The sequence below is a fragment of the Hibiscus syriacus genome, unplaced genomic scaffold (genome assembly GCF_006381635.1).
Source record: "Hibiscus syriacus cultivar Baekdansim isolate YM2019G1 unplaced genomic scaffold, ASM638163v2 tig00111317_pilon, whole genome shotgun sequence".
NCBI lineage: Eukaryota > Viridiplantae > Streptophyta > Magnoliopsida > Malvales > Malvaceae > Hibiscus > Hibiscus syriacus.
In genome coordinates this window covers 93,234-165,322 of record NW_024063057.1, presented here as the reverse complement: position 1 = coordinate 165,322, position 72,089 = coordinate 93,234, and the positions used below count along the sequence as shown (strand labels likewise).

Here is a 72,089-nt window from a genome sequence, read left to right as displayed (position 1 = left end):
AATTCGACATATTACGCCGTGTGAATCGGGCTCTTGAATGGTGGGATGAACCTCTTCAACGATGACATGGGCATCTTGAACGGTGAGATGTGACTCTTGAGGGATGATTGAGGCCTCTTGAACGATGACAGGTGAGTCGGGCTTCTTCTTATGGAGTCTTCGCACTATTAGGGTGAACGGAGACGTAATGGCACGTGCACGCCGTCTGATGCGTGAACCCCGTCGTGTAAGAAAAACCCGACGTAAAGCATCCACCTTATCGGGCCGCTAAAAATAAATTAATACATAAATCAGTAAATAAACAGTCATGATATTAAATAGTGAAAACAAAGACAAATATGTTTCAAACTTGCACGGTATTCACCCAAGTCATTATTCTATCATAGTTCACAAAATGCATCAGATAACATTCCAGAAGTAAGCACTTATATAAACATTTAAAAGGACAACATATAGGTTTAGTGCATGTTCAAGGACAATATAAAGAGTAGTAGTTTATTCTTGAAACTTAAATTTGCAATACTGTGAAGTTAGTATTTGTCTTTATCTTTTGGTTGAAGTAATGCAATCCATTCAAGTTTCAATTTGCAGAAGAAGAATAGTTTCTGAAACTTAAAATCACAACACGAAACTTAAAATCGCAACGCAAATTTGACTATCGCAACGGGATAATCGCAATGCAAAATAAAAATCGCAACGCGAAACTAAATTCGCGTTGCGATTTTTATTTCGCATTGCGATTATCCCGTTGCGATAGTCAAATTCGCGTTGCGATAGTTATTTTCGCGTTGCAATAGCCATTTTCACGTTGCGATTTTAAGTTTCGTGTTGCGACTATTCTTCTTCTGCAAATTGAAACTTGAATGGATTGCATTACTTCAACCAAAAGACAAAACAAAGACAAATACTAACTTCACAGGGTTATTTGAGAACTGTTTAGCAGTATTAGCAGTAACCGAATGAATTTACTAAGCAATCTAAGTGAAATTACGAGTAAATCAAGTTAAATATGAAAAATCTTAAACTTACCTCGTTGCGTAGAGTATGAACCTCATTCTACAACGATGCTACCATCTCACGTAGAGCGGCTACCTCATCACGCCATGAACCATTGTCATCGCGTAAAGTACCGACCTCCTTACGCAAGGCATTGACCTCATCATGTAACTCCCCTAACTCATCCCGTAGAGGTGGAGGTGGAGAACAGGGAGATAAATGTCGTGGCATCTTTTCCGGTCGCCTATCATGAGGTGATGGTGGAGAAGAGGCTCGATGATGTGACGGAGTAGGTGATGGCTCTCGTTGTAGGGCTGTATAGTGTGGTAGATCAGGTGATGGCTCTGGGTGAGGTGATGGCTCTCGAAGTGGAGGCTGCTCATCATCCGTGCCATCAAAAAAAAATGCTTACTAGCTTGCCACCAATCAGTGGCAAGCTCAGTCTCTGTGGGTGTCAGCCTCTGTAATGGAGTGTTGGCCTCCTAACAATATAAAAGCTCAAACAAAGTTAAACGTGTACTAGTAATGACTTGTTTATATATGGTAGTATTTGTGTTAACTTACATCATTTATTGTCGTATACAGTAGTAACTCTTCCCAATCCATTAGCCCCCATTTCATCTTCCAGAAAATAGCCCTAGGAATATCATTTGAAGTTTTTAATGCATATGTCTACATGCCAGGAAAAGCCTCAAATATCCAAATCTACAAACAATATAATACACAAACATTAGTAATTGTTAAATAATTAATTATAATTTTAGAAACATTATATAGAAATTCTTACCTCAAAGGCCCAAATAAAGTCTGACAAAGTGTATTTGGAACCATCACCACGCAAACCTTTTCGGTCATCAAAGGCAGACGACAACTTATTCCTGGTAGCTTTCCATAGATACGAACCCCACGGAAACATGTTTCATGCATTTAAGTCCTCTACCAATAATATTAGGTTCTTAGGAATAGGTTGTCTGGCCTCTCTGCCTAAAAATCTGGCATGCAAAAGTACTGAAAGGCATACTCGGACAACATCGACGTCATACATCCGAGTAAAACCATATTTCTTATTAAATAATCTCGTCAAGTCGTCGACGTGTAAATTCGGCTTCTCCATTGACAGCTCAGGAAAAACCCGGGATAACCATGATGGGAGGGTAATATGACTAGTGTATCGACCTATATCATCATGTCCGAAGCGTAGACCAGTGATTAAGCAAAACTCCTCCTGCCCAAAACACGTATACGCCGGTGGAAAATGAAACCATATCTCTTCATTACCACATTTTATACTCTCGGGTAGATCGCTAGTCATGGTCTGAAGCCACAAATGGGTCAACAAAGCATCTCCACCCGGATCTTGTACTTTCAGCCATGGCCCGAAGCAAGTATCCTCAAACAATTTTCTTTGTACAGGTGAAAGCTTCGACGCAATTGTAGTGACTAGGCTTATTTTATTCCTTAAGGTCAATTGAGCCAAAAAAAAGTTCTACAAAAACAATAAACATACCAAGTTAAATATACCAAAAACTACACTGTGAAGATATATCAAAAACAATAATAAACATAAAGAGTCGTAGTAGTTTATTCTTCAAACTTAAATTTGCAACACTGTGAATTTCGTATTTGTCTTTGTTTTTTAGTTGAAGTAATGCAATTCATTCAAGTTTCAATTTGCAGAAGAAGAATAGTTTCTGAAACTTAAAATTGCAACACGAAAATGACTATCACAACGAGATAATCGCAACGCGAAATGAAAATCGCAACGCGAAACTAAAATCGCGTTGCGATTTTTTCGTTGCGATTTTCATTTCGCGTTGCGATTCTCGGTTTCAAATAGTCATTGTCTAAAATTGAAACTTGAATGAATTGCATTACTTCAACCAAAATACAAAACAAAGACAAATACTAACTTCACAGGGTTAAAGACTAAACAGTTTAGCAGTATTGGTAGCAATCGAATGAATTTAATAAGCAATCTAAGTGAAATAGTTAATCTATTATTGAAATTACCAGTAAACTTATCATCAATTTCAATATGAAAAACCTAATAATAATGCAAAAATTTCAAAATAAAAATAATTAAAAAAACTAACCCTCGGTGGTTGATTTGGTTGATTTTCCATTTCTGACCGTGAATGATTGTGAGGGTGGCTCTGAGAGATGGAGATAGATGGATTTTGTCAGAGATAGGGACGAATTTTGTCGAAGATGGGGACGGATGTCGCCGTAGAGAGTGAGAGATGTAGATGAGACTGAGTTGTGATTTAGGGTTTTAGGTTATGAGTTGCGATTACGAGATATATTAATATTCGTGTTTGGAATTTGAAAATAGAGAAAATAACCTCAGTGACCAAAAATCCCATATAATATACGATTTTAACCAACTTTTTCCGGATTTGCCAAAATGACCAACAAAATCGCAATGCGATCGCTAATTCGCAACGCGATCTCCATTATCGCAAATTCGCGTTGCATTTTCGCAATGCGATAGTTGAAAATCGTGTTGCGATGGTCTACAGTATCGTTGTGATTTTCCCAATTCGCAATGCGAATAAGTAAATCGCAACGCGAATTGGGAAAATCGCAATGCGATACTTACTATCGCAATGCGATAATAAAAAATCGCAAAGAGATACTTACTTTCGCAACGCGATACTGACTTTCGCAACGCGATTTACATAGCACCATTCGTGTTAACGCGTATTTTTTTTTCAAATTCCAAACACGTATTTTTTCTTAATAAATCGGAAAATGAACCGTCCACAGTAATCGTAACTCATAACCTCAAACCCAAAAACACAACACTCAGTCCCATCTCCATCTCTCACTCTCTACGGCGAAATCCGTCCCCATCTCCGAAGATTTCCGTCCCCATCGCCGGCGAAATCCCTCACAACCATTCACAGTCAAAAATCCCTCACAATCATTCAGAAATGGAAAATCAACCTCCGAGGGTTAGTTTTTTTTATTTTATTTTGAAATTTTTGCATTATTTTAGGTTTTTCATATTGAGATTGATGATAAGTTTACTGGTAATTTCAATAATAGATTAACCATTTCACTTAGATTTCTTATTAAATTCATTCGATTGCTGCCAATACTGCTAAACTGTTTAGCCTGTGAAGTTAGTATTTGTCTTTGCTTTGTCTTTTGGTTGAAGTAATGCAGAAGAAGAATAGTTTCGAGAATGAAAATCGCAACGCGGAAATAACTATCGCAATGAGATAATCGCAACGCGAAATAAAAATCACAACGCGAAACCAAAATCGCATTGCGATTTTCATTTCGCGTTGCGATTTTCATTTCGCGTTGCGATTTTTATTTCGCGGTTGCGATTTTCATTTCGCGTTGCGATTGTCTTGTTGCGATAGTCATTTCGCGTTGCGATTCTCTTGTTGCGATAGTCATTTCCGCGTTGCGATTCTCATTATCTCGTTGCGATTTTCATTTCAACCAAAAGACAAAAACAGTGTTGCAAATTTTAGTTTCAAGAATAAACTACTATTTATGTTTATTGTTTTGTTTTTGGTATATATTGACAGTGTAATTTTTGGTATATCTAACTTGGTATGTTTATTGTTTTTTTGTAGAAATTTTTTTCGGCTTCATTGACATTAAGGAATAAAGTTAGCCTAGCCACTACAATTGCTTCGAAGCTTTCACCTGTACAAAGAAAATTGTTTGAAGAAACCTGATTCGGGCCATGGCTGAGAGTACAGCATCCGGGTGGAGATGCTAGTTTGACCCATTTGTGGCTTCAGACCATGACTAGCGATCTACCCGACAGTATACAACGTGGTAAGGAAGAGATATGGTTTCATTTTCCACCGGCGTATACTTGTTTTGGGCGGAAGGAGTTCTGCTTAATCACTGGTCTACGATTCGGACACGATGATGTAGGCTGGTACACTCGTCATATCACCCGCCCATCATGGTTATCCAGGGTTTTTCCTGATGAGTCAATAGAGAAGCCGAACTTACACGTCGACGACATGAAGAAATTGTTTAATAAGAAAGATGGTTTTACTCGGATGAATGACGTCGATGTTGTCCGAGTATGCCTTCTACTACTTTTGTATGCCGGCTTTCTAGGCAGAGAGGCCAGACAACCTATTCCTCAGGAGCTAATATTATTGGTAGAGGACCTAAATGCATGGAATCTGTTTCCGTGGGGTTCGTATATATGGAAAGCTACCTGGACTAAGTTATCGTCTGCCTTTGATGACCGCAAAAGTTTGCGGGGCGATGGGTCGAAATACACTTTGTCAGGCTTTGTTTGGGCCTTTAAGGTAAGAATTTCTATATAATGTTTTCAAAATTATAATTAATTATTTAACAATTACTAATGTTTGTTATTATATTGTTTGTAGATTTGGATATTCGAGGCTTTCCCCAGCATGCGGACATATGCATTAAAATCCTCAGATGATATTCCTAGGGCTATTTCCTGGAAGAGGAAACGTATGTTGGATTGGGAAGACTTAATACCATATGCGACAATAAATAATGTAAGTTAACACAAATATTATCATATATAAACAAGTTATTAATAGTAGACGTTTAACTTTGTTTTAGTTTTTATATTTTTAGGAGGCCAACACTCCATTAATGAGACTGACACCCACAGAGGCTGAGCTTGCCACTGATTGGTGGCAAGCTAGTCAGCGTTTTTTTGATGGCACGAATGATGAGCAGCCTCCACTTCCTCCACTTCGAGAGCCATCACCTCACCCAGAGCCATCACCTGATCGACCCGACTATACACCTCTACAACGAGAGCCATCACCTATCCCGTCACATCATCGAGTCTCTTCTCCACCATCACCTCATGATAGGCTACCGAAAAAGATGCCATGACTTCTATCTCCCTGTTCTCCACCTCCACGGGATGAGTCAAGGGAGTTACGTGATGAGGTCAATGCCTTACGTGAGGAGATCGGTACTCTACGCGATAACGATGGTGCATGGCGTGTGGAGGTGTCTACTTTACGTGGTGAGGTTGCCGCTCTACGTGAGATGGTAGTATCGTTGCAGAATGAGGTTCATACTCTACGCAACGAGGTAAGTTTAAGATTTTCCATATTTAACTTGATGATAAATTTACTCGTAATTTCACTTAAATTAACCATTTCACTTAGATTGCTTAGTAAATTTATTCGGTTGCTGCCAAAACTGCTAAACTTTTTACTTTAACACTGTGAAGTTAGTATTTGTCTTTGTTTTGTCTTTTGGTTGAAAGTTTGAAATATATTTATCTTTGTTTTCACTGTTTAAATATCATGTCTGTTTATTTACTGATATTTGTATTTTTATTTAGCGGACCGATAAGGTGGATGCTTTACGTCGGGTTTTTCTTGCACGACAGAGTTCACGCATCAGACGGCGTGCACGTGCTATTAAGTCTCCGTATACCCCAATAGTGCGAAGACACCGCAAGAAGAAGCCCGACTCGCCTATCATCCCTCAAGAGTCCACTCCTATCGTTGAAGAGGCCCCTATCATTCCTCGAGAGTCCCCTCACACCGTTCAAGAGGCCACTGTCATCGTTGAAGAGGTCCCTCCCACCATTCAAGAGCCCGATTCACATGGCATCATATGTAGGATTCTTGAGAAACCCTCTGACGTACCGGACATGATGGATTCAAGTTGGCTCTCGTATGAGTTACCGGCCAGTACCATACCGGTATCTGAAGAGGAGAGAAAACAACTACCGGACACAATTCTGGATAACACCCTTTGGGCTAAGACCGCAGTTGATTTTTATCTACATGAGCGAAGCCAGGGGTGTTTCACTGACATATGCAAGCTCAATGATGATATCTATTTGTTGCTTGATCGGTCTTGGTGGGGTTTAGGGGTCGAAGACAATGGCTATTTCGATGGAGGGGTAAGTCTTATATTTTTCTTATATTTTCATTTGATTAATTTTTTTAAAAATTAATGTAATTCACTAATATATGTATTTTTTTGTAAAACAGCATATCGATGCGTGGGTGTCACGTCTACTAATAATTAGGAAACTTAAGGAAAATAAAAGAAATACACGGTATACAATAATGCCGACGGCTTTTAACGCAGTTCACTTGAAGAATCAACGAGATGAATCATTTGCGTTGGGCAATGGACAAGCTAAACTTTATCCTGCATGGTGGGAGGTCGATAAGGTTAGTGTTTATTTTAGATTGAGTTTAAAGGTATTCATAAATAAGTGCGCAAATGAATGAATTATTACTTATGATTGCAGGTGTTTATCCCTGTTTTGGAACGTAACCATTGGCTTCTCGTCGAGCTTCAGATCCCATCCCTTAAGGCAATAGTATATGACAGCATGATAAATTACATATCATTGGCTGATTTAAGAGATATTATTAAGGGATGGAGCTCTTATTTGGCTAAATACTTGGATGCGATAAATTATTGGACTCGTTCTGGAAACAAGAAGCCAAAGAAGCTCAATATTACAGTTAGCAGAGACGAGACCTCACCACAACAAACGAAAGGACCCAGAGGGGATTGTGGTCCTCTCGTATGCTTGGCGTTGGACCGTTTGATCACAGGAAGTATAAAGTATCTACCTCCCACCGATATAGATAGAGCTGCAGTAGGCTTGTGGTTTCGATATTATATGGCTAGATCGATATATACGAGACGCTGCCTACCTGCATCCGCGTTATAAAAATGTCCATAAACAATTGGTATGTTTATAGGCTTGTGGTTTGAAAATGTTTGGTTAAGTACCTAGAATTCAATAATTTGCTGTTTGTAGGTTTTAGATGTGTAGAAAGTGTTGTTTGAGCAAATGTTTGGTTTATGCAGGTTAATCTCAGAAGTGAGCTGCGTGAAAATGATGTATGGCTGCAAAAGTTGATTCAATAGTATAAGTGTTATTTTCTCTAATAATTATTGCTTATTTTTTTATTGTTTAATTGATTTGTAAAAGGTGATTTGTAAAAGTTGATTTGTTTAATTGATGTTAACATAATTCTTATTTGTGCTTGTTTAATTGATTGAAATGTAATGGTTGATTTTGTTGATTTCAATCTGCATTATGTTGAAGGCAAAAAGTACTATCGCAATGCGAAATTAGCGTTGCGATTTTTATTTCGCATTGCGATTCTCTCGTTGCGATTTTCATTTCGCATTGCAATAGTAATTTTCGCGTTGCGATGGACATTAAGATGATTGCCTATTAAGTGATAACAACTGGAACATATCATAGCAATTTTCAAACTCAAGTTACTAATACATGCCTAACTGAAAATGTTAAAAGTTCACACATAAAATCTACATAATACAACGTTTGCATTTAAAAATCACCTAAGTTAACAGTCCCAAAAGGTGAAGCCAGTTGTGATTGGGATTTTAAAGATGATTGCGATTTTGATTGCCTTTTTCTTGACACCATATGAGCTTTGGATTTTGATGATGATCCATATTTTGGTAGAGGAAAAGATGATTGTGATGGCATTGTTGATCCACATGTCAACCTTGTATGACCACTTTCCTTGCACCGACTACATGTCGATCTCTTCTTCTCTTCACCCTTAGACGGTATACGATCGTGACTTTTTGGTCGGCCAGGTAGCCTTCTGTCCATGGCTGGTGGCAAAACTGTTTGTAAGTCATCTGATATGTCCCACTCAAAAGGATGTGAAATAGGGTAGACAATCTCGGCATAAGTCTGTCGATATACTTCTGTAGTGTAGCAATCCATAGCGTATGTGCTTGAATCATCTTGGTTTAGATGAAGAGCAACTTTTATAACATGGCCACATGGATAACCAGATGTTTGCCATTTCATACAACTACACGTCCTTGCATTTAGATCGACAAGCCCATTTAAGTTATTATCCAGTACTTCAAACAAAGTGTTTGAACATGGTTCAACTCTCCATGACGTTGACTTCACAACACGTTTCGTTATCTTTTTTTTCAGTCCATGGTGTAACACGATGTTCCAATGTTCCTGTAAATTTAAATAAATAATACTTAGTAAAATATATGATAAGTTACGAATTCAAAGAAATAATACCTGCATGGTTTCTTTTCTTGTAGTACCACTGTTGAATAGAGGCTCGAAAAAACTCCATTAACATAGTAATGGGTAATTTCCGGGAATGACGACTTAGAGCGTTAATTGATTCTGCACTATTAGACGTCATGAAACCATATCTTGCTCCAAGTGATGTACTATTGACCATCTTTCAAACCCGACATCTTCTAGTGTTTGAGCACACTGAGGCAAAACACGTCTTAAACAGTTTATATGCTTATTGAAATCCACTTCCCGATAAGCCTTTACAGCCTTCCAGTATGTCCATTGTGCTTTTTTATACCAGCAGACCTTGATTTTAGATTTCTATACAAATGAACACCACAAAGTCCATGAAAAGCATCTGGGAAACACCTTCTAACAGCGTTGTCAATTGAGTTTGCCCTATCGGATATGATGTCGATTGCTAATAGGACCTATGCAATCCCTAAGATGCCCCATAAACCATGTCCATGAATCAGAGGTTCAGATTTGCCAACCCCGTAAGCTATTGGCAATATCCCATTGTTAGCATCCATGGCTACTGCTAATAAGTTTACTCCAAGGTATCGACCTTTCAAATGTGCTCCGTCAACTATAATAACTGGGCGCATGCAAGTAATAAACGAACGAATCTACAAAATAATATACACAAGAAATATAATCATTTAAATGTGAAATGCATGTAACTAACAGAAATGAGTCAACAGAATTATATTGATTTACTAACCGCAACACCAATGGCGATAAACAGCAACTCAAAGCATCCATCTCTATCTGTTTTGATATGAGTTACCGACCCAGGATTTTTCAGCTTTAAATTGTGACAATAAGCCGGCAGTTGGGCAAACGATGCTTCTGGCGACCCCCTCACAATTCCAAGGCATAACATTTGGCTCTCCAAGCTTGAGAATATGATATACTAATCTTGAACCAAGCATTCATGTCAGTCATAATTTCATGTCCTCGATATACCCTGCCATTCAAAAACATTAACTCAGCCAGAAAACCACCCAACACCTTTTTGTTTGCCTGTCTATGGTGAGGAAAAACTTGGGTTCTTGAACATGTATGTTTATCAATAAAAGTCCTAACTTGAAACATTGCGCAATCTTTTATCCTCTTTGCAATCATACGCCACGTACAGTTTTTGTCAATCGTACACCTTGTTTCAAAACGATCTTTGCTTGATTTGTTAACTTTTAGTTGATAGCCATCTTCCACACATTTCGTATACAAAGCTATCTTCAAGTCTTCCTTTGTATCAAAACAATCATCTTTCTTGATACGAATAACTTTTGTTTAACAATCAACTGCTTTATTTGCCAACTCTTCTTCCGGTAACTGAAGTAATTCTGGCATATTCCAGTTATACTCCCGTGGCATTTCTTTTCTTCGGGGACTTTTTCTTCTTCTTTTTCTTCTTCAGGATTATGAATACAGAATGGATGTTCAACATGTTCATTCACAGTCGTAACTTCCTCCTCATTATCATCAACAACATCTTCCTCGGCAACGGGTGTTTCATCATCAAAATTCGGGTATTGACCAATATCAAAATCATTACACGCAGGGTCTGTTTCTTCTTCTGAAACATCTTCAAAATCCGTGTATTGACCAATATCAAAGTCCGGGTATTGACCAAGATCAAATTTCAAATACTGACTAGTACTCACAATTTTTTCTCTTGGCTCATCATCGTCTAATTGGTCAATACGAAAACCGGAATTTGTGCTGAAAGTTGATTTGGATTTGGATTAGAGAAAGGCTGTGGGTTTTTTGACCCACTTAGTTGATTACTACCCGCTGACCCAACAATACTACTTCTAGGTTCAACAACATACAATGTAACATCATCACTTGAAACATTAATGTAAGCAATGAATCGTTCAACATCTTCATTGTCGGTTAACAAATAAACTTTACCATTTCTCTGATACGATAGCCTAAATCCACTTAGGGGCTCTAAATTCAATTTCTTTGAAACACGTAACATTAGGGTTTCATAAGTTAACTTCTTTAATGACAGTTTTTAGTTGAAGATTCATGGGTAAAGCATATATTGTAAAACACCATGAACATTCTCCCATGACCCTCCAAAACACAAATCTATCCAAACATGATCAACATTAGATGATTTCATGGTTGTAACTAAAGATGAACGAGATGCGAAGGGATTTAGTTAGAGTTGTTGCTGCTGCTGCGATATATATACACTCAAAATTTGGCTTGCGAAACTAAAACCTGTTGTGAACTTTGAAACTCGCATTACGATTCTGTATTATCTCGTGCGAAAGTCAGAATCGCGTGCGAAAGGCAATCATTGACCATCGCAATGCGAAATGCAAATCGCAACGATAGAATCGCAATGCGAAATGAAAAAGGCAACGATTACATGCATAAACTTTTAACAATTATATTGATTCTAGGTACTTAACCAAACATTTTCAACCAAAAGGAGTATATATGTTAACAAACTTGCATTATGTGTATTTTATGTGTGCACTTTTAATTTTCAGTTAGGCATTAGTAACTTGAGTTTGAACATTGCTATGATCTGTTCAGTTGTCATCACTTATTAACATCATTGACTATCGCAATGCGAAAATGGCTATCGCACGCGAAAATGGTTATCGCAACGAGAATCGCAATGCGAAATGAAAATCACATTGCGATTTTCTCGTTGCGATTTTCATTTCGTATTGCGATTTTCATTTCGCATTGCGATTTCATTTCGCATTGCGATTTTCATTTCGCATTGCGATTTTCTCGTTGCGATAGCCATTTCGCGTTGCGATAGTCTGTTTTGCCTTCAACATAAAGCAGATTGAAAATCAACAAATCAACTATTACATTTTAACACAAATTATGTACACATCAATTAAACAAATCAAGATTTACAAATCATCTTTTACAAATCAATTAAACAATCAAAAATAATAATAATTCTTATTTCTTCATCAATTATTGAATCAATGAATCAACAACTTTGTGACCCGTACATCCATTTCACGCAGCTCACTTAAGGATTAACCTGCAGAAACCAAACATTTGCTCAAACAAGACTTCCTACACATCTAAAACCTACAAACAGCAAATTATTGAATTCTAGGTACTTAACCAAACATTTTCAAACCAAAAGGAGTATATATGTTAACAAAACTTGCATTTGACTTACCAATTAACAATGGACACTTTCATAACGCGGATGCATGTAGGCAGCGTCTCGAATATATTGCTCTAGCCATATAATGCCGAAACCACAAGCCTACTGCAGCTCTATCTCTATCGGTGGGAGGTAAAAACTCTGTGCTTCCCGTCGTCAAACGCGCCAAGCAAAGGCATACGAGAGGACCACAATCCCCTCTGGCTCCCGGCGATTGCTGTGGCGCGGTCTCGTCTCTGACAACTGTGACATTGAACTTCTTTGGCTTCTTGTGTCCAGAATGACTCCAATACTTAATCCCATCCAAGAATTTAGCCAAATGAGAGCTCCATCCCTTGAAAATATCTCTCAAATCAGACAGTGATATGTAATTGATCATGCTGTCATACACTATTATCTTCAGGGATGGGAGCTAAAGTTGGACGAGAAGCCAGTGACGACGTTCCAAAACAGGGATAAACACCTGCGATCATAAGTAATAATTCATTTATTTGCGCACTTATTTATTAACACCTTTAAAAAATTTAAAAAATAAACACTAACCTTATCGACCTCCCACCATGCAGGATAAAGTTTAGCTTGTCCATTGCCCAACAAAAATGATTCATCTCGTTGATTCTTCAAGTGAACTGCGTGAAAAGCCGTCGGCATTATTGTATATAGCGAATTTTTTTTTATTTTTCCTAAGCTTCCTTATTATTAGTAGACGTGACACCCACGCATCGATATGCTTTTACAAAAAAATACATATATTAGTGAATTACATTAATTTTTAAACAATTAATCAAAATCATATAAGACAAATATAGTCTTACCTCCCCATCCAAATAGCCACTGTCTTCAACCCCTAATAGCACACCCCACCAAGACCGATCAAGCAACAAAAACATTTCATCGTTGAGTTTGCTGATGTCAGTGTAACACCCTTGGCTCCGCTCATGTAGATAAAAATCAACTGCGGTCTTAGCCCAAAGGGTATTATCCACAATTGTTTCCGGTAGTTGTCTCCTCTCCACTTCAGATACCGGAAGGGTACTAGCCGGTAACTCATACGAGAGCCAACTCTCATCCATCATGTCCGGAACCGGTGGGGGTTTCTCAATACTTCTATATATTACCCCATGTGAATCGGGCTCTGGAATGGTGGAGGGACCTCTTCAACGATGACAGTGGCCTCTTGAACGGTGGGGGGGGAATCTTGAGTGAGAATAGGGGCCTCTTGAACGATTGGAGGGGACTCTTGAGGGATGACCGGTGAGTCGGGCTTCTTCTTGCGGAGTCTTCGCACCATTGGGGTGAACGGAGACGTAATAGCACGTCCACGCCGTCTGATGCGTGAACTCCGTCGTGCAAGGAAAACCCGACGTAAAGCATCCACCTTATCGGGCCGCTAAAAAAATTAATACATAAATCAGTAAATAAACATACATGATATTAAACAAGACAAATATGTTTCAAACTAGCATTGTATTCACCCAAATCATTATTCTATCATAGTTCACAAAATGCTCAGATAACATTCCAGAAGTAAGCACTTATATAAACATTTAAAAGGACAACATATATAAACATTCCAGAAGAAGAATAGTTTACTTTCGCAACACGAAACTTAAAATCGCAACGCGAAATGACTATCGCAACGCGGAAATGGCTATCGCAATGCGAAATGAAAATCGCAACGACAAAATCGCAACGCGAAATGAAATCGCAACGACAAAATCGCAATGCGAAACACAAATCGCATTGCGATTTTCATTTCGCGTTGCGATTTTGTCGTTGCGATTTCATTTCGCATTGCGATTTTGTCGTTGCGATTTTCATTTCGCATTGCGATAGCCATTTCCGCGTTGCGATAGTCATTTTCGTGTTGCGAAAGTAAACTATTCTTCTTCTGCAAATTGAAACTTGAATGGATTGCATTACTTCAACCAAAAGACAAAAACAAAACCAAAAACAAATACTAACAAAAACAGATTGGCAGCAACCGAATGAATTACGAGTATGAAAAATCTTAAACTTACCTCGTTGCGTAGAGTATGAACCTCATTCTGCAACGATGCTACCATCTCACGTAGAGCGGCTACCTCACCGCGTAATGTAGACACCTCAACACGCCATGCACCATCGTCTTTGCGTAAAGTACCGACCTCCTCACGCAAGGCATTGACCTCATCACGTAACTCCCCTAACTCATCCCGTTGAGGTGGAGGTGGAGAACAGGGAGATAAACGTCGTGACATCTTTACCGGTCGCCTATCTTGCGGTGATGGTGGAGAAGAGGCTCGATGATGTGACAGAATAGGTGATGGCTGTCGTTGTGGAGGTGTATAGCCGGGTCGATCAGATGGTGGCTCTGGGTGAGGTGATAGCTCTGGGCGAGGTGATGGCTCCCGAAGTGGAGGCTGCTCATCAACCGTTCCATCAAAAAACGCTTACTAGCTTGCCACCAATCAGTGGCAAGCTCAGCTTCCGTGGTGTCAGCCTCTGTAGAGGAGTGTTGGCCTCCTAACAATATAAAAGCTCAAACAAAGTTAAATGTGTACTAGTAATAACTTGTTTATAAACATATGGTAGTATTTATGTTAACTTACATTATTATTGTCGTATACCGTAGTAAATCTTCCCATTGCAAGGTTTGTTTCCTCTTCCAGGAAATAGCCCTGGGAATATTATTTGAAGTTTTTATTGCATATGTCTTCATGGCGGGAAAGGCCTCAAATATCCAAATCTACAAACAATATAATAACAAACATTAGTAATTATAAATAATTACTTATAATTTTGGAAACATTATATAAAAATTCTTACCTTAAAGGCCCAAATAAAGCTGTCAAAGTGTATTTGGAACCATCGCCATGCAAACTTTTTCGATCATCCAAGGCAGACGACTTATTCCATGTAGCTTTCCATAAATATGAGCCCCACGGAAACAGGTTCCACGCATTTAGGTCTTCTACCAATTTGATTAGATCATTTGGAATAGGTTGTTTGGCCTCTCTGCCTAAAAAGCTGGCATGCAAAAGAATTAGAAGGCATACTCGGACAACGTCGACGCCATCCATCCGAGTAAAACCTCTTTATTATTCAAAAATCTTGTCAGGTCTTCTACGTGTAGACTCGGCCTCTCCAGCTCAGGAAAAACCCGGGATAGCCATGATGGGCGGGTAATGTGTCTAGTGTACCGACCTACATCATCGTGTCCGAAGCGTAGACCGGTGATTAAGCAAAACTCCTCCCGCCCAAAACACGTATACGCCGGTGGAAAATCAAACCATATCTCTTCATCACGACGTTGTATAGTCTCTGGTAGATCTCTAGTCATGGTTTGAAGAAACAGGTGTGTCAACATCGCATCTCCACCGGGATGTTGTACTTTCAGCCATGGCCCGAAGCATGTATCCTCAAACATTTTTCTTTGTGCAGGTGAAAGCTTCGACGCAATTGTTTTGGCCAGGCTGACTTTATTTCTCAAGGTCAATTGAGCCGAATAAAAGTTCTACAAAAACAATAAACATACTAAATTAGATATACCAAAAACTACACTGTGAAGATATACCAAAAACAATAATAAACATAAATAGTAGTAGTTTATTCTTCAAACTTAAATATGCAACACTGTGAATTTCATATTTGTCTTTGTTTTTTGGTTGAAGTAATGCAATTCATCCAAGATTCAATTTGCAGAAGAAGAATAGTTTCTGAAAATGAAAATCGCAACACGAAAATGACTATCGCAACGAGAGAATCGCAACGCGAAACTAAAATCGCGTTGCGATTTGCATTTCGCGTTGCGATTCTTGGTTGATTTAATAAGCAATCTAAGTGAAATGGTTAATCTATTATTGAAATTACCAGTAAACTTATCATTAATTTCAATATGAAAAACCTAATAATAATGCAAAATTTTCAAAAAGAAAATAATTAAAAAAACTAACCCTCGTTGGTTGATTTGGTTGATTTTCCATTTCTGATTGTGAGGGTGGCTCTGAGAGATTTAGATAGACGGATTTCGCTGGAGATGGGGACGGATTTCGTCGGAGATGGGTGAGAGAGTGAGAGATGGAGATGGGACTGAGTTGTGATTTTAGGTTTTAGGTTATGAGTTGCGATTACGGGATATACTGTGGACAGTTCAGTGTTCCAATATATTAATATTCATGTTTGGAATTTAAAAATAAAATACTTGGCCAGGATACTAATGGCGCTTTGAAAATCGCATTGCGATTATGTATTATTGCGTTGCGAAAGTCAGTATCGCGTTGCAAAAGTAAGTATCTCGTTGCGATTTTTTATTATCGCATTGCGATAGTAAGTATCGCATTGCGATTTTCCCAATTCGCGTTGCGATTTACTTATTCGCATTGCGATTTTCCCAATTCGCGTTGCGATTTACTTATTCGCATTGCGAATTAGGAAAATCGCAACGATACTGTAGACCATCGCAACGCGATTTTCAACTATCGCATTGCAAAAATGCAACGCGAATTTGCGATAATGGAGATCGCGTTGCGAATTAGCGATCGCATTGCGATTTTGTTGGTCATTTTGGCAAATCCAGAAAAAGTTGGTTAAAATCGTATATTATATGGGATTTTTGGTCACTGAGGTTATTTTCTCTTGAAAATAAAATACGCGTTGCGATATTAATGGCGCTTTGAAAATCGCATTGCGATTTTGTATTATCGCGTTGCGATAGTCAGAATCGCGTTGCGATTTTGTATTAATGCGTTGCGATAGCCAGAATCGTGTTGCGATTTTGTATTATCGTGTTACGATAGTCAGAATCGCGTTGCGATTTACATATTCGCATTGCGATTTTCTAAAATCGTAACGCGAATTTGGAAAATCGCAATGCGATAGTTAAAATCGCGTTGCGAATCTGGAAACTGATTTGCGATACTGGAGATCGCGTTGCGATTTAGAGATCGCATTGCGATTTTGTTGGTCATTTTGGCAAATAGAAAAAAGTTGGTCAAAATCGTATATTATAAGGCATTTTCGGTCACTGAGGTTATTTTCTCTAAATAATATTCCTACCATGTACCCACCAAATTTGAAAAGAACAATATTCAACAAATTTTTAAAAGATGTATATGTAAAAATACTTAATTTCCCATAATTCAGTAATAATGTACGACATCAAAAGCAAGCAGCCCATAGGCCAAAAATATTGCTGCCATTATCGTTAATCTTATATTCATATCGGAAATATTTATATATTTTTAATATTTCTAGTAGAGTGTTGTCTAAAATGTTATTTTTTTTATAGCGAAAATGTTAATATCAAAAATATTCATTTTAGGTAGCGAAATTAACATTTCTAGTAAAAAAATTAACATTTTAGGTAGCACTCTATTGTAAATGTTAAAAATTATTAACATTTATGGTAGCGACTTTCTTTAACCTTGTATTTGATTGACGTACAACAGAACTACCCATATTCCTATTGGATGAAAAATATTCGTAATCGATTGATTTCAATCCATCTGATAGAATTAAAACTTTTAATAAAATTTATTTTTTAGGTCAAATTATGATTTCTTAAATTTGATTAGATTGAGCTAATTCGAATCATGTTAGGACTTAAAAAATCTCATATAATAATTACAAAAATATTTTTATATATCTATATTATTAATTAAGTTTTCATCCTATAATAGCAATTATAAATAAAAATCACTTAAAAATTATTATTTATCAAAATAACATCCATTTGTCATTATTTACCATAATATCACCCATTTGGATAAAGTACATTTTACAAAATACGCAGTAAAAGCACTTTTAAACAACGACTTATGACGATTTGATTGTTGATTTAACAGCACACATATAAAACACATTTAATAAATTGCACTTTAAGAAATCTAAAGAAATAAAACTATAAGGACCAAAGATGTAATTTGATGCTTATTGACTACATGAGTTAAAAGCCTAATGATATTAGTTTATATAGGCATAAATAGAGTGTAATACATTATTTGTTACTGTTGGAAGCGTAAGTGGGCTCTCGGTAATTTATATAACTCGAACTATTATTGATACGAAGCAAATTACGTTACAACGACGTTACCTCAATATTACAACACTACAATAATAGTTGCGGCTAGTTTACAAACACAACCTCGTTATTCTAAGCTTTGCTAAGCTTTACTCAATTCTCTCTCATAGCTTTGCTAAGCTATTTCTCGTCCTTGCTTTTCTAAGCTTTTACTCGTTCATTTTTCTTTTTCCCTTGTATTCCATATCTTTCGTACATCTCATATTTATAGAAAACTAAACCGCCTTGAATTGCTGCCAGACAATTCCTTGTACCATGCAATTTTGACTTTTCAAAGTCCATCAATTCTATTTTCCACATGTTGAATAATTGTCTTAATCCTTAAGTAATTCAAGAAATTTCATATCCATGTTGGTTGCTTGCCATGTTTTTAAATCACTTTCCTCTTTGCCAAGTGTTTGTCGCCATGCTTGACTTTCAACTTTCATAGAAATCAAGTTTTATTTCTAACACTCCCCTCAAACTTGATTTTCCATTCTGAGATTTTTTCCGCTTATCATCTCCAATCGATTCTTCATTTTCCGGGATTTATTTCCTTGTTGATATTTGTCTCTACCTCGGCCTCTGAATCATCATCCACGGCTCGATGTTGGATTGTTTTCACTTATTTGATTGGTGTCATATGACCAACCATCATGTCCACGAGTTCCTCGTCCTCCTCTATATCTTCCACGATAACCACCACGATTTCCTCGACCTCGTGTGTAGCTGCTGCTAGCTTTTCTTTCATTGATATTCATCTTGCTTTGTAGAGCTTGCTCTAAATTTTCAGAATCTTCATTTTGCTCATAGGCTTGAAGTGAACCCACAAGCTCATCGATCGATATTTGGTATAAGTCTTTCGATTCTTCGATTGCCACAACCACGTAATCGAATTTTTTTATCAATGACCGCAAATTTTTTTCCATCACTCTAACCTCATCAAGTGATTCACTATTTCTTTTCATTTCATTCACTACTGCTTTTACACTGCTAATGTAATCATCGATGTTTTCTGTATTTTTCATTTTTAACGTCTCAAACTCAACTCTAAGTGTTTGTAAACGTACCTTCTTTGTTTTTTCGGCACTTTTGAGAGATTTTTGTAAAATCTCCCACGCTTGTTTTGTGGTATTCACATCAGAATTTTTTTCAAAGGTAGATTCGTCTACTCCTTGAAAAATAAAAAAACAACGCTTTTTTATCTTCTTTTTGGGATTCCTTCAATACCTTCTTTTCTTCATTAGTCATGACTGCTTCTGCTGTTGTATTTTCAGGCTCGGTGTAACCATCCTCGATGACATCCCAACAATCTTGGGAGCCTAGTAACACCTTCATTTGAATGCTCCAATTGTCATAATTCGTCTTTGTCAATTTTGGGATTTGAGTTTAAATCATGTTGGCCATCTTCTCCACCACGTTAAACTCGAACCAAGCTCTAGATACCACTTGTTGGAAGTGTAAGTGGGCTCTCGGTAATTTATATAACTCGAACTATTATTGATACGAAGAAAAATATGTTACAACGACGTTACCTCAATATTATAACACTATAACACTAGTTGCGGCTAGTTTACAAACACAACTTCGATATTCTAAGCTTTGCTAAGCTTTACTCCATTCTCTCTCATAGCTTTGCTAAGCTATTTCTCGTCCTTGCTTTTCTAAGCTTTTACTCGTTCATTTTTCTTTTTCACTTATATTCCATATCTTTCGTACATCTCATATTTATAGGAAACTAAACCGCCTTGAACTGCTGCCAGACAATTCCTTGTACCATGCAATTTTGACTTTTCAAAGTCCATCAATTCTATTTTCCACATGTTGAATAATTGTCTTAATCCTTAAGTAATTCAAGAAATTTCACATCCATGTCGGTTGCTTGCCACGATTTTAAATCACTTTCCTCATTGCCAAGTGTTTGCCGTCATGTTTGACTTTCAACTTTCATAGAAATCAAGTTTGATTTCTAACAGTTACCAAGTGGGATAAAATTTAAAAGGAATTCTTCTATATTTTCTCAAAAGATTTTTAGTTTTTTTAATCTTATTATTTTTATTTAATCAATTAAATTTTATTATTAAAATATATATGAACTAGAATTAAATATTAAACCATTAATCTTATAAATTATGAAATAAATTTTATTAAAAATCATGAAATAATTAAGTGATCTAATGAATTTCAATTTTAATAAATTTATTTTTATTAAAAGTCAATTTGCTTTATATTTGTTGTGTGAATATAATGATTCATATTTTTATATATGATTCAACTTAAATAATAGATATAAAATTTTAATCTCAAATTAAATTTGATGATGTTTTAATCTCAAATAATATAGGATTCAGCTTAACTTAATGGTTAAGCGTAAGACTTCTTGTGCAAAGGATCTTTAGTTTGAATCTCTTCTTTTTGCAACTGCACAACATTTTTTATTGTTACATTATAAGTTTAAATATAAATTTTGATAAATTATATATATATACATGATTTAAGTTTGGTGATAAAATTCAAATTACATTAAATAAAAGACCATAATAAAAAAAGCCACACAATTCGTCCCGCTTGTCATCTCTATATGGCCCCAACAAATAGCCTTTTGAAACTCGAAAGTTCCAGTCTCAAGATGCTGCAGGTGCAAAGTCATTCATGCCAGATGCTACTTTCTTAGCCAAAAAAAGAATCCAATTAAATATCACAGGCATCCAATCTTGTGGCTACAATTACTTCATCAATTCCCTTTCTTAATTCCGTTTGTTCCTAGCGATTTTTACCAAAAAAAAATCATCACGACCAACTTTATTTAATTGTCACTCTCTTTTATTTTTTATTTACCGATCTTTTGTAATAAGGCACGGCCATACACCAAGCCTTATGTCAAGTGTTAAAAGTCACGGCACATACACCGCATCTTGCTAAATATGTAAAATTTTGAGTGTTAATTTTGTAAATATGTTTAAAATAATATTAAATATGTAATTAATTTCTGTTATGATGATATTTATGTAAAAATATTATCTTTATTTATTTATTTATTTATTTTGTGTGCATAAAAAAATTTCTACATTAAAATCTTTAAATATTTTTTTGCAAATTATTTTATAACTTGATAAATTTTGATTTTTGCATAAAATTACACAATACGTATAATCTAATGTAAGAAAACTTTAATTGTAAGTAGTTTAAAATATGAATAATTTTATAAAAGTTTTATTACTATTTCTTTTACAAAATGATGATGATGATAAAAAATATTTTATAATTTAAAAAATTATAAATTTCATATATTTTTGAAAAAAATATTGACTTTTAAAATTAATTGTTTAAAAATATAAAAAATATTAAAATAAAATTTTAATTACGATTGAGGGATCAAATGAATTATTATTCAATAATTATTATTTTTTAACAACAATTAATAATATTTATTCATTTTTAATTACAATTGAGGAAGCAAAGAAGCTTGGAAATAAAAGCATGTATATAGAAAATATAAATTACTACCACAGACCTTTGTGAGATGGTAAATGAGCAATAATGTATGAGGTGTGTGCAACCTGTTGAACTTAGCAAATTTTAGTTGAATTTAATTTGAACAATTTATTCTTTAACATTTGCTTTCTTATATTCATCACTGTATCTTAATCATTTTGTGTATTTTGATATATTAGTTATAAAACTTTTATAAAATTATTCATATTTTAAATTACTTACACTCAAAAGTTTTCATATACTAGATTATATGTATTGTATAATTTCATGCAAAAATCAAATTTTTTTCGAGTTATAAAATAATTTGCAAAAGAATATTTAAAGATTTTAATGTATAAAGTTTTTTTTAACACAAAAAATAAATAAATAAATTTGACGTTTTGGTATAAATATCACCCTAACATAAATTAATTACATATATAACATCATTTTAAAAATATTTACGAAATTAATATTTGATTTTTTACACTTCATGGCCGCTCCTTTTAATACGTGGCGTCAAGCGTGATGTATATATTAGGTCTTCCTGTAAATGGTGTTAGATCGATAAATAAAAATAAAAGAATGTATGACATACGGATAAAATTAATTAGGATGATTTTTTTGGGAAAATCGCCTTTGTTCCTTTCTCTTTGGTCACACTCACACTAGATGTCTCGCGTCTTATCAACGGCCAAACCATTAATCAAGCTGTTTGGTCGGACCGTCCATGATGTAACTGTAGATTTCAAAACCATGGCCTGCAAGCTTACACACCACAACTGGTCGTATAATACGGTGTCCCACAGAAACATTTGCCTTTTGCATTCACCTACTACTGCCTACATTATGCGTCAAATTCATGCCGTCCACTTAAAATTGAAATGTTTTTGATGCATATGTGTCGTGTATCTATTGGAATAAGTAGTTTTAGAGCAAACGGATAATGTTTGTGTTTGAGAGTTACAGTGTTTAATCTATGCAAATTTGAGATGTCCCAAAGACTGGGAGGCAATGACATGACTAGGAATCTATACCAATCACTTTAATTCTTGTTGAAAACGAGTATAGATGTTGATAATATGATGTAAACAAATATATATAAGATGAGAAAATAACCTCAATGATTAAAAATGTCTTATAATATACGATTTTAATCAACTTTTTTTAGATTTGCCAAAATGACCAACTAAATCGCAATGCGATCGATAATTCGTAACGCGATATCTGGTATCGCAAATCAGTTTCCAGATTCGCAACGCGAACTTTGACTATCGCAATGCGATTTACATATTCGCATTGCGATAGTCGAAGTTCGCGTTGCGATTTTTTAAATTCGTTGCGATAGTCGAAGTTCGCGTTGTGATTTATTCCAAATTCGTTGCATTTGTTTCTTAAGAATTTTCTCTAAAAAGATAGTATTCGCGCGGACGTGTCGAAGACACGTATTACCACGACCACGACCACGACCACGACCACGACCACGACCCGAGACGAGACGGACGGCTGCGGCGTGCGAGAGTCCCCCTTGTTCTCTATCACTCAACAAGGAAGTGGAAAAACCAAGCCTTAAATACCATTCCCAATAATGTTTCCAATACTATGTGGGATTGAGCATTACCAACACTTGTTTCCAATACAATGTGATTATTCAGGAAACAATTAACAATCATGCACCTTAAAACAACTGAATCAGCAACTAATTGCATTAGTATTATACAATTAAATATGTCATAATTAAAAGTCAATCTACAATCAATCGCGATTATTGTAATTTTAAGCAAAACATTAAAAAATAATATCATTATTTAAGGCTCAATACCACATAGTATTGGGAACAAGTGTTGGTAATGCTCAATCCCACATAGTATTGGAAACACTATTGGGAATGGTATTTAAGGCTTGGCTTTCCCACTTCCTTGTTGAGTGATAGAGAACAAGGGGGACTCTCGAGCGCCGCCGCCGCCGTCTCGGGTCGTGGTCGTGGTAATACGTGTCTTCGACACGTCCGCGCGAATACTATATTTTTAGAGAAAATTCTTAAGAAACAAATGCAATACCACCAGTCGTTGCGATTTTGGACTATCGCAAAGCGAACTTGGACTATCGCAACGAATTTGGAATAAATCGCAACGCGAACTTCGACTATCGCAATGCGAATATGTAAATAGCAATGCGATAGTCAAAGTTCGCGTTGCGAATCTGGAAACTAATTTGCGATACCGGAGATCGCGTTGCGAATTATAGATCGCGTTACGATTTAGTTGGTCATTTTGACAAATCCAAAAAAAATTGGTTAACATCATATATTATAAGATATTTTTAATCACTTAAGTTATTTTCTCATATAAGATTATCAATAAAAAATATAAAAAAAATATTTAAATTATATAAGAATTTAAAAATTTTACGTTCTCTCAAACCGATCTATGAATGGTGTATAAGTAGAATTACAGCGCAACGGTGAGGAACTTTCTGTTGGGTGTAAGCTGGTTTCCATTTTCTATCGGCTCCCACCAAGTCATTCCATTGTACATCCCTTGATCTTAAGCAGATGGGTTTCCTTTCTTCCGTGCAAGAAATGGCACGTCAGCTGACAATAAGACCAATGCTGGTTTAAGATAACAATTAAGAAGATTGGTCATGCTGTGTTAAAAATGTTAAGAATATGCGGAGTAAAATTTTATACTAGATAAGAAAAAAAGGTAGTGATTGTTTATATACAATTCCTCTCTCTCTCTTTTGTTGCCTATGGATAGATATGTCTGTTACATCCACGTTCTTACCGATCGATTTATAATTTATGATTTGATAAGTACCACATGCGTATAATCTTTTTAGAGAAAATTTATATGATTTTTCTGAAGTTTTAAATTTGAATGAGAAATTATTTTCGATATTTATAGGTTAGTTTTTGTGTGCGTTAATGTTTACGTATGTATTATTGAAATTATGATAGTGTGTTGACTATTAATTTTAAGCTGTGGTCTAGGTTAGTTATAGTTATTAATTTGACTGCTAATTAGCTTATTGAAAGTTGATAGAAGATAACCCATTAATCAAAATTAATGAGATGTTTTCTGCCATTTTTTTATCACTTTTCTCAGTCTCTTTAATAGATCCAAACACATTTTTTTTCTCTACACAATTCTCTTTCAGAAGTGTTAATTTATTTTCTTCAAAGTTTTGAGAAGAGTAATTCCAATAGTTTTTATTTCAATTTTTGGGCTTATAAATTATGAAGTATCGTATTAACATCAAAGGTAGTGTCCATTTCAAGGAATACAAAAGTTATGATGATTTTGTTTTGGAGACAATGGTTCTTCTACGACACAGTCAAAATTATATATTATTTGTGTTAATTTATTTTCAGGCATTCCTAAGTAATATTATTTTTAGTCCTTTGTATATAAATATAGAGATTAACAGAATGAACACAAAAAAAAAACTCAATTCAACATTCAACAAAGAAAGAACAAAGGAATGGTACGATGAAGTAAGACGGGTTGACGATGGTCCAAGCCATGCGGGGAAAGCAACCGAAGATGGAGAGAACAAGGAGTCAAGTAGAATATAGAGAATCCACACTCCACGGTACATAAACCAATCCATGCTCCGGTTCAGGTCCTCCGGTGGCTGCTCTTTCTCGTAAGACACGCCATTGATTTTCGAATACCAAGCAACAAAATTCCTTAGACCTATCTGTAAAAGGATGATAATGAATAATATGTTTATGCATTTGATAATCGATGACGCTCGAATTAATATCTCATCAATTGAATTTGTGCCAATTAATTTAGGAGTACCATATTTGTAGGAGCCGAAAGAAGTAACAAATAAAGCTAGCAATGCATTTTAATAAGCAACCACTGTCCCTGACTTCATTTAGTTATTTGTTAAAAGCTGTTTCTTAATACGCAGCTTAATCTGCTAGAAAACAATGATAAAGTTATGAGGTAAGACAGACAGGGAGAGAATCACATAGCGAGTTCAATGAAATATTGCATCATGTTACAATGTTATGAGTTGTCTGTTAGAAGCCTCGTTTTCCTGAGCTGCTTCATCACGGGGCGCTGCCCAGCCGAGGTTCACAGCCAAATCTTCCACGGTCACCTTTATCACATCGCTTCGAACGCCTATATCGGTTGCATACCTGCTCATACAGTACATCCCAGCCGTAACCGTTGCCACACCTACAAGACTTGGCATCAACAGCTTTAGTGGAGAAGAAATGAGAGCAGCCAAGGGGGCACCGATCACCGATGATGCCTGACCGCTTCTCCCGAACCCGAGCTTTTCCATAATCAAAAGACCAGTTTTGCAATACAGAGCAAAGTCCTCACAGTTATTCTGAAATATGTCGTAGTTTCCAAATCCGTTTTGAAGAAGATACATTGCCCTGTGGATAACCGTTCCAGGAGGGTCGGACACTGCTGTGGTGCATGTGCCTCCACGCACTTTGGCAACGAAAACTGATGGGGTCACCCCGTACTCAGAGCAGTAAAGAGATCCATTCCGAAGGAAGCAATCCAGGCATGAGAGTACTACCCCACTGTTTGACTGCCGGAAACCACAATCAGGAAAGATCGGGCAAGCTGATTGAGGGGATATAGGATCATATAGCTCAGAAGATGATCCAACGCTGGAATCCAAGTTCCTTTCAGGCCTAAAGTGAACCACCTTGCTTCCACCAACAAAGACACCTACATGATTCGACATTCGACAAGCTCATAAGGTTAACAATCACAAAAGCACGGGTTAACTACGACACAGGAAGCAGAAGCAGGAGCAGGAGCAGGAGCCAGACATATGCTTTGGAATCTCAACAATAATATTAAGGCAGTTGTCTACAGATAGAAAGGATCTTGACAACGATGGTGACTTCAAAATACATAGTTCAGTTGATGAAATGAGAATAGTCATCAGTCTAACAACCAACAAGATGAATATCAATGGGATCACTAATATAGCAAGCAAAAAGTTTAAGTTTTACACAGTTAAAGATATCATGATCGAGAAATAGAAAATGCAGCACTAAATCTTTGTGTTAAAGATATCACGACTCGGATTGAAACTTCGATAACACCGCCAATTCCTAACAAGAAGAGCGAAGAGATTGAAAAATGTCAAATAGATCTCAAACAACTGTGGCAAGCTAAGAATTCTACTCCAAAAACGTTCTCCACTTGATGAACCAAATGAAGCTCTCCATACTGACATAATTGTTAAATTTATCCTCAATGCAGCTATCAAGCAACAATTTGCCCCTACAAATCACTTTATAGAAGACTTTGCATATCAAACTAGATCATAGAAAAGGCATGATTCAAAGTAACATTTAAAAAAAACTGCCAATGAAAACACTCCAGCAGCTTAAGATGGAGACAACCTAAGAATGGTGAAATTATAAACCCCTATTATCTCTCTTCTACTGTCAACAAAAACTCCAACCGACAGATCTAATACGGAAATAAAGGGTTTTTCTTTTGCTGATTTTCTTACGCATCACATATTCCAATGGAGAAAAGGAGTAACTTTTACAACTACTCTACGAAGACCCAGGAACAATATCGTCAAAAAATAGTCAAAAGACCCAAATACAAGACTTGGAGAGGGTAACATGGAAAATTATCGAACATGAGTCAAATTCACAAGAAAAAACCCAGAGAATCAGAGGATAATGCACAAATCAGAATGCAAATTGTTTACCAAGTCTTTACATTTTTGGGGTAACAAAGGATCGAAAGTCCAAATTGAAGCCAAAGAAGGAGAGAAAAGATACCATGGTGAGAGTAGGTGAAAACAGCTCTGTAAGTGTAAATATGGTCTCCTGGTTTGATCTCATCCCTCTCTACCTTGTTTGAAAGCAGACCCATTTTTACCCTTCCCAGCGTCTTCATCTCCACTGCTTCTCTGCCTCTGACAATGTGGCTTAATCACGGTAGATCCCACATAATCAAATCATCGTGGCTTAATCTTATTGGCTCACCGAATCAAAACCAAATATCGGTTCCTTTGGTATTTAATTCTTTTTTAAAAGGTCACCATCATTATGGAATAACAACGATAAACACCACCCCCTCTTGCTTTTTCCCTTTTTTTCAACTGTTGACTATGAAAGGGTAGGTATGGGATTTTTAAACCCACCATTACGAGGCATCAAGGAAGTTTATCGAACTAAAGATTATGACTTGTGAGCTTGTTAATGAAAGACGACAATCAAAGGCAAAGGGTTGCCCTTGGAAAAAGAACAAGGAAACGAGAAAGGGCTTTGGATTCCTTAATACATTACGAAGTTTCATCCATTCCTATACCTTTCCAACCTTTTATATGTAAAATATGATGTTTGCTTCAACCTTACATATTGGTTATCAATGAAGTATTTCAACTTTCTAGCATTCCCTTTACAAAAGGTACAACAATGGTGTCTTATAATACAACAATGATCACCTTGTCCCAGGGTTTCCACAATATGTCCCATCCTTGATAAGAAAATTCTTTGGGTTATCATCATGGATGCCACAGAAAACAATCAAGCATTCAGTACAATGGTATTGGTTGTCAGGGAGGATGAACTCCTAGATCTTTATCAATTGATACACCAACTGCAATTTCGCAAGGAAGAACAACTAGGGCGGTAAATGAGACGAGATAGATCGTGAGCTACTCGAGATTGATTCGGTCAAGGCTCGATAAATACTCGAATAGACTCGAACTCGAGCTCGACTCGAATTCTTAACGAGCCGAAACGAGCTACTTGATATTCGACTTGAAAAGCTCGTGAGCAGCTCGAAAATATAATATATTAAGATTTATGTGTTGATTTTTTTTTAAATACAATAAAACTTTCATGTATTTAAGGTTTAAGTTCGAGTTTAAGTTTGAGGATTCAATCTTGTTAAGTTTAATATTTTTTTTTTCATTTCAAGTTACTCACGAGCTTCAGTTCAGGATTTCGAGTTCGAGTCGAGCTTAAAAATTTTAAGCTCGCGGGTTTTCGAGTCGAGCTCCATTTCAGAGCTTTCGAGTCGAGTCGAGCTCAACAATAATCGAGCGACTCGCTCGTTTACACCCCTAAGAACAACAGCAGATGCATGCAGCAATGTCTGACACAGTTGTTGCTGAGTTGCAGGTGTGGAACATTAGTGAATTTTCACCTATAACTAAGTGCTGCAGGATCAAACAGAATAAGGCGATCCAAAACTAAAATTGAAGTTCCAAAGATCTTCAATACAAACTCATATAAGGATGCATCAAAAGCTGGAGACTGTTGGAATTACAAGATTGAATATTTTCTAAACCTACTTCCAGAATTGAATAAATGTGGATTTCTTTATCAAAGGATATAGAAGTTTTAATAATTCAAGATAGCTAGTATGACCACAAAATTTGATTGAAAACCGACATACAAATTATTAGGTTGCCTCGCTATTAAGAAGCTTTGAAATCAAAGGTTGGTTAGAATTAGGGATGGCAACGGATCTTGGACCCGACTGCAATCCGTAGATTCAGATCCGTTTTATATGATTTGGATCCTGAAATTTTGGATCCAAATGATTCGGACTGAATCTGAATCTTCTGATTAAAGTACAAATTCGGGTCCAGATCTGACACTAAGGTAATGGGTCTGGACCCGTTTATAGAAAAATCCACATATGATTTTAAAATAAATATAAATGACATAATAAGTATAAATATTTTATAGAGGGATACACTTGAGTTCTTATAGGGTTGTCTTTTATACTTATTAGTAGTTATATTATTTCCCTTCTTCGCTTTAATTTTATATTTCACATTATTTGTAATATAATTTTTATTTATTTATGACAAGACACTTTTGAAAGAACGCATGCTTGTTCCACTATTAATGAAGATTGTGATGATGAAGGGGAGTATATCATTGACATAGTATATAAGAAAGTTTTTATATTACATAACCTTAGTATTAATATTTAAATTTCACAAATATTATTTTCACTAAACAAATTTTTCTCTTTGGTTGTTTGTTGTTTTTTTAGAACGTTGATGATTTAAGTAGTGATGAAGACTGGTACTCTAAGGAGGTAGAAGTGCAGTACTCAGCTTGCGATAATAGAAAGTTTCATGATCTATATTTTTTAATATTTGTGTTATTCAAAAGACATTTATGTAATTGCGTTGTAGTTTTTTTAGACTTTCGTTTATCGTTTTTTATTCTGTTACTAATTGTATTGAAAAAGTGTAAAATAAATCAGATGACATCGCCCAAACTTAAATCGGAGACCTTCAATGTGTTAGTCTAATGTGATAACCAACTACACTACAACACCATGTTGTCTTGATTTAAAAATTAAGTTATAGATATACTAACAAAAAAGTATCATTGCTGTTAGAGAAAGGTAACAAAAGGCATAAATGGCATCACCGGACTTTAACCGGAGGCCTTCAAATTGTTAGACTGATGTAATAACCAATGAAACCACAAAATCATATGAGGTTAACTCAAGAAGTGTCCTTTAATAATTTTACCAGTCAATATAAGAAGTTTACTCGTTGAGCATTTCTTATATCTTCTGTCCGTTGTTTCAGAGACACTGCTCGAGGAGTAGACCTTTAATAAAATGTTGGACCGTTTGAGGCTGCTGGCTCAAAATGAAATAGAATATGTAAAACTATGATTTTGTTTGATATGAAACTCTGAACAAGAAGACTTCAAATGAAGAAGAAAGTAAAGCCGGAGTTAATGAATTGGTGAAGACTTCAAATGAAGCAGAGAACTAAAGCCGGAAACAGATGTAATTGAAGCACAACATCGACAATGGTTTCAAGAGCTATAAAGACATTGGAGGCCTACAGAAAAGAGATGGATTAATGGCAAAGAAAATGTTAAGGGATTAACAACATCAACCATTTTCTTATTATTATTTTGTTTCCTTCTACTTCTGGCTGAAATAACTCTGGACAAAAACCTTATGGAGAATGCAACTGTATATGTAATACCAGTTAATGAATAGGTAAAGACTAACAAATTAAGCAGAGAATTAAGCATTATGAGCTTGCCAAGTTGCTCTCTAGATGTTGGAAACAAAGCTGGAGGGAGCCTAATGCAATTGAGGCACAATATCAACATTGGTTTCAAGACCTTTCCAAGACGAGGGAGCAAGCATCCAAATGTTGGCTGTTTAGACATTAACATCCTTTTAATCGTTTTATTCTTTCCCTTTATTTTTGTGTTCCCCTTTTGTTTTTCCTTGTTAGCTTTACCATTTTTTTTTGAAAATTTTGATGAAAACGGTTTAAACTTCTAGAATTGTGATTCTTGCTAACCAGATGCTATGCTTTTTGGTGTCATTAATTGGAATGAGAATGTATAAATTTTGCACTTCAGATTAACATGTTGTTGTTGTGGAATTCAGGTTGATTTCCACCAATAATAACAAATTCACCTTGAAAACTATTATCTAGGTGACTAGTGTGAAAACGATTGTACTAAAAATCACCCCCAGGTAGATTCCCAGGAAAGAGGAGGGGTCACAATGGTCCCTCTTAAAACCCACTTTCCTTAGACAGAACTACCAAGACAAGTAATTTTAATAGGACAATAATTAACAACAACTATACCCGACAATAGCTATTAAATAGACATAAAGAGAACACCAAAATTTAACGAGGTTATGCCAAAATTATACCTACTTCCTCGAACACTACTAAAGTAATATTTCACTAGTAGAGGAAATATTACAAAGAGAGAAAGAGTACAAATAGCCTTTAATAGTGAAGAAGGCTTATATTTGTGGGATGATAAACTAAGGAGGAGGAGGGCTCTATTTATAACAAAAGAATTTCCCCTCCTCCTTATACAAAACCAATGTGGGATATTTGCCAAAAACCAACAAATCTCCACCTTGGCAAATTCCACACACGTCTCTCAAAAAATCCAATCTTCAGTAGTGTCTGCAAATTCATCTTTCAATTTGTAACAATATTGACCAAGTCTAAACAATGTTTAAACTTGACCGTAGTTACCACTTTTGTCAACATATCAGCAGGATTCTTAGTGGTCCGAATCTTCTGGATTATGACTCCACCTTCTTCTAGAATCTCTCGTACAAAGTGATATCGAACATCGATATGCTTCGTCCTTGCATGGTAAACTTGGTTCTTTGCTAAATGAATAGCACTTTGACTGTCAAAGTGCACTTTGATGTGCTTTTGTTCCATTCCCAATTCACCAAACAAACCTTGAAGCCAAATTGCCTCCTTCACAGCCTCTGTAACTGCCATATACTCTTCCTCTGTAGTAGACAAAGCCACTGTTGACTATAAGGTGGACTTCCAACTGACTGGTGCTTTTGCAAATGTAAACACATAACCAGTAGTTGATCGACGCTTGTCCAAATCACATGCATAGTCTGAATCATAATACCCAACTACACACTGACCATCTTGTTTGTCCTGCTGAAATACCAAACCAACATCTACGGTGTTCAGAATATACCTCAGAATCCATTTCACAACTTCCCAATGCTCCTTTCCAGGATCATGCATATACCTGCTCACAACCTCAACTGCCTGTGAAATATCGGGTCTCGTACACAACATTGCATACATTAAGCTACCAACAACACTTGCATACGGAACCTTTGACATGTATTCCCGTTCTGCATCATCCTTAGGTGACATGGATGCACCGAGCTTGAAATGAGGAGCAAGAGGTGTACTAACTGGTTTTGACTTCTCATTCATGCCAAAACGTTTTAGTACCTTCCTCAGATATTATTTCTGAGATAAACAAAGTCTTCCCAATTTTTTATCCCTTGATATCTCCATACCTAGAATCTTATTTTCTTCACCAAGATCCTTCATCTCAAACTCCCTGTTCAATTGAGTCTTTAGTTTCGCAATTTCTGCCTGACTCCTGGAAGCTATCAGCATATCATCAACATAAAAAAGAATATATATATAGGATCCGTCTTGTAGCTTGCGTAAATACACACAATGATCATATTTGCTTCTTGTGCACTTCTGCCCTATCATAAACTTGTCAAATCGCTTGTACCACTGCCTTGGAGATTACTTCAATCCGTATAGCGATTTTTCTAATTTGCACACCATCTCTTATTTTTCAGCAACTTTGAATCCATCTGGCTGAGTCATGTAGATTTCCTCATCCAAGTCTCCATGTAAAAATGCAGTTTTTACATCCATCTGAACTAGTTCCAAATCCAACTGTGCTACCAAAGCCAACAAAATTCTGATGGAGGAATGTTTTACAACTGGAAAAAATACTTCATTATAATCAACTCCCTCCGTTTGAGCGTAGCCTTTAGCCACCAATCTTGCTTTGTAGCGGATGTTATTCTTGTCAGGAAATCCATCTTTCTTTGCATATACCCATTTGCACTCAATTACCTTCTTTCCCTTCGAAAGACTAGCTAGTTTCCACGTCTGATTCTTTTGAAGGGATTGCATTTCTTCATTCATGGTGATCCTCCACTTTTTATGTTCTGAACTTTGGACTGCTTCATTAAAAGTGGCAAAAACGTCATCAATTGCAATTGGTGATGTAAAAGAGACCTTATCAGCATAACGAGCAGGTTGTGTAATGGTCCTCTTTCCCTTTCTGAGTGCAATTGATTCATGTTGCTGTAGAGGTTCTTGGGTCTGAACCTCTTCTTCATCTGACTCTTGTTCTACCATAGGAGAGTCAACATCAGTTTCTTTACTGGCTGGGTCAATTCTGCTTCTTTCAAACTCCACCTGTTTGGGAGTTCCATATGTCTGCTCCAATTTTTCTGAAGTCACCTTTCTTAACATGGTAGATTCATCAAAGGTAACATCTCTGCTGAAGATTATTTTCTTTGTTTCTGGACACCAAAGACGATAGCCTTTCATACTAGAGGTGATCCCCATAAAGATCGCATTCTTTGCTCTTGGATCCAGCTTTGACTCCTTAACATGGTAGTATGCAGTGGAACTAAACACATGTAAGGAATCATAATCTGTAGCAGGTACTCCAAACCATTTCTCTAATGGTGTTTTACCACCAATAGCAGTCGATGGTAATCGGTTGACAAGGTGACAAGCATAGACCAAAGCCTCAGCCCAAAATTCTTTGCCTAACCCAGCATTAGACAACATACACCGAACATTCTCTACTAATGTTCGGTTCATACGCTCTGCCACCCCATTCTGTTGTGGTGTACTTCTGACAGTGAAATGTCTGACAATACTTTCTTCTTCATAGACTTTCAGAAATGGATCATTTTTGTACTCTCCACCATTGTCTGTACGGAGACGTTTGATTTTTCTGCCTGTTTGAGTCTCCACCATCTTTTTCCATTTAAGGAAAAATCCTAGCACCTCATCCTTTATCTTCATTGTATACACCCAAACTCTCCGAGAAAAAACATCAACAAAGGTGATATAATAGTATGTTCCTCCCAATGAAATTGTCTTGGAAGGCCCTCATACATCTGAATGAACATAATCCAAAATACCTTTAGTATCATGGATTGTTGTTCCAAATTTCACCCTCGTCTTCTTCCCTTTGATGCAATGCTCACAAAAAGCTAATTTGCAAGCCCGAGCACCTTTCAATAATCCTTGATCTATCAGCAATTTCAAGGATTTTTCACCAACATGCCCCAAGCGTATATGGCATAACCTGGTTGCTTCTGACTCATGTTCATCAGTAGAAGCTGCCACTGCTGCTGTCCCAACAATTGTACTACCCAGAAAGTAATACACATTGTTTCTTTTTCGGATTCCCTTCATTATCACCAGTGCACCAGAGATAATCCTTATAATCCCATCTTTTGCCCTCACTTCTAAACCTTTTGACTCTAAGGTTCCCACAGAGATGAGATTTCTCATTAAATCTGGTACATAATGGACACATGTTAAGGTTCTGATTGATCAATCCTGATTCCTCAAGCGAATTGATCCAATCACAAGTGTGTCAAGAGGGGAATTATTTGATGTGTAGACAATTCCACCTTTTAGTTCTTTAAAATCAAAGAACCATTCTCTATTGGGGGTCATATGGTGGCTACAAGCTGAATCTAACAGCCATGAACTGGAACAGCGGTTGATGGCGTAGCAGCGAATGCAAAATCTGAATCTGCATCATCATACTTGATCACATTTGATTATGAGACAGCCTTTCCCCTTTCAGGTTTGCCTTTGTTATTTAGCTTGGGACATTCTTTCTTCCAGTGCCCTTTTTCTCGACAAAAGGCACATTCATCTTTGCTCAATCTGGACTTTGACTTCGATCTCCCTCTTCTTTCTTTATTCTGACTCTTCGAACGACCTCTAACAACAAGAGCTTCTGCTTCGACATTTGTGTTTTCTTATTTGTCTTTCTTTCTCAATTCATAACTATACAAGGCAGCATTTACTTCACTGAAAGACGCATCAACTTTCCCATGAAGTAGAGTAGTTTCAAGATACTCAAACTCATCAGGAAGTGATCTCATCAACATTAGAGTCAGATCTTCGTCTTCAAAAGTCACGTCCATATTCATCAGATCAGTCACCAGCTGATTAAAGCTAGGAATGTGATAATTCATAGTGGTACCTGGTACATAGTTGAAGCGGAATAATCTCTTTTTCATGTAGAGCTTGTTCTGACCACTTTTCTTCAAAAATTTCTCCTCCAGTGTCTTTCATAATTTACTTGCAGAAGTTTCCTTAGAAAATGCATACTTCTGCTCTCTATAAAGACACGATCGAATAATACCACATGTCAATCTATTGATCATCTTTCATTCTTTCTCCTCAACATCATCTGGTTTCTCTCCTTCAATAGCAATGTCTAGACCCTGCTGAAATAGGGCATCTAGAACCTCACTTTGCCACATGCCGAAATGACTGGTGCCATCAAAAATCTCCACTGTAAATCTAACATTTGTCACAGCTGCTGACGACGATGTGGATGTTTTTGTTGCGTCTGCCATTTCTGCTACAAATTCTATTTAATAGTTGTCAATGCTGAATGCCAATTATCCCAAGAAATTTTTCCTGATGTGGAAGATCAGCCTAAGTCGCAACCATAGAGCATACTAAAATAAACCAAGAGCTCTGATACCAATTGTTGTGGAATTCGGGTTGATTTCCACCAATAATAACAAATTCACCTTGAAAACTATTATCTAGGTGACTAGTGTGAAAATGATTGTACTAAAAATCACCCCAAGGTAGATTCCCATGAAAGAGGAGGGGTCACAATGATCCCTCTTAAAACCCACTTTCCTTAGACAGAACTACCAAGACAAGTAATTTTAATAGGACAATAATTAACAACAACTATACCCGATAATAGCTATTAAATATACATAAAGAGAACACCAAAATTTAACGAGGTTAGGCCAAAATTATACCTACCTCCTCGAACACTACTAAAATAATATTTCACTAGTAGAGGAAATATTACAAAGAGAGAAAGAGTACAAATAGCTTTTAATAGTGAAGAAGGCTTATATTTGTGGGATGATAAACTAAGGAGGAGGAGGGCTCTATTTATAACAAAAGAATTTTCCCTCCTCCTTATACAAAATCAATGTGGGATATTTGTCAAAAACCAACAGTTGTTTCTTGGTTATCAGAAGATGACAACTATTGGAATCGGCCAATCTTTTAAGGCAAAAGTGACTTTTCTTCACACATTTCCGTTTTTGCAACAGCAGCATTATTTGCTGTTTCCAAGAAAAAGAAAAAAAGGGTACATAAACAGATAACACAGAGAGAGAGAACAATTACTGTTGCAAAGAAATCAAAATAAATGGCATCGCCCGTAATTAAACCGGAGACCTTCAGTGTGTTAGACTGACATGATAACTAACTACACCACGACACCTTGCTTGACGGGTCCAAAAATAACTATTAATTGTTTGAAAGATAATTCATTAAGCAATTTTTAATTCTTTTGTCGAGTGTTTCAGAGATACTGGTTGAGAAGGAGATCTTTAATAAACTGCTGGATCATCTGAGGCTGCTGACTCAAAATATAAATGGAATCAGTAAAACTATGATTTTGGTTTGTATAAACAAAAACTTATGAGGCATGCAACTGAAGTAGTAATACCAAGTTAATGAATTGGCGACGACTTCAAATTAAGCAGAGAACTGAATGTTACGAGTTTCCAAGCTGCTGCTCGATGCTCATCCCTGTCTATGGCAGACTGATGCAATTGAATATTAATATATGTTCCATACAAAATTAATTTTCTTTATTTCTTCGTATACTATAAAGATCATATTCATGTTCGAATATATATATCAAACACGAACTTCTTTAAAATTTTAAAGATCGTATTCAATGTTCTTGTACATCGTCCTTTTTGCAGCACTTCTGTCCTGCACCATTGATTTGCATTTCTACTCAGTGGAGTGCTCCGTTACATTGGAAAAAAGCTGTAAAGTTCTTAGTATTAAGGATGCTAAAAGAAGGAAAGTTCCATATAATCCAAGAGAAAAATGAAGTAGCAAACTCATTTATGCATTATTGCAGCATTAATTAACTCATTTCACTGTTAACATGTTCCCATTAAGCTGGGCAAATAAATCATGAGCCAAATGCTTTGTTTTATTATATAGGCGATCTCGATCAAAGCAAATGCAGTATCAGCAAATATTGAGCTTGTGATTTGTTCCATTTTTTAGTTACTTTATTCATTGAAAAAAAGTAATTAAAAAATAAATGTGCAGACCTTTTCCCTACATGTCTTCTCAATAATGCAAATGAACTAATGTCGTAGAATTTTTCTCGTGGCAAAATAATTTCAGACCGAAAGTTTTTACCTTGTGGCAAAAAGGACAGAGCTTTTACCTTCAAGAATGGGTAGTAAAACTGGCACCGCCTTAAGAATCCATCGTAGATGCTGAATTGCCCCAAAAGTATATGGGAACATGCTTCCACCTTAAAGCATTTGACATGTATTCTCTTCTCAGAAGACATGTCTAATAGAATATATAATTCTACCCAAAATCTCTGCAATTTTGCAAGGAAGAACAACTGCAGATGCATGCAGCAAAGTCTGGCACAATTGTTGCTGAGATGCAGGTGTGCAGCATAAGTGTCTTTTCACCTATAACTAAGTGCTGCTGTATCATATAGAATAAGGTGATCCATAACTTGAAGTTCCAAAGATCTTCAATACAAACACATACAAGGATGCATCAAAAGCTGGAGACTGTTGGGATTTCATGAAGATTGAATATTTTCTAAACCTACGTACAGAATTAAATAAATGTGGATTTCTTTACCAAAAGAAATAGAAGTTTGTAATAATTGAAGATAGCTAGTATGACCACAAAATTTGATAGCAAAGCGACATAAAAATTAGTAGGTTGTCTCTCCTATTAAGAAGCTTTGAAATCAACGGTTGGTTAGAACAAGCATCCCTGGCATTGCCACAGCAATTATTCCTGTGTCAATCAGTAGTGCTCCAATCATGGGAATATAACCAGAAAAAGAAAATAGGAATGTATGGCATCACCGGGACTCAAACCAGAGACTTTCAATGTGTTAGACAGATGTGATAACTAAATACACTTCGACACCATTTTGATCTCATTTAACTATTAATTAAAAACTAATAATAAACATGCACTTTAAGTTAAATGAATTCGTTAAGACTTCAAATTAAGCAGAAAATTGAATGTTAAGAGCTTCCCAGTTTGCTGCTCAATCCTCAGCTCTGTATATGGAAGAAAAATTTCTGGTTGTTTGAATTTGAAACTAGATGGAGATGATGCAGTTGAAGCACAGAATCGACAATGGTTTCAAGAACTCGGCAGACGTTAGAGACCTACAAAAAAGAGATGCATTAATGGCAAAGAAAATGTTAAGGGATTAACAACATCAACCATTTTCTTATTATTGTTCGGTTTCCTTCTACTTTTGGTTGACATAACTCTGAACAAAACCTTATGATGAACGCCACTGAATGTGTAATACCAGTTAATGAATAGGTAAAGACTAACAAATATAGCAGAGAATTACGTATTATGAGCTTGTCTAGGTGTTGGAAATAAAGCTGCAGCCTGGTGCGATTGAGGTACAATATCAACGTTGGTTTCAAGAGCTTTCCAAGATGGAGGAGTAGGCATTAAAATGTTGGCTGTTCAGAAATTCACATCCTTGCTGACTAGAAGCTGTGTTTGAACAGAAAATACAGATAGATTAGTGCTGTTTCCATGAAAGGGAAAAAAATTGGTATGTTAGACTGAGGTGATAACCAACTACAACACAACAACTTGTTTGCTGTTTATAAGAATAATACTATATCATACTAATTTTAAAAAGTATAATTTTATGAACTGCTGGCCTCGTCTGAGGCTGCTGACTCTAAATATAAATGAAATCTGTAAAACTTTGGTTTTGGTTGATATAAACAAAAACTTACGATGCATGCAACTGAAGAAGAAGTAACACCAAGTTAATGAATTAGTGAAGACTTCAAATTAAGCAAAGAATTGAATGTTATGAGTTTCCCAAGTTGCTGCTCAATGCTCATCCCTGTATATGGCAGACTGATGGAATTGAAGCACAGTATCAACATTGGTTTCAAAAGCTATGCAGGATGAGGGTGACGCTTATTGGATAGAGAGAGCTCAATGGCAAAGGAGCCGTTGACTGTTCAGGGATTAACAACATCGGCCATTTTCTTCTGTTCTCTTGTAAAATTTTTGCCCTTTCTACAAATTAATATGATTTTAACAATTTTTATTTCTTCTATTGCGATCTTTTCGGCCGGAAGCATCATTGTCAATGAAACGTTGCTACTGGAGATCACTATCATGGAACGCATCATCATCGAGAACTGTGCTTGTATAGCATGTTAATTACACACAAAAAATGTTAATCAACTTGGAAATGAATGTTGGATATTCATATATGTTCAATATGAGCATAATTATTTTTTAAAATTTTCGTATATTATAAAGACCATATTTATGTTCGAATATATACCAAACACAAATTTCTTTATATCAAAGATCATATTCAATATTCTAGTACATCTTCCTTTTTGCAGCACCATCGATTTGCATTTCTACTCAGTGGAGATCTCCGTTGCACTCTAAAAAAGCTGTAACTTTTAGTATTAAGGATGCTAAAAGAAGGAAAGTTCCATATAATCCAAGAAAAATAAGTAGCAAACTCATTTGTGCATTATTGCAGCATTAATCAACTCATTTCACTGTTAACATGTTTCCATTAAGTTGAGCAAATAAATCATGTATGAGCCAAATGCTTTGTTTTATTATACGGGGGATCTTGATCAAAGCAAGTGCACTATCAGCAAATGTTGAGTTTGTGATTTATTCATTGAGAAAAGTAATTACAAAATAAATGTGCAGACAAGCAACCTTTTCCCTACATGTCTTCGCAATAATGCAAATAAACTAATGCCGTAGAATTTTTCTCGTGGAAAAATAATTTCAGACGGAAAGTTTTTACCTTGTGGCAGAAAGGCCAGAGCTTTTACCTGTGAGAATGGCTAATAAAACAGTACTGGAAACCATCGTAGATGCCGAATTGGCCCCAGAATTAAATGGTAACAAGCTTACACCTTAAAAGATTGTCATATATTACCTTTTCATAAGACATGTATGACAAGATGTATACTTTCACGGCTTATAAACTCCAAACCCTCCATTTTCTTTTTCAATGTAGGATTCATGTTCCTGATCTCTCAAAGGTGTGATATTTTGATGATGCAAGACGAGGGGAAAAGCATGTGTCGGGGCCTAGACCTCCTCGATCGGCCCACACTCTTATTTTAGGCTTAAATAATAGACTATATAGGGCAAGGACCAGAGATTGTATTATGAGACGGGCAATTATAAACGTGTGATGACCAAGTCCGTGGAGTGCTACAAACCTTAGTATCGTTTGATATAAAAATTATAAGTATCGATAAAATGCTTTTATATTCTAATAAAGGGTAGGCGATTATGTTGTTAAAAAAATTAATGTACATGGAAAATGAGAGAAAAACAAGGAAAATGTCCTTATATATAACCGGCTTTCTTGGTGCAAAATCAACCGTGGGCACCTTCAGTGCAGTTCCTCTAGAAAGAAAAAAAAAAGAGAACTTCCTTGAGAAACCCGTCATAATGGAAAACAACGAGATTAACGGAACAACAGCAGCAGCAACAAGCAAGTACGAGGATTTGTTGCCCGTGATGGCGGAGAAGCTGGACGTGGAAGCTTTCGTGGGTGAATTATGTGGAGGGTTTCGGCTCCTAGCTGACGGGAAAAAAGGGTTGATTACGCCGGAGAGTCTGAGGAGGAATTCGGGACTTTTGGGGATGGAAGGGATGAGCAGAGAGGAAGCTAAAGGGATGGTTCGAGAAGATGATCTGGACGGCGATGGGGCACTCAACCAGACTGAGTTCTGTATCCTCATGGTTAGGCTTAGCCCCGGGATGATGGACGACGCCGAAACTTGGCTTCAGAAGGCCATTGACCAGGAGCTCAACAGTCCCTCTGCTTGATTCTTCTTTGGGCTTTGTATCAGTTGTACCTGGCGAATTATGATCTTGTGTACTGCAAAAGTTCCATTAATTGTTAATGAAAATGATTGCGACCTGTTAACAGTGGTTCACCAGTCTGTCCTTACAGCACGGCATCATAGTCAAATCAAATGATCTCCGGTAAACAAACCCAATTGAACACGTACAGCTTCAATAGATCTGTTCCCCCAACATTATTTCTCAATCTGCTGTGTAATTCTTTTTGTAGTGATCTTCTGGACTCGAAATTATACAACCGAGCAGACTTAACTATCCACACTTAAAAGTACAAAGAGAAAAAAGGGTATAAATATTACAGACCTAGGCAGATAGCTACAAAAATACCTTAGATAACCACGTGACAACACTTGATGTCTTTAAGTCACTGCTGCGAATTCAATGAGCAATAAGGATGGCATTGGCATTGCATATAAAGTATTAATAAACTGAAACAAAGTTTAGAACTGGACATAATCTCATGTAGCAGATTTAATATACAGTTAAAAAAATGTTAACAATTTTATTATTATTTAAATAAAAAAACCAGTAAAATATTATCATAAATATTGTTATTTCTATCGATTTGGTTATTTTTTATCGATTTTGTTATTTATGGATACTTTACTAGAAATATTAAAAAATATTTATATTTTAAGTATAAATAATAATATTTTAAATAATTTTTTATCGATTTTATTATTTAAATAATAATAAACCCATAAGATCGTTTTTTATATGTATATTAAAAGTCCCGTTCAGAACAGATAAAAGAACCGGCAAGAAACCATAAATGGCTTTAAGTCACTAACTCTGATCACTGTCATACTCAGGACTGCGGTGCTTCCCCTACCGAGGACTTCAGCTTGTCATGAGCAGGACCATTATAGTGGTCAGAACCAGTACTCCGAATCTTACCACAGTGAGGACTTTCTCGTCTGAGACATGCAGGAACAACAGGTGGTGTGAAAGTGACAACAGTATAAAACGTGTGAAAACTAACCAAAAATAGTTCAAGGGTGAAAGTGATCAGAGGGCATACTTCAAGGATGATTTTACAATTAAGCCTAAAAGTACACTTTAATTGCTTTTAGACCCATTAAGACTCAAAGATGGCAACTTTTAAAATGGAGTAATTCAGAATGAACAGCAGAGTTCACCTGCCATAACTAAAAGGACCACTATCGAGTCTGCGAATAACATCTACAACATCATATTCATCCTCAAAATGTACGAAATCAAACCCTGCAACATAAATTGAAATCAGAGGTACAAATGAAAATTTGTACCATTGGTGCTATGCCCATGCAACTAGGTGTACATCAGCCATCTCACGGGATTTCTTTTCGGTATGAACTAAGAAAAATGTACAACAGCATATATGTATATGTGTGTGTGTGGAGGGGAAGTTCGACATAATGATGATATGTAGAAGCGTTGCATGATAAATTGAATCAAGACGGTGGTGTATTAAAGGTTAAAATCCAAGTTTTCCAGTGTTAAAATCAAAGTCTGTCATATACAGGGATGAGCATTGAGCAGCAACTTGGGAAACTCATAACATTCAATTCTCTGCTTAATTTGAAGTAGTCGCCAATTCATTAACTTGGTATTACTATTTCTTCAGTTGCATGCATCATAAGTTTTTGTTTGTATCCACCAAAATCATAGTTTTTCATATTCCTTTTATATTTTGAGTCAGCAGATCTCTGAAACAATCCACTAAAGAATTAAGAAATGCTTAGTGAATAAAACAATAATTTTCAAACAACTAATAGCGTTATTCTTAGACATAGCCAGCAAGGTGTCGTGGTGTAGTTGATTATCAGGTCAGCCTAACACACTGAAGGTCTGGTTTGAGTCCGGACGACGCTAGTTTGTTTTTTCTTTTGTTGGCAACCACAACTAATCTCTCTGAATTTTCTGTTTATATACCAATTTTTTAATTATTTTTCCTGGACAGCAAATCCATGCTTATTGCGTGTAGGGTGCTGTTGAGAGTTTATATTCAGATGGATCTCTTGTTCCAATGGATGAATCTTGTAGGCAAATGTGCTTTCAAGACCATCAGAGAGATGAAATTGTTGCAATGACCGGAGATGGTGTGACTTATGCACCTGCCCTCAAACTGGCCGACAATGGAATTGCCATGGGCATAACTGGAAGTCTGGAACCGAGGTAAATATATTCCTTTTCCTTCTTATGAATGTTCATTATCGTGGCCTTTCAGATTCAAGATGTTCATCATTCAATTTTCCAGGTTGGTAAAGAAGCTTCCGATATGGTTTTGGCAGATGGCAACCTTAGCACCATTGTTTCAGTCGCGGAGGGTCGTTCGATTTATAACAACATGAAAACTTTCATAAGGTATGCTAATCATCTCTACTAGTTTTCTTTGAGAAATTAAGAGATGCCTTATTCATTCGTATCCCAAATTCACAGGTACATGATATCATCCAATGTTGGAGAATTAATATTTATAATTTTTTACTCTATTGCATAATATTTGTTCAAAATATTTCTTAATCTATTTATCCTACAAACTTGAGCATAACGATAACTCAAATCTAAATCCTCTAGAAAGAATAACATCATCTTTTATGGGTTTCAAGTTTATTCTTTAAAATTAACAAAATGATTGCACTTTAACTCTCTTAACTTGTTTGTCAAGCTTAATGCTATTTTTGGTCCAGTAAACTTCAAGGGAGAGTTTTGTTCGCAAAAAAGAACATTACTAAGTGGAATAATCTTTTCCGGAATTGCATTCTCACGTTTAGATCATGGAAAAGATTTTACTAGGGAATAATCTTTTCTCAATAGTAACATTTTTTTGTTAAAATGATGGGAATGTCATTTACATCCAAATTCTTAAGCATTAGACAATTTCCACCATTTTAGACAAGAATACCCTTAGACTAATGAATTTTTTATAAGAGAAAATAACCACAGTAACCAAAAATCCCAGATAATATACGATTTTGACCAACTTTTTTTGGATTTACGAAAATGACCAACAAAATCGCAATGCGATCTCTAATTCGCATTGCGATCTCCACTATCGCAAATTCGCGTTGCATTTCGCGTTACGATTTTTCATTTCGCGTTGCGATTTTTCAGTTCGCGTTGCGATAGTTGAAAATCGCGTTGCGATTTTCCATTTCGCGTTGCGATAGTCTACAGTTTTTGTTGCGGTAGTCTACAGTTGTCGTTGCGATTTTCCAAATTCGTTGCGATAGTTAAAAAAAAAGATTTTGTTTCTTAAGAATTTTCTCTAAAAAGATAGTATCCGCGCGGACGTGTCGAAGACACGTATTACCACGACCACGACCACGACCCGACCACGACCCGACCCGACCCGAGACGAGACGAGACGGACGGCGGCGGCGGTGCGTGAGAATCCCCCTTGTTCTTTATCACTCAACAAAGAAGTGAGAAAGCCAAGCCTTAAATACTATTCCCAATAGTGTTTCCAATACTATGTGGGATTTGAGCATTACCAACACTTGTTCCCAATACTATGTGGGATTGAGCCTTAAATAGTGATATTATTTTTTTAATGTTTTGCTTAAAATTGCAATAATCGCGATTAATTGTAGATTGACTTTTAATTATGACATATTTAATTGTATAATACTAATGCAATTGGTTGCTAATTCAGTTGTTTTAAGGTGCATGATTGTTAATTTTTTCCTGAATAATCACATTGTATTGGAAATAAGTGTTGGTAATGCTCAATCCCACATAGTATTGGAAACACTATTGAGAATGATATTTAAGGCTTGGCTTTCCCACTTCCTTGTTGAGTGATAGAGAACAAGGGGGACTTCGCCTTCCGTCTCGGGTCGTGGTCGTGGTCGTGGTAATACGTGTCTTCGACACGTCCGCGCGGATACTATCTTTTTAGAGAAAATTCTTAAGAAACAAAATCTTTTTTTTAACTATCGCAACGACAACTGTAGACTATCGCAACAACAACTATAGACTATCGCAACGCGAAATGAAAAATCGCAACGCGAAATGCAACGCGAATTTGCGATAGTAGAGACCGCAATGCGAATTAGAGATCACATTGCGATTTTGTTGGTCATTTTCGCAAATCCAAAAAAAGTTGGTCAAAATCGTATATTATCTAGAATTTTTGATCACTGAGGTTATTTTCTCTTTTTATAATGATCTTTTTCAATTCTTTTTTTTTTGTACTTACTCAAAATTATAAATATAATAATAATATACAAAGAGTTTAATTTAGTAGAATATTAATAAATTTGAGTATCTGAAATTATGTTATATTTTTAATATTCAATATATTAATTATTTATAATTTTATGAGGTGAAAAATAATATGATTTTAAAAATATAATTATTTAAAATAATACTTAATTTTAAGTTATTAAAAAATAGATCTTATATATTAAAAAATAATAAATTTATCCACTTGAGATCATAATATTATTTTTTATATTATATTATATTTTATATAAATAAATATGATGCTTATGAAAATTATTTAAAAATATAAGTTTAATAAACTAATTATATATTAAATGTATTTTTTTAAAAAGTTAGATAATATAACGATTAAAATATTTCTATGAATTTTTATTCAAATATTTATAATTTATTATTAAAGTTTAACTTCTTTTAAAAAACATATATCACGAGTATAATTTGATAAAATATGCATTCAAGTAATCTTATATACCTTTAACCAAATACTTTAATTTTACATTCATGTTAAACAATTAAATAAAGCAATATAACATTCTCAGAGTAATATTACATTCTAATAATATTATTCTCAAAAGTTATCTTACATTTCGTGAATCAAACCTGTCAAATGTACCATGCCCCTACAGGCTACAACAACATTGACCATTGTTTCAGGATCTTGGTCTTTTTATTTTCCTGTACATCAGCTCTTTTTTTCACTCACCTTCAAGCCTTACATGCGAGCATAGCGATGCAATTTTAAAGTGAAAAAAAAATGCAATTCATTAGTCTTTAAGCGATTGAAAGAAGAGAATATTACCGTCAGTGGCAACAGAAAGAGGGTCTTTTCTTTCATCATTTAGTTATTGGGGAAGCTACTGTGCTCAAGTTTTTGTCGGTGCAAAAAAAAATGGCAATGCTATTAGATGGACCATGCATGTAGCCCACGACAGAATCTACTAAAATGAAAACAAATCCATTAATGTTTCAAAATAATTCAAGACAATAACCTCCATTTGTTTGTACATATCTGCTGCTGGCCCTAGCCTCTCCTTGAATGCTCACTTGATCACCAGGCCTGGTTTTTTTTTTCAGGCTCCTTTGATAATCCCAATTACTTTAAATCATCAAAAGTTAAGGTCACCAGGGAACAAAACAAACCTTTTTTTTGCATCAATTAACTTTTGCAAAAGCAGTTTTAAGAACAACTAGCTTTCACCCGGTGCCGGGAATTATGAGATCATTGTTGTGTCTGTATTTAGAATTAAGTTTCAGTTTTGACACATCCCAATACAACCATTAAGCCAAAATAAATCAAGTGTTTGTAATTATTGCTTTTTCCAATCTTTGAAAGTAAATTAATGCAAATAAGAAGTGGTACACACATGGTAAAGCATGAATAGAGAAACAAGGACAGGACCGTATTGTCTCATACCATCTTTTCCATATTTTGTTTACTTATTCTCACCCCACTGAAGCTTCTTATTTAATTATCACACTAGCACCACTGGCAAACAGAAGAGGAAAAATAAAAAGGAAGGGGTCTGTCAAACTTGAAGCTTTCTTTTTCATCGGTGAAAATGAATGAAGAGATGAACGGCGTTGAGGTGGAGAATCGGCAAGAAAACGTTGCTGAGAAGATAGATTATGTGTATAAGGCAGTGGTGATCGGTGATTCGGCTGTTGGGAAGACTCAGATTCTGTCGAGGTTTACCAAGAATGAGTTTTGCTTTGATTTCAAGTCCACCATTGGTGTCGAGTTCCAGACCAGGACTGTTACCATTAAGAATAAACTCGTCAAAGCCCAGATCTGGGACACTGCTGGCCAAGAAAGGTTACCGTCTTTCACCCTCCCCTCCCCCTGTAACTCAGATCTCTTCAGCTTCAAATCATTTTCCTATCGCTAAATTTCATCAATTTCTGTCACCTTTTGAAGTAGACGAAAACACAGGGAAAAACATGTGGTATTTCATCATCGTGAATATTAGGTGAAAAATATCATAACTAAGATCACTTGTGGCAGTAGGTGGATAAAAGAATGTTGCATGTTAAAGAATAAAATCTACTATAATTTATTGAATGTCATCTATTATAATATAATTATGAGTGTTGATTAGATTAATATCATATTATGATGAAGGTACCGAGCAGTGACAAGTGCATACTATAGAGGTGCGTTGGGGGCAATGCTGGTGTACGACATCACCAAGCGGCAGACCTTCGATCACGTTGCGAGATGGGTGGAGGAGCTGAGGGCCCACTCCGACAGCTCTATCGTCATCATGCTGATCGGGAACAAAGCTGATCTAGTGGACCACAGGGCGGTTCCAACCGAAGACGCGGTTGAGTTCGCGGAGGATCAGGGGTTGTTCTTTGCCGAGACATCCGCACTTAGCGGTGACAACGTGGATAAAGCATTCTTCAAGCTGCTCGAAGAAATTCACGGAGTTCTCTGTAGAAAACAATTGGAGTGTGGCAACGGAGTCGATCACGCCACGGCATTGAAAGGATCAAAGATTGAGGTGATCGGCGGCCCTGATTTAGAAATAAGTGAGATGAAGAAACTATCCACGTGCTCTTGTTAATTTCCTTTTTTTCCCTCTCAAATCAGGAGAATGATTGGTCTTTTACCTTTTTACCCTTGTTTTACATCATAATTTCCTGTGCTTTTCTTTTTTGTTACAATTTCTTTTGTGCTTTAATGGTTGTTCACAATAAAGTTTACATTATTTATTAATATATATGTTATGTTTATCACTGAAATTTTAGATTTACATGAAAAATGATAAAAGAAGTTTCCATCTATCATTACATAAATTATGAATGACTGTAGTCGTGCCATTTAATTTACCTTAAAATTTAATGTATTATTTTAATATGGACACAGCTAGGAAGCTAGAATATCAATTATAAGATGCCCAAACTTCTCTCCTTTCTTATTTTTAATTATTACTTTCAATTTTTTTTTTGAATAAAAAGGCGCAAAAAAAAAAAAACTCAGCAACCCTATTTCGCTTACACCATGCATAGGCCCACAGCTTCCATACTCGTGGCAGACATAGCTACGATACTCGGAGGAACTGAAAATCTATTAATACCAATAGGGATACTCCATGCTAATTTAGCAAGATGATCAGCTGCATAATTAGCCTCACGAGGGACCAAACTGAAGCATCTCGAAAATACGAGGGACAAGCGAAGAAACACCAAGTAAACACTGATCGCCGTTTACCACCGCAAGCACCTCCTTGTTGTCCACTTCCACAACCATCTTCCTTTTATCGAGCTCCCAAGCCATGTTCAAATCTTCATATATGCCCCAGAGCTCCGATTCTAAAACAGAGCAGCAACCAATATTCTTGGAAAAACTCGACACCCATCCCCCTTAGTGATCCTGAATCAGACCCGCACAGGTGGTTCGACTACTATCCGACCTGTAACCATCATCCGTGTTGATTTTATAGTACCCAATCGGTGGTGGCATCCACTTCACATTCCTATTTGCAGGCCGGTTATTCCCTGGTGCCCTTGAGACCCTCAACATATTTGCTCTTAAGGTTTCCGCCAACATTCTTTTACCTGCAACTAGAACACTTTCCAAATAAACAGTATCCAGCTCAAAGATGAATTTATTTCCACGTGTCCACAAACACCAAAGGATGATACTGAATAACAAATCCCAATTCTCATGCACGGATGAATCAGATGGGCAGAAATTTAAAATTATCATGTGTTTTAATTTTTTTTTTATATTTTTATTAAAAAAATGTTTACATTCTTTAGAATTTTATAAGTTTAAGTCCACCTTAAAATTTTATAAGTTCAAATTCTTCTTTCTTTACATTAAATTTTGTGTGTGTTATGATTAGTTGTCTATTAGGGATGTTCAAATCCGGGTACCCACATTTCTTGGTACCCGAAATATTGGGTATCAGGGATTTTCGGGTCACAAAAGTTCGGCTCATGACTCAGCCTGTAAGATGTGGGTACCGATAAGTCGAATACACAAAAAACTCAAGTACTCACATTTTTGGGTCACTGTACCCAGTTAATTTTTATTTTATTTTATTTTTTAATTTATATTTTTTTTGAAAAATCCATGTAGGAAAAACATAAAATTTAAAACTTAAAAATTTTAAATACACAACATAAATATAAAATTTATAAATTCAAATTATATAATCTAAAAATTAAATTTAAAAATATATATAAAAATAAAATTATAAAATCACAATTAAATTTAAAAATTTAAGATTAAAAGAAATAATTTAATCTTAAATGTTAAAGTGCAATAATTTTAAATATAAAGATTTAGAATGTTAGGGTAAAATAATTTTGAAATTAGAAATTAGAAATGAAACAATTATATTTAAAATAAAAATAGTAATAAAATAAAAAGGGGAATTTTGTCGACAGATCAATGGTTACCCGGTTAAGAGTAATTTTGTGACTTGGACACGACCCGAAAATCTGTCAAAAACCAAACTCGACAAAATAAGGTATTTACCTCTAAAATACCCGATAATTTTACAAGTCGGCGGGTCGACTTGTCGCAGAGCTGTCTCAGATATTTTTGGGGCCCTGAACGAAAACTAAAAAATATATCTTTATAAAATGAAAGTATATTTCATTACTTTGAATAATTAATTCAATATTATATAAATAAATCATAGAAAAATGATTAATTTCATGAAAATATATTATTTTTATTATTTTATTAAGAAAACACCTTAACTACAACTAAAAGAGAATACATATAAAAAAATTGAATGCATGTATTATACATATCTTGATTTTGAATAATAAATAAATAAAAAGAATTGTATATTATTTTATTATTAGATTGAGAATAAAGAAGACTAAAAATTAAAGCATATTTCATAGATTGAAGAGTAAAACTAAAAAAAGAGGAAAATAAGATTAAATTTAATTCAAAATTGAATGTATAAATAAGAGAAACGGAAAAAGAGAGCCAAAAGCTAAACAATTTATGAAATTATAAAAATTAGGGTCCCTAATTATAAATATAAAAAATTAATTAAATTTAATTCAAAATGTAATGAATTAATAACATAAATGAAAAAAGAGGGTCAAAAACTAAAAATTTTATGAAATTATAAAACTTAGGGGCCCTAATTATAAATATAAAAAATTAAGAGTCTTAATTAAAAATATAAAAAATTTGGGGCCCTGATTATAAATATCACTTTGAAAAAAAGTTAACGAATTTTTATGATTTTCAAGGAAGGAGTGTTATAAATATCCTTAGTATTTGTATATGATGTGCTTCCTCTTCAGCTCTATATGAGTAAAGACCGGTTATAGCTTTTTGCCCGATCCTACCAAATCCAATTGGCGAAAGGTTCGTAAACCAAATAGTTGTCATCATTACTTTATTCAGTGCACTAACGAGGACAGATGCCCACTTCATCCCCCCCCCCCCTAACTTTTAATAATTGAAACTACTCAAATTTGTTTTTAATACTTTATTATTCTGCTATTTGATCACATGCAAATGCTAATATCATATAGATTATGTTTAGGTATGTCCACGTTGTAGCAACCAACCAAACAAGTATAAATTTTGAAGACATCTTTAAGATAAACTTAATTATATAATAAATTTAAATTAATAATTTTATTTCTATTTTTTAGTTAAATCAATTTTATTTTCAAACTCATTAGTTATATTAATTTTGATTTTAATCGAGAATGATAGTTTTAATGTATTGATCACCGTGTCGATGTGATAACCTACGCGTAAATGATAGCATGTCATAAGAATTTAATTATGTTTTGATTGATTTTGAGATCATAATAGATTTTAATTAAAAGTTTGAAGGCATAGTTAAACTTTAAATAGTAAATTAAAATTTTTATAAAAAATAATCATAAAATGTCACTTAAAATATATTGAAATCATAATTTGAATTTTATCGTTACTCTAGTACAAAATTATTTTAATTGAAAATATGTTCAAGTAATAGTACTAGACATACTACGAGAGACGATCGAAGAGTTTCTAATGAAAGTGTTCAAATTTTTTATAATTTATAAATTTTATTTTTTATATTCATTATAACTTTTTTTTAATGAAAAGAGTGAAACAGTCAACTACTCCTCACACTGGTTTTCTTCCTAAACAATAGGTAGAACCTCCACCAGCGGAGAGCTGAACACCTTCAAACAATGCGGCCACTCCCAAACAAGCTTCGCCATACAATTCGTCGCTTTATTACCTTCTCGGACGACGTGGACAAAATTCACCCTCCGGCTGCGCGTTACATACTCCAGCAGATATAGAACCAATGATGAAACTCTCTCCATGGTTGTACCACTCTGAAGCTGACGCCAAGCATCCGGGGGCGGACTCAGGGGGTTGCCAGGGGTAGCTCGGGCACCCCCTCAAATTGTGAGAAACATTAATCAAATGATATTATTTTAGTATTTTTATATATATATTTTGTGATTTTTAGGTAGAATCCCTATATTTCAATTAAATTCTTATAGAAAAAAAAATTTATACAATAAAATTGTCTACTTAGTGTTAATTTTTTCTAATTTTTTTTAATTAATACAAGTGTCACTTTTAATATTGTGCAAACCCTAAAAAAATTTATAAGAATTTTTTTATGCAACCCCTGAATTTTTGTCCTGGGTCCGCCCCTGCAAGCATCGCTACTGTCCAGTTCAACGATAACCTCCCTTAGGCCATAATCCCACGCCAAAGACAGCCCATCCAACACACCCCACAATTCGGCCTCGAGCACGGAGCACATCCCAATGTTCCTCGCAAAACCTACGATCCATTCTCCCTCTGCATTTCGAATAAGGCCACCACACACCGCATTACCAGTCCGCAAGTTCCTTGCCCCATCCGTGTTCACCTTGCACCACCCTAGGTTGGGCGGTTTCCATTTAATATCACGTTGCAGAGGACCACTGAGCGGGTTGCTATTAACAGGAAACTTTCGAGCTTCGTTCTCCTCCATCGCCAAACACCGAACCTACTGGAGGATACTCTCCGATCCACTCATCTCAGGTGAAAAAACTAGTTGGTTTCTCCGAATCCACAGGCACCAAACAATCGATCCAAACAACACCTCCCAATCATCCGAAACATTCGGTTGGCACATCGGTCGATTAATGTTTGAAACAATCCAATAAACTATGTCCATTTGAAAAAAAATTCTTGCCTCTTATCCGTTTGAATGATACTATCCCACACAATTTTTGCTTCCACACACTCGCAAAACACATGTGAAATAGTTTCATTTACCGCTCCGCAACAGCCACAACTAGGGTCATTCATCATATGTCTTCTTACCCGTTCCACATTAGTCATCACTCGACCTTTACATATTAACCAAAGCAGATGGCGTACTCTCAGTAGCCCCTTCGAACTCCAAATCGTCTTCCATACCTTCCTCTCGTCTGAATGGGACCGCTGGATTTGAACTTTATGTTTATAAGCACTCGAGACATAACACTTTATATTGTTTTCCTAAAGCCACCCCGGGCGATCCTCACCCCCATGGGGAAGCGGTGGTTTCAGAGCATTGATATGTGACAACACCACCCCTGGCGACATCGCTTGCAGCTCTCTCCAATTTCATTCCCCCCACGGCGTGACCATATGAGCAACCTTCACCATCTCCAGACTCTCCTGTCCAGACGTTACTCTAACCGTATCTAACAGACCAAAATTGTCGAGCCCGATATCCTACCAGAAGTTTGTTCTTCAACCATTTCCCAGTAGCCACACAATGTTGTTTTTCACACGGTCCTAACACGTTGAGATATATACCAACCCAAAGCCGAGAACAATGTTACTTTTCAAGTGATTTTGGAACATCAGTAACACCATATTTATCCCTCACGACCTTCACCCACTTATTCTCTGGTTCTGCAACTATGTAATAACCCAACTTCATTAAAAAAACAATATTTTGATCATGGACCCTCTTTAAACCAAGGCAACCATGATCTAAAGGCTTACAAATGGTCTCCCAATTAACAAGATGAGATTCGTGGTTTCTGTCTGAATGACTCCATACAAAGTTACGGATCAATTGTTCAATCTCATCACATATTTTTTAGGCAGAACACAAGTTTGCATCGCATACGACGGAAGAGCAGAAAGGACTGATTTTGCCATTACCACCCGACCAGCAAATGATAAAGTCTTCGCTCTCCAACCTGCAAGTCTATCCCTCACTTTTTGCATCTATACGTGCCATATGTCACCCGATTCTGAAGTAACGGGACACCCAAGTAGCGCCCAAGGTCATCCACAACTGTGAATTGAAACCCTCGACTAAGAGCTTCTCGCATAGCAATCGGAACATTGTTAGAGAAAAAATAGTAGCTTTGGAAATACTAACATTATACCCCGAGTAAACACGGAACTGTTCCAAAACTCGTTTAATTGTCGCTAATTGATCCATCGAGGCCTCCGCAAATAATACTAAATCATCAGCAAAGAACAAATGTGAGATCTTAGGGCCCCGTCAACTCAATTTAATAGGTTTCCATATCTCGTCATTAATTTCTTTTCAAATAGCGTGTGTCAGACGTTCCATACAGAGTACAAAAATATAAGGCGAAAGCAGATCCTATACGTTTAGTTCACACGGATAGGAATAAAAAATTATTAGAGAATAGGATTACTGGGAATGTTGTGTTTTGTGTTTGGTTGGTTTAGCAGGAATGTAAGATTATCGTGTTTGGTTAAATGAATAAAAGATTATTGGAATGTATATTTGAATAAATTGTTATTATTATATATTTATATAATATTACAAATTGTAAAATATTTATATATTTTCTTTAAAAAATTAAATTCATAATATTTATATAATTTTTTTTACAAAATTAAAAATATAAAAAAGGTTTAATGAAAGGATAAATTTTTTTTAACTCCTGAACTTCATATAAAATTTTAATTATAGATTTTTTTTAAATCTAAAATAATTTAAGGATAAATTTGTAATTTAATCTCGTAGAATTTTTATTATTCAATGACAGAAGAATGATATTTTTGAAAAAAAAAATTAAAAATTTAAGGGCATTTTAGTCCAAAACGCCAATAATGTTACAATACCTAAGGGAAGGGAGGTAATGACATTCCCGGTAATATACCACAAAAAATCTACTATTGGTAATAAAACATTACCGGGAATGAGATTTTCGGCCAACCAAACATGGGAATGTGGGATTCCCATCCCATGGGAATCCCACGATCCTTGAACCAAACACCCCCTTAATGGTTTAACACCTTATGAAAGCTCTCCATTCCATAACACTTGGGTTGAGACAGTTGAAACATAGCTCATTATAAGTCTTCAGATCGAATCTGGACACCCAAACACCTCCAACGTATCTTCAATAAATGATCATTCAAGCCGATCATACGCTTTCTCAAGGTCTATTTTTATTGCCATCTAACCCACCTTCCTCGCTTTGTATCGCATGGAATGTATCACTTCCTATGCTGTAACATCCATTTCCCGTATACGTTACCGCATACGAGTCTACGATGTCACATAGAATTTACAAATCAATCATTTTTCAAAAACTAGAAAAATTTTGTTTCTTTCTAAAATATTTAAATTATTATCAAGGATCTTAAAATATTTCATTTCAATAACATTAAAAATCATTTAACTAAAATATTAATTAGCCAATCTTTATTTAGAAATAGTAATAATAAATACTATCCATCGAAACCAAATTCAAACGTAACTATTTTTTAAGTATCACGACTATTTAATATACATGTCAACTAGTATAATCATCATTCAAAAAGATATCATATTGATTCTGGAGCAAACTTGATCTTCAAAAGTTAATGTTGGGCCTAGCTCCTTATTCCGTATGCTTATTCTTACCTACGCGTGAAAATCATCACACACTAAGTATACACTTAGTGAGGCATTATAATGTTAATAGTAAGACATATGTTTAATAAAATATAGAACATGTACATAATAAGAAAACATTATATATAAAAACGTTTAATAAAATCAATCTGACTGATCAAAGTCATTTTCATATCAAATTCACCTGTAAGTCAACAGTTAACATATAAGGCATTCAAAGTCAAATCAAAGTTCTCTATGAAAACTTTGCTTTCAATAAAATCTATCAAACCTATACGTTTCATTTTCATTTCAATACACAACCCAATGTATGATGGATGAGAATGCATGATACGTGAGTCATATGTGAGTGTGCGCAAATATGCAGTCAAAATTGTTGTGTAGATAATATGAACTTAAAGTGCCACGTAGAATATATAGGCACTGTAGAACACATCATCACTGTATATATCAGGAATATCATAATGGTCAACATCATGAATTTCCTGAATGCACAAATAGTGTCACGTAGAATTGCACATATAGTGCCACATAGAATTGCACATAAAGTACTGCGCAGAATGTACACGAATGTACCAGTAAGATCGATCAATAATCACTCAAACTCTTGGCATGCCAATTGTACCACTAACTCTCAATGCACATACAATGTGCCTTATATTCAAATCCATATACCATTCACATGTCAAAGTTTCATAAACACGAATATATCAAAATACATATAAAAATATATTGAGCAATTCATACCCGAAATCATTCAAATCTTTTTAATAAAATACTAAGAAAATATCATAACATAAACCAAAACATTTTCATTATCAAACTTTCAAGATTGGCTCGCCATAAGCCAAATTATTCAAAAATCATTTAACAAAGTATTATGACAATATATCATAATACGACTCAAGACCTTTTTCTTTCAAAACATTTGAGGTTGACTCATTGCAAGTCTTCCTCATATCATATATATAGATAAGGTAGGAATGCACTCACCTGGTAATGCTTCACTAGTAACCTTACTTAGTGTTCCTAGCTTCATTCTTGAACTTTTTCTTTACCTTTAAGCTTTCTTTGATCTCGATCTTCATGTTCATCATTTATAGATCACATACATTTCAAAGCATATATTAGTATCTCACTAACATAGGTGCAATCTAGTAGTAAAATTAATAAAAATTTCTATCAATACTTATTCGATATTAAATCCATTTCAACATGTCGATGCTAACCACAACACTTAAAATATAACTTCAATCCTCTTAACATTCATGTTAACTCATAACTCAATTAATTCCTTCAAATTCCACCATCTAACCATTAAAATGAATTCTTTTAGAATTCTTCTCAACATTTCTAATTTATTCAAAATGGTCCCTTTCCATTTAACTTAAATTCCAAGCATCCAAAAATATACTCAAACATTCTAATCAAACATTTAAACATTAATCTTCAGCTTCTAATCCATTTCCACTTCAATTCTAAAATTTCCATATTCTGACAACTTGCACTACCTTTAAAGAATCATTATTCTGTTTTGATATATTCACTGGAATTTATTTATGTTTCTTCCATTGGAAACTAGACTCGAATACAAATCTAAACATATAAAGTACTCATTCTAATTCAACTTGTACAATTTATAGTGAATTTTCTAATCCAATTTCTAGAATCTGTTTTGAACATAATATGATCTCCTAATTTCTGACCTATCATCAATAAAAAATTTGTATCTTTCATTATACAATTCAAAAGCAATCCCCGTTTATTTTAAACAAAACTATATTGACATACAAACACAACGGTATAAAAATCATCTGCTTATCATTTTCATATAATTTATGGTGATTTTTCAAACTTACTGCTAGATTCAAAAATCTAAATTGTTTTCATTATTTTGCATTCTTAATTTCTTCATCAGTTCTTACAACTTGCATCTTGATCCTTCATCATTTTTACTTTATTCAAATTAATCCCAAACATTCCAACATTTTAAAATTATATTCAATTCAATAAATTCACCTTTTCATAATTGCAACTCAATCCCATCTTTCCTAATCCATTCGTCATGTCTAGCCTCAAGGAAATTTTTACATATTTTCCCCTAATTTATTCACCATGGTCGAATATGAATGGTCACTTTAGGGTAATTTTTCAACTTGATTCAAACATGAATTCAACTTCCAAATATCATTTCCAATCAATTCCATATCAATTTCAATTCAAACAACCAATCTCCATAAAAACCCTAATTAGTCGAATTTAATACTTAAGTTTCCAAGTAGTTTCAATCATCATACAAGCATGGAAATGATTCTCCAACATCAACTATACCATAATCAAGCATTAGTTCATCAAAGCCTAACATCCCCTTGATACTTCAAATTCAAGAATTCAATGTTCTAAGCATGAAAAACATCAACTAATGGCAACAAATAATAGAGAATTTCATGTATGATAATTTTCTATTTCTTGTAGAATAATTTCCTATTCCATGCTTTCATCTAAATTCTTAATAAATTAGCTTGAAAAATCAAAATAAAATTTTATTCTTACCTTAGGGAGCTCACAACAATGAAGGATGAAGATCAAGAAAATGTCTTGAAACTTCTTCATCTTTCCTTAATTAAATAATGAATTAAAAATTTATTAAATATTAAATTACCAATTTATCCTTAAAATTAAAATAGCTTTACTAATTTACCCTTTAAGTTCATGATAATTACTAAATTACCATGCTTTCATCACCCCTTACATCATCACTGCACAAATTTCTCATATTCCAATTTTTCCCTTTTAATTTTCCTAAAATTACTATCTAGTCACTTAAATCCAACGGTTCATATTCAACATGGAAAAATTATCTCAAATCCAATGATTGACATTTAATCCTTCCAAATTAAGATATGGAAATGGCATTCTTGACCTTGCCTTACCATCCTTCAAAATATCTCAAAAATATGATTCGATCCGATTATTCAAATTTTCTCGAACTTTATCGTTTTATAGCTTTTAGTACAAAATCCGTACGAAAAATCTTATTCCCACATAAACATCATTCTTGGGGTGAACTATTCATTTATGGTATCAGATTGCATAAATTTTGAAAATTATACTTTGATCCCTAAACTTTTCTAAAGTTTATAATTTTGCCACTTAACTTTCAAAATTTACATTTTGGTCACTAGACAAAATTTGGAGTATCACATGTTCAATAATAATATTGTCCGTTATACTTCTACCCGGAACAAAACTTGTATGATTCTTCGCTACCAACAAAGGCATGAGGGGTTTAAGCCGATTCACAATCACCTTAGTAATAATCTTGTATATTACTGTGCACAAGTTGATTAGGCGAAATTGGGTGAATTTTATCGGATTAAACACCTTCTAAATTAGAATCAGAAGCATTTTTTTTTCAGATTATCTCTTATAGTGGAGGAATTAAATGCTTCACCAACTGTCCGAGTCACATATGTCCCTACCACATCCCAATTTTTCTGGAAGAAAAATGCATGAAAACCATCAACACGTGACGCTTTTGAAGGACTCATTTCAAATAGAACTCTCCGAACTTCCTCAGAATTGACACTCCTTAACAAATATGCAAGTAGATTTGAGCCCACCATTGGAAACTTATTAATGATAAAACGACAAGAAACAGCGGTACCTTGGCTCGAAAAGAGCTTCCCTTAGAACTTGGTTGCTTCTTTCTGAAGAATATCCCGATCCGAACACCAAGAGCCATCTTCCAATTGAAACATATCCACCGTATGAATCCGAACACTCATGTGAAAGAATTTAGAATTTCTATCGCCCTGAGGAAACCAATCACATCTGGCCTTCTGCATCTACTAACTCTCATCCTGATACAACACCTGCTCCAATTCCTCCTTCAATTTCCCCTCTAAATCCATCAGAAAATATGAATGCTTACCCATAAGAGCCCAATCAATCCCTCTTAATCTAGCAATCAACTCCCGCTTGTGTTTCCTAATAGAACCAAAAGTTAATTGATTCCACCTTTCCAAATTATTCCTTACAGTTTGTAAATTTGAACCAATATCATCGTTCACTCTCCAAGAGGATTGCATCACATTAGCAAAATCCTCATGATTTGGCCACACAAAAACAAATCGAAAAGGAAAGCTTCCCTTGTTCCTTCTACACTATTGAGAACACAAGAGAATTGGTCAATGATTATAACCAAGCCTCTCTAAGTGCAAGACAACGGAATCAACCAGACGCTCAACCCACTTAGCATTGTCGGGATATCTATCCAACCATTGGTAGAGCGATCCCCACACCCATGTAAAAGGCTCCCCTCATAAGAAATTTCAACGAGCGCACTGTCAAACACAAAGTCTGCAAAACCTATACTAGTCTCATACTGATTACCAGCTCCTCCCTGTCGCTCTTCCGGCCGAAGAATAGCATTAAAGTCACCACCAAACAACCATGGACTATCCTGGCCGTAGTAAACAAAGGCCTATTCACCCCCTCCAGTTGAACCATAGAGTGTGAACGAACTGATTCGAAACCAAAAGAATAGTGACTTTCACATCCTCCGTCCAAAGTAACCAAATTCCTCCACTAAAACTCCGAGCCTCAACCCAAAAGGAGTTTGGAAAACCAAAAAAATGGATAACACTATCTGCCTTAGCACCACTCACTCTAGTCTCCAATAAGGTGACGAAACATGGATTATGCTAGCGGTTAATTCTACGAAAAGGGGCTAACCACTCCTTGACTATTCTAAAACAGACAATTAAACATAAAATCAACCTTGAATAGAATGGACATTTGTGGCCTCCACCCCTAGACATCATGCAATCTCACCTCCTGTTGATGAATCTCATCAGACATGCACCCCGTTCCTAAATCATTAGGTTCCAACACTGATGTTTCTGTCATCCTACAAATTTACTGATCAGGATTCGTTGTCACCGATTGTACCCACTCAGATAAAATAGATCGATTGGGGGGTTTATACACAGAAGTTTTTTTTCACTTTCAAGCCCTTAGAAAAATCCTCTCGGCCATTACGTCCGCTTCCTGACTTTCCTACAGCTGTTCAACCCTGACTAGGCGGCCTATTTTCCTTCTCAGGTTTAACTATAAAAATCTCTGAATGATTTCTTGTTGGTATCGCAGGCATATAGACCTTCAGAAGGGGCGATTCATTCACCCTCGAATCTGACATCCTTACATCCTTAGAGGAACCCACTTCTCCCTATCTTCAATTTGTTAAATTGAATAAAAGCTAACCCGTGTTGTTTGTCCACATCCCCGAAACCCACCACGACATTATCACCAATTAGACCATCGTTTCTACCCCCGGAACCATTTTGATTCTCCCTCACAACCAAATGAGCCTTCCCTCTTCGCAGCAGCTGCTTTCGCATACTAACTGGGCCCCCCTTAGATTATCCTCATTTACCTGAATCGTTTCATCAACTTCCTCCACGCTCAAGGTCTGGAGCACATCAAACCTCGATTTATTCACTTTATCTAAATCCCCACTTGTTTCTCTCTATCACCAGCACCCTTCTACACCTGACGTCTTCTTGTAGGGGTGACCATCCATGGCCCGTAATGCTCTTCACGACATCCAAGCATCGGTACCCCCACCTCCGGGTTTCTTGACTGTTGTTCATCTTGGACTACATTCCCTGCACTTGTTGTGTTCCCACATAGCTCATGTGAGTGCCCATATTTTTCGCATTTGAAACATATAGATTACAGGCCTTCATACTCAATCTTTTGAACGAAGCCGTCAATGCTAATACATGAGAGCAACGACTTATTTAAATCTACAACCAGAAAGTAACCTTTATCAAGGTCGATCAATTGGATATTCCGAGATGGTTTCCATAACCAGGGTCGGCCCAATACATTTGCCAGATGGGCTTTAGCCCATGGAACATGTTTGAGGGGCAACAATCCAACAGCTGATTTTTCGAGGTCCATAGCATAAACTCAAAGGGGTCATTTTTATAACTGCAAACCCAAATCTATTGGGAGCCTTTAAAAACCAAAACCCCAAATTCTCCTTCAACACTCTTTAATTTGTTGCCATTTTTGGTTCCAGGTAACATTCATGCCCCTCAAAAATTAAGATCCAACTATTTCTTCCAACTTCATCGTTGATCTTTGTCATAAAATTGATATTTTGTTTGAATTCAGATAGAACTATTTTTTTTGAAAAAGTAAAGTTTATTCATCCAAAAGAAGCAGCATAACTGCTACAAGAAACGTTTACAAACAACTAAAACAGTCCCCAATTTAGGCACAGCCGCCTATTTACAGTATCAACTCTATTAATGTGACCCCCATACAGCCTAGCTCTAACTACCTCACGTATATTATTTACAATTTAATCAGCAGAACATATCACACCTCTAAAACTCCTATGATTACATTCCTCCCAAGTAAAATAAACAAAACCGGTCCAAGCAAGTTTGAGAATGTGGACTAAAAGGGATTTCCCTTTAAAGTGCAAAACCATCCAGCGAATCTCATCGTCCCAACAGCCCAGAAACTGATGTTGTAGTTCACAAGTATGCAGAACAGTTCTCCATATCTCACGAGCAAAGAAGCACTCAAGGAAGAGATGATTACGAGATTCACGACCAGCCCCACATAACACACACACATCATTATCAATCGCAATTCCAAACCTGATTAGTCGGTCTTTGGTAGACAATCTATCAAGAAGAGACATCCAAGCAACAAGGGAAAACTTAGGAACGTGAGCAGGAAACCAGATGAGTCTATGCCATGCAACATTTTCTCTTCTGCTGCGAATGCTATCCCAAATCCATCTGCCCTTGATTTGAGATAAGTTAGCCCCAGGATTGAAAAGATTACTAGCCTCATCCCTTAGTTTAATTAACTTGTTCAGAATCCAGCTGAAATGTGACTTACTAACAACAGTCCAATAGTCAGCTGACTTAAAGCAATAAATCTTGATCCAAGCAATCCACAACGACCCTTCCCCAGCAAGGATGCTCTTGATAAGCATTAGACAGCAAGATCTACACCAATCAGAAAGCTTCCTTAAGCCCAGCCCACCCTCGGATTTAGGTGAGCATACCTGGTTCCAGCTTACTCTGGCACCTCTAGCAGAAGATTCATTGCCTCTCCAAAAGAATCGCATACAGAGTTTCTCAACATCCCTTATGACACCCTTAGGCAGAATAAGTTGCCTACTCCAATAACCAAATAAGCTGAACAGAACAGACTTCACAAGCTGAAGCCTACCCCCATAGCTGAGCCTCCTACTGGACCACTTACTAATTATGTCCCTAATTTTCACCAGCAAAGCCGAACAGTCCCTGCTAGTGAGCTTTCGCGTGACCACGGGCACCCTAAGGTATCTAACAGGGAGTTGGCCAATCCTAAAGCCAGTAGCTTCCTATATCAGCCTAACTTTATCCACTGACATCCCACAAGCAAAGAACTCTGTCTTCATGGCATTCAATCTTAAGCCCGAGAGCTCATAGAACATGTCCAAAATACTGACAACCCCTAACACAGAATCCAATGACCCATGGCAGAACAAAAGGAGGTCGTAAGCAAATCAAAGTTATGTAAGAGGAATTCTTTTACATTTAGGGTGAAATTTGAAGACACCATTCCTGGCAGCCATATTCAGCAATGAAGATAAGACATTCATCACTATCACAAAAAGAAAGGGGGAGAGAGGATCACCCTGTCTAACCCCCTTGCCCCCTTAAAATACCCCACTAGACTTTCATTCAAGGAAATAGAATATCTAGGAGTGGTGATACAAGCTCTAATCCAACCACAAAACACCTCAGGCAGCCCCAAAACCTCAAGTACATTCATAAAAAATCCCAGCAAATGGAGTCAAAAGCCTTTTGTAAGTCTATCTTAATTGTGCATCTAGGAGAAAGATTCTTCCTAGAGTACCCCCTAACTAGTTCTTGGGCAAGTAAGGTATTGTCTGCAATTTTTCTACCCTTGACAAATGCTGATTGGTTGAGAGAAATCATACCAGGGAAGAACATGGCTAATCTAGTAACCAATATCCTAGTAATTGTCTTATAAATCACAGAACAGCAAGAAATGAGCCTAAATTCCTTGTCCATACAAGCATTTAAGGATTTAGGCACTAGGACAATGGAAGTGGCATTAAAAGCAGGTAACAAGGAGGATGTTTGAAAGAAATACCTTACAGCCCCTATAAAATCATTGTCAACTATCCCCCAAGCAACCTTAAAGAACCAAGAAGTATAGCCATCAGGACCAGGGCTTTTGTTTTTCCCCTGCCTGAACAATGCATCCTTAATTTCAGCCTCAGTAATCTCACCAACAAGTAGCTCCTCAGCCCCAGCAGGTAAAGAGTAGTTCATAACAGATTTTAGCCAGTCAACAGAACAACCCTTCACTCTCGGATCAGTAGACCCTATTAGACTCTTGAAAAAAATGTCAAGCTCAGTTTCCATATCCTCAAAAGTTTCATGGAACACCCCTCTTTCATCCTTAATGATTTTGATAGTGTTCCTCTTCTTATTCAACTCTACTCTCTGATGAAAAAACCTAGTGTTCAAATCACCCTCTTGAAGCCAGTGGATTTTAGCTCTATGTCTGTAAAAATCAGATTCAGCAGCTTCAAGAGCAATTAAATCTGACTGGAGCTTCTTTTCCTCATCCAACTTTCTATGTGTCACATGGGCAAGATTGTATAGTTGAATAGATTCAAGCTCAGTCCTCAAAGCAGGCACTCTGCCAGTGATATCAGAAAAACAGGTTCTGTTAAGATCTTTTAGTAGTGGCTTAAGCCTTTTCAGCTTGTTGAACAAGACTAACATAGGATTCCCCTGACACTGCTCATGCCATGAATCTTCCACAATCCTCAAGAATTTTTCATTGGCAGTCCAACAATTAAAGAACTTGAATGGCTTAGGTTTATTAACTTGAGCACTCTTTTGAGTCCAAAGAATCCCAAAGCAATGGTCAGAAGGCCCCTGAGCTTTAAATTCCACAGCTGAATCAACAAACTCTAATAGCCAGTGAGAGTTAATTAAAACTCTATCCAATTTTGAGCCAAGAAGTTACTTTCTTGTTTATTGGACCAAGTAAAAAGGGGACCTGTAAATGGATGATCCTGGATCTCCAAATCCATCAAGCAATCATTGAATTCCTCCATATCAGAGTTATTGTACAACCCCAGACCATCAAAATCAGAACTCTCTTCTGCATTGACATAAGTGTTAAAATCACCCCCCAATCACCCAAGGGGTAAAACCAATTTCAGTATCCAAATGTCTTAGATGCTCCCATAATCTTCTTCTAGACTGACCAGAATTGTTACCATAAACGACAGTAATAATAACCTTCCCCCCATCCACATCACCTACAATTGAGAGAGCTTGGTCACAACCCTTTAGAACAGAGAAAGAGAGGCACTTTTTCCACAGTATCCAGAGTCTACCACCCTCAGAATACTCATAATTGTCAGCAATACTCCAATCAGCAGCCAATGTTCCAGCAATCTTAGAGAAATTAAAATTCCTAACTCTGGTTTCCATGAAGCAAATTACATCCACCCCTAAAACCTCCAACCTTCTCAAAACCTTGCCTTGCTTGAGCCCACTGTTGAGCCCCCTAACATTCCAAAAACTGAAAATCATCAGATAGAGATAGGAGGGTTATCACCCTTAACAACACAACTAACCCCAACGCCTTTGACTCTCTCAATATGATCATTTTTCTTTGCTTTAATCTCATTGAGAAGCATAGCTACACCCAAGGAAGCAGTTCGAACCTTCCTATTACCATCAGCACCACCACCTCCAGCAAGTACCTCTAATTTACTAGAAGAGCCAGTGTTTTCTTTCCTCTTCCCCCGTGATTTCTTCTTCTGCAGCAAAGAATCCTGTAGTGAAGGGAACTCCCCACCACAACCAAAGTTATCTTTGGATATAACCTTACCTGCTACAGCAGTTACCAGTTCATCACAACCAATGGCCTTTGACTGCTGGAAGATCTTTCCACAGTTTCCAGCAGAGGCACACTCATTAGAAACATGAGACTGTATTGCATCATCGTCGTTTTCTTGCAAGGCCTGCACAGTCATCACCTCTGCACTACCAACCTCTAAGACAGAGGGCAAAGACATAGGTCCTTCCTCAGCAGGGATTAACTTATGAGTTTCAATGCCAGCAGAAGGAAGAACTGTTGCATTGACAGGAATGTCTAATTTAACTTTATCAGAAAGATCAAGAACACTAGAGTTCTCTTTCCTCCTCCACACCTGAACCTTCTTATTTTTCATACGAGCTTTGACCCCCTCACACACATATTGGCTTGGTGCCCAAAGATTTTACACTGTGAACAGAATTTAGACAACCAGGGGGCATGAACTCGAACCTTCACTAAGGTTTCATCCTGTAGAGCTACATTAACTACATCAGGGATAACTGATCCTGCCTCAACCTCAATACAAACTTTTGCATATTCAAGCCTCTCCTTCGAGGCAGTGACAGAATCCATAAAAAGAGGCAACCCAACAGCACTAGCAATGTAGCTAAGACCACTTCTAGAGAAAAGCTCAAGGGGAACATTGTACAATTGTATCCAAACTGGTACATGTCTAAGATCGAAATCTAATAGCTTCAAATTCAGTTCCCATTTTCTCAAAATTAGGGGTTTATTTTGAATGTGCCAAGGGCCATTCTCCAAGACCCAATCCCTCATCTCAGCATTCGTAAATGAAAACATAAAGAGGTTAGATCCAACCAAACTGACCTTGACCGACGAAAGCTTCCCCCATAAAATTTCGACGAATCTCTGCATGGATCCAAAGTTTGGGGCAGTTCCAATAAACTGACCCACCACCGCATGACTTCACTCAGCAATCCCTTCCTCAATAACAGTAGGCGGAGGCCTGACAGTAGAAATCCCCTCCAAGACCACAGGAGGAAAGAAATCTAGGGCTTGTTCCTGCGATCCGCGAAAAAGCTTCCTCCAATCGAGCTCAGAAGTCCTCGATTCCATAAGAGAAGAAACAAATTTGCAGTGAAGAATACCCAAAACAGTGAACAAGAAGCAACGATCAGCACCAGAGAAGCAAATCGGGGAGCCCATCAGACCTGCTAACGTGCGCCCAGATAGAACTATTGTTTGAATATTATGGTTCATATTTTCTAATGTTCGATTTTTGTTATCATTTTTATAGGTTACATTTTGCTTGTTTTTTATTTTCTCATCCGAAAAATAATTGAAAGAGCTTTGAGATTATAGGCAAGTTTAGGAAACAATCAGTTATATTGTTATGAATTGACCTTATTCTAGCATAAAGCGGCTTAGAAATCAACCCGACTTTTGAACTGTTATACTGTGTTTAGGAACAAAAATTAGTTGAATCTCAATATGATTATATATCTAATAGGTAGAAAAAATTCAAATTAAAATTCTCAAATAAATCTTTGAATTTGAGAAATAATAACCAATGTCACGTTTATTTGTGTTTTTATCATATAACTGGTATTATTTTTGACATCTAGTCCAACACTTGCTTATTGTATTATTGTATATGTAACTGTAAATTCTTAATTGTTACATTCATTATAAAAAATCAGCAGCAACATTTTGAATTTGAGGGGAGCATGTACAATGCAGAGAAGAGGGGCAAACGACAGGTCATGATTAGGCCTTCCTCAAAAGTGATCATTAAGTTCCTCTTGGTTATGCAGAAGCATGGTTTGTTGGCTTTACTCTCTATAGGGCATAAAATTTTTATCTCGCTCAGGACATTAAAACTCATTGGACCGACCCTATTCATAACGCATATATTTTATTCTGCAGAGTACGAAATACGATTGACTTGCCTAACAACCTTACAATGACCGAAAGCCTCATATTCGCATCGATGGCATCATGTACTCTATTAAAAAATTTAATAATCGGATACGCTCCGCTCCTATCTACCACCACATCTCCATCTCGAATAGCTACATAGTTACCTTCAAAGAAGCTTTTTGCTGACGAACCTTCTCTTCCAGTTTCCAAAGCCATTGCAGCATAAGAAGGTTTACTCGTTGAAATCAAAGAAGGGGTAGTCGTAACCACATTATCTTGTTGCATAATCGAATTACCAGCAACACCGCTATTCTCCATGGGCACTGAAAAACCGAGCGAACCTCAACTGCACCAGGTTGGTCACCTCCCCCAACCCCATCTATCACCATGAACGCATCTGTCGGCTCCATATCATCCGCCGGAGTGGTTCCATCAGCCTTTTCGACCGCTCCCGAGAGATTGTTCATGCAAACGAAACCCTAGCGCAAATACTGAAAAAAGGAGAAACCCTACAGTCTTTTTGTCACTAGCACAAAAAATAATCATATTCATTATAACATTTTAATATAGTTTTGAGTTTTATAACTTTTACTTTAATTTTTATAATATTTTAATATCTTTAAAATGCTAATCGTTATTAAAAACATATGAAATGCGGTGAGATTATTTTGTAGTATATAAAAGTAATCTGCCTAGTTGAGCTGTAGCATACAGTTTGTGATTGTGCAATTAGTAGTGAACGTGGGCATAATCATTATTGAGGCAAACTAATGATGCAAGGCATAGGCAGCAGCGGCGAGGTACATATAGTGGCGGGTTTTTTTTTAAAATTCGGGTTCGAGTCGTCGGGTTGTGTTGGATTTTTTTAAAGTGACGTTCGGGTTGGGTCGGATTCGGGTTTAGGTTAAAAAATATTTGATTCGATCCGACCCGGAAAAATATAATTTTACTTTATATATTTATGAATAATTACAATAATACCCCTCTATATATTATTATTTTTCAATTAAATCACTGTTTTTATTTTTTTAAAAATAATATTTTTTATTATTTCGGGTCGGATCAGATCGGATTTGAATGTTATCTTAAAAAGTCGGGTCAAGTTCAAATCAGGTGAATGATATATATTTTTGAACCCAATCCGACCCATGCCCATCCTTAAATGTAATTAGTGTCGGTATTCATTCTACCCAAAATTATTGCTAAGAAAATGGTGTATATTTTGCTAGTTTGATTCGACATGTTGGAATAAGGAAGGTTTGACATTTTGAATGGACCAAATATTTTTCATTTACAATTAATTCGTTGTGGGTTTTCTAATTTACATTGTCAAGATTTTAAATAAAAGTTAAGGTAAATTATATATTTAATATATAAATTATTAGTTTTGATTCGTTTTAATATTTAAATTTTTATTTTTTTAAATTATACTTAAAGTTTAGTACTTAAACTATCTATTTTAGTACCTAAACTTTTAATTTTTCTCAAAACTTAATGTTTAATTTTGAACGAGATACTAAAATGAAAAAAAATAAACTTTAAATATGATTTTAAAAACATTAAATACTAAATTAGACTAAAACTAATAATTTAGATACTAAACTCATGTTTTTCCCTAAAAATTATTAATATTTTTTTGGGTGATTCGAGTGAGTAAAAACTTCAACAAGTAGAGACAAAGCCGGGCCAAGAGAATTGGAGGTTCAATCACATCACGGTCAATGAAGAGCGAAGAAAATTGGTAGCCAGCCAAATAGAGCTAAAACAGGCATGGTTTTCAGAACCGGATCGATTAGTGAACTGTTCAAGTTATCGGTTTATTGGTTCAATCGGTTGAATTAGTCTGACCGGTCGGAAGAATTGGTCTGACCGGTCGGAAGAATTGGTCTGACCGGTCGGAAGAATCGGATGACGTAATAATTATTTAAAAAATTAAATAAAAATACCAAAAATATTTAATAAAAAATAATTTTTTATATCACAAGTCATATTCAAAGCAAGTCATAACATATATAAGTTAAAAACCATAAAATCAAGTGAAACAAAATGATTCAAATTAACTACAACATAATATTTAAGGTAAAACATATTAAATAATAAATATAATTATATAACTATAATTAAAAAATAAATTTGGGGTTAAAAATCATAACAAAATTATATAACTATAATTATATAACTATTTTTTCACTTCAATCAAGCTCGAATTTTAGGCTTCAATCGAGCTTCTAATTTTTTTTTGAGTTCAAGTTTCAATATTATATTTCGAGTTTGAGTTGAACTTGATAATTTTTAGCTTGTGAGTTTGAGTTGAGTTGAGCTTACTTTTAAAGTTTTCAAGTTCGAGTCGAGCTCAGCAATACTTAAGTTCGACTTGGCTCGTTTAACAAACGACGTTGTTTGGTTTAATTTTTTTTTTAAAAAAAACAAAAATCACGGTTTTTCCTGGTTTTCAGCCGGTCCGGTTCGAACGGTTCAACGGTTCTGGCCGGTTCACTAATAGCGGTTCAACTGGTTTAGATTGAACCGGACTAAGTAACGATTCTCGGTTAAACCGGTTAAACCGACCGATCCGGTCTGATCCGGTTTTCAAAACAGAGAAAACAGGGGAACCCCACAGCAAATATAGACCGTGATGAAGTGGTCTCCGGCCTCTGGTCAACCTGGACATGGCTGTACTGGTTTTCGCTTTTCTGATCCAACACCACCCTATCTTTTTTCGCCAATGCCCTCTAAGCTCAATCTCATAACTCATTGTTGAATGTACGAACAAAAATAAGATACAGTTACCCAAAATGAAGGGAAAAAGCTTGAAAAAACAATATATCAGCTCCCGAAATAGATGATTATATCTTTTTTAAAATTTCATAATTCAATTTCTTTTAATATTTGATTCTATTTCATCCAAATTACAATATGTACACACCGTCGTACCAAAATTCCAAAGAAGATGACTTTCATTAGCACTTACTACTACCTTTGGGAAATCTTGAAAAAAAAAACAAAATGGTATGATAAAATATACTCTTTTTTCTGTTTAACAGAATTAGATACTAATTCTGCAATTCAAGTAACAAAAATTCTAGCTGAAATTCAATGAAACTACAGAGCTAAGCTTCTAATAAACAGTGACCAGTGTTCATCGTGACCCCTCGTTTTGGCGACTAATAAGATCGAACGACTGAGATTGTCTGCAGCTTTTCACCCTCAACAAACCGTACAATTTCTTAAACTCCTTCACCACATTTATACCTTCTTTATAAAATGCGCCACTCTGTTCCCCGTTTACCTCTACTGACCGTCGTCCGATATTCGAAGCCCCCCTCCCGTCACCGTCCGTTTGCAAGGCGTTGATGACGGTTTTCAGAGCCCGGGTCGGTGAATTCCGGTTGGCGATCATTAACTCGCTAATCTCAGCCGGGCTTAAACTCGCCCCGTTTTGGAATATCTCCTCTACATGCGGGAACAGCTTGTGATCCTTGAGCCCTAGATAACTATTGGCCAGCGTTTTAAAAGAAGAGAAATTGCATAATGGAAAATGTAAATGAACATCAATCCTTCCCGGTCTAAGAATCGCCGGGTCAACGTGGTCTTTGCCGTTCATCGTGAAGACCATGACTCTTTCTTCGCCGCAGCTGGAGGTTAAAATCCCATCCATTAAACTTAAAATCCCCGATAAACTCACGGCCGTCGATTTCTCCGTCAAATACCGGTCGAGATCCTCGATAACGATAAGCGATTTTGTTGTGCTTTGTAACAAGAGAGATTTAAGTTCGGAATCATCAGAAACTTTGGACAAATCAATGTCGTAAACATCGTAACTCAAGAAATTAGCCATGGCAGCAATAAAGCTTGATTTCCCAGTACCTGAAGGACCGTAAAGGAGGTAGCTCCGTTTCCATACCCGACCCAGCCGATGATAATACTGTTTGGCCTTCACGAAAGTGGAGAGATCGGATTTGACTTTGTTTTTAAGGTCCGATTCCATGGCTAGCGTTTCAAACGATGAAGGATGCGTGAAAGGGACGGATCTCCACCGTCCCTTTCGATCATCGTGATTGTCGACGACGTTCACGTAAAGCTTCAATTCCCGGTTCTTCTCACTGATTTCATCCGAAACCGTGTGGATGTGTTGGAGATAAGGCCGGAGAACTCTTCGTTTATCGGCTTTCCGAATCTTTAACACCAAATTTTTCTCTTCATTAATCCAGAAAATCTTGGCACCCAAAAAACCGTCCTCGATTATTTGGCTTGGGTTGAGACGGAGGACGATTTCATTCGGTTTTTTCCCGGAGAAGAGGTTGGTGAAATCGGAATCTTCGATGGAAGCGAGGGAATTCAGATAAACCAGAACTTTGTGATAAAGTTGGTTTCTCTGCATGCTTTCATTGAATTCTGGGACTCTGAAGAACTGGTAGACATGGAAGCAATCTTCAATGGAACGCCATTTTTTCTTGACAAAGTAAATCAACCCGGTTTTGATCAAAACAACCCGGAAAAGGAAAAGGAAAATATAAGTTAGCGACAAGGAAAAAATTAGAAACAATTGATTATAAACAATCGTCATTGTTTTCAACAATCTAAGGCTAGAAACCTAAAAGATGGGGATTTAAAGGGGAAATTTTCATTTTGTAGGAAATAATGAACATGTTTTTTTTTGGGAAAGACAGTTGAAGGAAAATAAAAGGAAATGGGGGAATTTAAGAGCGGGCGAGGGCGTGACCGGTCAATTTATGTAAATAACGTTTTTGGTCCTGGGCAATTTACCTGTTACCATGTTTGATGGGTCAAAACTTTCTTTTAGTCCACGACTCTATTAATTTCGTATTTTTAAAATATTAGAATTTATTAACATTTTAATATGGTTATTCATACGTACTAAATTATATATATTGGGGTCAAATGATCGGTCCTAACAATAATTTGTTTGGCCACGGAACAAAAGTTATAATAAAACATTGTCAC

General features: G+C 36.0%; 4 protein-coding genes across 4 annotated transcripts; 2 read left to right on the top strand and 2 right to left on the bottom strand.

Annotated features, from left to right (window-relative positions):
• Nucleotides 1–25,608: 25,608 nt before the first annotated feature.
• LOC120158483 lies at nucleotides 25,609–27,707 on the bottom strand. Its single transcript, XM_039169305.1, has 2 exons — nucleotides 27,491–27,707; nucleotides 25,609–26,411 (listed from the first exon to the last, which is right to left on the bottom strand). Exons 1-2 carry the CDS (start codon nucleotides 27,606–27,608, stop codon nucleotides 25,720–25,722), a joined length of 810 nt encoding a protein of 269 aa, XP_039025236.1. The 5' UTR covers nucleotides 27,609–27,707; the 3' UTR covers nucleotides 25,609–25,719.
• Nucleotides 27,708–40,731: 13,024 nt separating this feature from the next.
• LOC120158478 (calcium-binding protein KIC-like) lies at nucleotides 40,732–41,213 on the top strand. Its single transcript, XM_039169301.1, has one exon. The coding sequence runs from the start codon at nucleotides 40,813–40,815 to the stop codon at nucleotides 41,191–41,193; it is 381 nt and encodes a 126-aa protein (XP_039025232.1). The 5' UTR covers nucleotides 40,732–40,812; the 3' UTR covers nucleotides 41,194–41,213.
• Nucleotides 41,214–46,972: 5,759 nt separating this feature from the next.
• On the top strand, nucleotides 46,973–48,054 carry LOC120158481 (ras-related protein RABA3-like). Its single transcript, XM_039169303.1, has 2 exons — nucleotides 46,973–47,251; nucleotides 47,558–48,054. The coding sequence occupies exons 1-2, from the start codon at nucleotides 46,998–47,000 to the stop codon at nucleotides 48,000–48,002; spliced, it is 699 nt and encodes a 232-aa protein (XP_039025234.1). The 5' UTR covers nucleotides 46,973–46,997; the 3' UTR covers nucleotides 48,003–48,054.
• A 22,082-nt stretch (nucleotides 48,055–70,136) lies between these two features.
• LOC120158490 (AAA-ATPase At2g46620-like) lies at nucleotides 70,137–71,822 on the bottom strand. The gene has a single exon (XM_039169310.1). The coding sequence runs from the start codon at nucleotides 71,689–71,691 to the stop codon at nucleotides 70,264–70,266; it is 1,428 nt and encodes a 475-aa protein (XP_039025241.1). The 5' UTR covers nucleotides 71,692–71,822; the 3' UTR covers nucleotides 70,137–70,263.
• Nucleotides 71,823–72,089: the final 267 nt, after the last annotated feature.

Coding starts and splice junctions, on each gene's coding strand:
- LOC120158483 (XM_039169305.1), bottom strand. CDS start 27,608: ATGAAGACGCTGGGAAGGGTAAAAATGGGTCTGCTTTCAAACAAGGTA. Junction 26,412..27,490: donor TTTCACCTACTCTCACCATG/GTATCTTTTCTC, acceptor CGAATCATGTAG/GTGTCTTTGTTGGTGGAAGC.
- LOC120158478 (XM_039169301.1), top strand. CDS start 40,813: ATGGAAAACAACGAGATTAACGGAACAACAGCAGCAGCAACAAGCAAG.
- LOC120158481 (XM_039169303.1), top strand. CDS start 46,998: ATGAATGAAGAGATGAACGGCGTTGAGGTGGAGAATCGGCAAGAAAAC. Junction 47,252..47,557: donor GACACTGCTGGCCAAGAAAG/GTTACCGTCTTT, acceptor ATTATGATGAAG/GTACCGAGCAGTGACAAGTG.
- LOC120158490 (XM_039169310.1), bottom strand. CDS start 71,691: ATGACGATTGTTTATAATCAATTGTTTCTAATTTTTTCCTTGTCGCTA.